Source organism: Camelus ferus, chromosome 13 (assembly GCF_009834535.1).
Source record: "Camelus ferus isolate YT-003-E chromosome 13, BCGSAC_Cfer_1.0, whole genome shotgun sequence".
In the NCBI taxonomy this organism is placed as follows: domain Eukaryota; kingdom Metazoa; phylum Chordata; class Mammalia; order Artiodactyla; family Camelidae; genus Camelus; species Camelus ferus.
The window spans coordinates 15,572,198-15,642,607 of NC_045708.1; the positions used below are offsets into that span (position 1 = coordinate 15,572,198).

Consider the following 70,410-nt stretch of genomic DNA (forward strand, 5'->3'; position numbering starts at 1 on the left):
GCCCTCACCCTCAGCTGTGCCACAAGTGTTCAACCAGAGGAACATTCTTCCTCTCCCTTCTCCCACCCCACAGCCAATTCCTCCCCATACTGCAGATCTCAACCTCTGGTGCCCCCTCCCCTAGTTTAGGGTTGGATGCCTCCCTTCTCTGAGCTCCCACAGACCTCCAGGCTTCCCATTAAAGCACCTGTATTGCTCTGTGATAGATCACTCACCTTCAGTGTGGACTGATTAAAGCCAGAACTGTCCCTATTTAGCCAGAGAACCCCAGTGCCCAGCCCAGGGCACAGGCAAGTAACCCTTACTTGGACCCTAACTCAGAGTCAGTTTCTTCATCCTTTCCTTCTGTGTGACCTTGAACGCATCACATACTGCACAAGCTTGTCATGAGGATTAGAAGATGATATGAAGGGTAATACCTTCATATTGGGGTGGAGTGTCTGGTGGGGACAGTGTCTGGTGTTGGTCACTGTAGCTGGAGGAGGGTGGCTGGGTGTCTCTGGGATGGTGCAAGGGCGATTCTGTCAGTGAGTGTGGGCGAGGCCTTGGAAGCAGGAAGGGGTGGGCAACCCCAGTAGTCTAGCATTCTAGCCCCCAGGGAAGCCCCCTCGCCATTGTTCCTCTATTATTCATTTCAGCCTGGGGATGAGGCTTAGGCTTATGGCCACCTCTCAAACTCCATCCCCGATGCCCAGGCACCTCATTAGGACACCTCCATCTCTCCCACCCTAGGCGGCTGAGGAAGGGTCAGCTGCTGGTGTGAAATTCGCAGTCTTTGGAGGGTTTGCATTTCCATGTCTCCTATGTTGGGGCTGGTGGAAGGTGATGAATAAAAGATGGGAATGGGGGGAGCTCCTGTGGCTTTAAGAGAAATGTGTTGAGCATATAGAGTGGGGAGATTAGCGCAAGAGCTTCTCTCTGAATATCAGAAAATGAGGGGTCCAGCATCAAATGTAAAATAAACCCAAATAAACCAGAAATCCATCTTCCTGCTTTGAGGTGGCAGGAATCTAAAGGAAGAAGAAGAGGGCCCAGGGCCTTGGCTGGGCAGAGGGCAGGGGCAGAAGTGATGCAGATTCAGGTGAAGGGAGCTGGGAACCATCAGGAGAGAAGTTCAAGCGGAGGCATGGTCAAGGTGACCCAAGGGCCAGGGCCGGGGCCAGGGCTGTGAGGCAAGGAGAGCCCACTTGCACCCTACTCGCTCCCAATGCTGACATCCTCTCTGGATGCTAAAAGTAGTTATCCCTGACCCCCATGCACTTGTGTGAAAGGAGCTGTGAAGAGAAGGCTGTCTGTATGGCATCTAGTGGGAGTCTATGTGGGTGGCTTATTGTTATTAATAATAATGAGTCATTATTTACCACACTTTTATCATGTGCCAGACACAGTGACAAGCTCTTTCCATGCATGCTTTCCAGTCCTCGCAGCAGCCTTAGGAGAGTGTGACTATTAATATCCCCTTTTCATCAATAAGAAAACCAAGGCACCAGGAAGTTACATAACTTGCTCAGAGCTGGTGAGTAGTGAACCAGGATTCAAACCCAGGTCATCCTGACTCAATGGGGAGGGGCACTGGGGGGGGGGGGTGTGTGCTGGAGGAGGTAGTTAAGGATATGGGCCTTGTCCTGAGCTCAGGAATCACCTGGCCAGTCAGCAGATTACACTTGAATCTGTCTTCAGGACAGTCTCTCCTGGGGGAAGGAGCCAAGGCTCACTGGACGAAGAAGATGAGAGATGGGGCCCACTGCTGTGAATTTATGTAAATAAATGACCCTGAGATGTTGTTCAGACATTTTTTTTTTGTATGTGACCGTGCAAAAGGGTATGTGTGGCATTATCTTCAAGTGTATGTATGATTGTTGTTGGTGCAGGATTGTATGTGCATGTGTCTCTGTGAGTATGACTCTGATAGGTAGGTATAAGCCATGAAGGTGAGGGTGGCTGAGGTTAATGAATTTATATGTAGAATCCCACAACTAAAATACATAAAACACACAAATGTATGTGATTAGTGTATTACTGTATATATGATTATGCATGTGTGTGGTGTCTATGCATTTCCATGACTGTGACACAAATCAAGGTGTGATTGAGTATATGAGTGGTGTGTCAGTGTGTAGAAGGAGGTAGGAACACGCATATGTGCATGTGTGTGTGTGTGTGTGCATGCGTGCATGCCAAGCCCAGATGGTCACCTCTGATTCCTTCCCTCCCTTAGTCTCTCCCCCAGAGACAGAACTGCATGTCTGTCAAGATGCTCAGAAGAGGAATCACTCTGCCTCAGGGTCAGGATCCTCACAGGGACATCCTGGACATGGAATGTCTAATTGCAGATGCATAGCAGAGCCCCAGAATCCAATTAACATGTGCATTTGGCTCCTCCTCTGGGATCCTCCCAGCATCACTCACAGGCCAGGCAGACACTCCTGGCTCTATCCTCAAGAAAGGCCAAGTCTCAGAAGGATTATGTACCAGACACTTTATATATCTCTCCAACCTTCTTCTCATCCTTTCACAGCTGGGGAAACTGAGGCTCAGACAAATTAAGACTTGTCTCCAACTTCAGGTCCAAATTGTTTTCCCCCAAGGTCCCCAGTTTCTGAAGTTTTGCTCTATAATTTCCCCTAACTCTTGTTCTGGCTGAAACCAAGACACTCAATCAGTCATTCATTCAACAGTTATTCAACACTTCCACCCTGTGACCAGATGACCCTGTCTGTCAGCCTTTAACCAGCTGTCTGAGGACTGGAGCCATCACTTTCCCCAGACTGCCCTGAGCCTCAAACCCAGCAGGACACTTACAAACAACGTTGTGGAGCTGTCCTTGGTGCTGATCCTGCGTCTGCAGGCGCCTGCCTCTGGGACCTGGATTGGGGCCACCTCTGGACTTCGGGAGGAACTGAGGATGCATTATTGGAAGTATTGCATCATAGTCAGGAAGAGTGATTTTTCTGCCATGCTTCATTCTGGCCTGGCACGTCTAAAGCCTTGCCTGTCTTCTCGCCTGAATACTTCTTATGGAGTTTCTTAGGGACTGAGTGAGGCTGATGCAGCCTAGGTTCTGGTTCAGTAATATTTGCTGGACTGCTGAAGGAGAAAAACAGGCCCTTGGGTGTGTTGAGGGGAGGACAACATGTTGAAGGAAGGTCTGAGAGCCATGGCAAAGGAAGATTGTGGCAAGACCCTGTAAGGACAGTGAGGACAGGGGAGCATCACCAGTCATTGTCTTCAGATCATGGTGGGACTGTCCTGGGAAAGGGACTTGGGATATTTCTTCCCACAATCAGAAAGTTGAGACTTCATAAAGACAGATTTCAACTCTACTTAAGAAACTCTTCTTACTGTCAGAGCTCCCCCAGTGAAGGATCATTTTGCCTCAGAAAGAGAGGAGCTTCTAGATATTGAGAAAGACAAAACATCCCATTTTTCTAGGATTCTCATGAGAGCGGCCAACCCTTAGGCACAATGGCTGCCATTTACTCAACACCCATTATGTGCCTGCCATGACCTATGGGCATGTGTATTGAGCCCCATGTTATAGAATAGGAAACTGATGCTCAAAGAGAGGAAGTGACTTGTTCAAGGTCACATGGCTAGTAAGTAATTGAGCTGAAATCATCCCCAGGTATGTGAATACAAACCTGTGCTATTAACCTCTGTGCTACAAAGTCTCCCTGAAACAATACAGAAGGTGTAGAAATCCTACCCTCTCCCTGACATCCCTCCACAGCCTTCCCTCAGTTCCCTCCCTGACTCCTCCCCATGGGTTAAGTTTTAAGGAAGAAATAAATTTAAAATGGATGAGGCACTCAGCACAGAGTGTGGGGCCTGATCCGATTAACACTGATGTTTTTTTCATGAGGGATGGACAGTGATTCTCACCTGCAGCAGCCCGGGGTGGTGGAGGAAGCTGCCTGTAAGTCACCAAGGCCACCTGCCTCCTAGCTCTGCCGGTTCTCTGACCCGCGCTGCCCCACCATCTGCCGCCGCCTTCCCCTCCTCCCGTGCTCCCCATGGCCCAGCCATGGCTCTCAGAAGCCCCACCAAGCTCTGGCAGCATCTCCAAGACTGCCTGGGGCAGAAGAATGAGCTCAGGCTTTGTTTGGGTCAGACCAAAATCTAGATCCTGGCTCTGCCTCTTACTACAAGACTTTAGAAAAGCCAAGTAAGTTTGGCTTTCCCTCCAGGGAAACAGGGGAGGTACCTGCTTCACAGACTCACCGAGAGGTGTGAGTTGACATACCTAGAGCTTGGAACCTAGTTTATCTTCTTCTCAGTAGATGGCCGTTACTGCGACTACTGCTGCAGCTACTATCATTACGTTGATGAATGGAAGCGTTTCTTGTCTTGAGTGCTTTATGACCAAAATGAGAAATGGATGAAAATCAAGGAGGCAAGAGTTGAGGCTCCATTCATGGAGGAGCAGGGCACTCCTTAGGGAAGCCCGAAATTTCTCCCTACCAGCCACGTTCACAGAGCAAGGGACAAGCAACAGAGAGTCAGACTGACCAGTGACCTGGTTATTGGGGGTTTACCCCACCTAACTTTGCAACCACCTGAGAGGCAGATGGAGGTCCCTCACATGGGGCCAAACACATCTGGATCACTGGAAAAGCTGATACTGGAGGATGTGGCCTATACCTGAGGCCTGGGAGGTTTCCTATGGTGAACCCCAGGGACTGACAGGCGCACTGCCCAGCCACAAGGGCACTGGACCCAGCAGCCCCATCACCCGCGGAGACGCAGAGCATGCACGGGCTCCCTGCAGCAGCCTGGCTCTCAGAAGAAACGATCCCACGACTTCACCCTGAGTCCTTGGCCTGAGTGCTTTTCCTCTCTGAGCCCCAGTTTGCTGCTCTGTTAAGTGGGGATGACAACAAATCCTTCCACACAGAGTTGTAGCCAGGGTCAGAGGGTACAGATGAGGCAGGGGGGCAGCGGACCAGAAGGCTCCGTCCAGGGCTTCTCAATGCCCCACGTCCCCAGGGCTAGGCCCTTCACTGGGTCTGAGCCCCCCAGGGACAGGTGGGCCCAGGTGACCCACGGAGGAGTCCAGGCACTGCCCCCACTCCCCAACCATGGAGCATACCTCAGCGGCAGCTCTGAGCCTCCTGCCTTGCGTGCCAGACACTGCACATGGCTGTGAGGAGGAGGGGAAGAGGCCGGGAAGCCTGGGGCCCAGGGGAGCACCCTGCACGCCAGTCTCCCTCACGCAAGGGGCTTGGGCTTGACACGCAAGATGAAGGCATCCACCAGGCCTCCCCCGCCTACCCTTTCCCCTTGCCCTAAGCACATCTAGGGAGGGTTAGCAACCCCAGCCTCTGCCCCAACTCCAGCCTCCACTCCCTGCTGCCTCTCAGTCCTTCTGTCCATCTGTCCTCTAAATGGGCAACTGGCCACCTGCCGCTCCCTTGATCTGTTTCTTGGGCTGTCACTGTGCTGTCACTGTCACTGTGCCCGTCTGTCTGCCTGTTGATTGTCAGACTTCTTGTGGGTCAGGCTGACTGTCCATCTGTCTGTGCGTTGGTCTTGCTTTCTGGTTTCCCACTAGGTCTATCTGTTTGTCTTCCCAAGGGTCAGACTGGCCTCCCATCTCTTAGTCCTCCTGTAGTCTGTCATCACAGTCATCTGTCGGTCTGTCTGTTCATAAACTCTCTTATAGGTCAGGCCAGCTGTCCATCTGTCTTTCAGTGTGTCCTCGCGTTTCCTTCTGTCTACCTGGCAGGTCGTCAGTCCTGTCTTCCTGTCTGCCTGTCCATTCACCTTATTACTCTGCACCCCGATTTCTCTCCATGTGTGGAGCTCATCATTCTGTCTGCCATGGACCAGGGCTGGCTGGCCCCAGCGAAGCAGAGCAGATAGGCCAGTATGCCCAGGAGCCCCTCCAGCCCTCGAGCTCCCGTTCCCCAACCCCCAGCCTGCACGGCACAGCCTCTCCCTTCTTTTAGCCCCCACGCCCTTTCGCTAGCTCCAGAGTGTTACAGAAAGATTTAGCAAAAGGTATTTAAGGGAGACTAGGCTCAAATTAATGGTGAAAGTAAGGTTTTATGATTCCATTTCAGTTTTATTCCTCAACTGATTTTCTCCATTACCACTGAGCATCGGTAGAGGATGGCTATTCTCTGCAGTATTTATGGTAATGCAGGTTAATGTCTGAGTTCGAGGAGCTCAATTAGCAGATTCATGGACAAGGGGGTCTGTTCACACTTCTCTTGTGAAGCCCGATGATTCATTAGCCACAGGGAGATGCTGGGTTCCGTGTCCGCATACAAAATAAGGGCCGCTGTTCTCCCAGGCATGTGGTGCCTGGCTCAGAGCTGGTGCTCAGGGAGCCCATGGGTCCTTGTTCCCTGTACCCGTTACAGCACTTGGCATGGAATGGGGCCTCAATATTTGCTTGATACTCAGCACAAGGAACTTGGCAGGTGCCTCTAAACATTGAATAAATCAATTAATCACTTTGTCCCCAGTGCCAGGCACAGAGCCTAGAACAGAGAAGGTGCTTAATACTTGCTAAAGAAATTGACACACCCCTAATCTCTTGTCCTCATTGAAGAATCTGAATTTAGAGACTTGCCCTGGGTCTCACAGCTAGTGAGTAGTGGAGTCGGGGTCAGGATCCCAACCCAGTTCATTCTGTATCTGAGCCCTGAGCCCATACCCACTGGGCACCTGCTCTCTGCACCGCTTGCTTGAGGCTGAGGCCACCCAGCTGCCCACCTACCAGCTCCATTTAAGGCTGGCCCCTGGACTGACAGCTCCCTAGCCCCAGGCAACATTCAGGGCCACCTCCCAGGGGCTGGAGCCAGTGCTGTGACAAGGAGACCAAGAAAGTCTAGGCCGAGGAGGAGCGAGGCCAGGCCCTGGGCTGCTCCCTGCCCACTCTCCCCACCAGGGGTCTCATCAGTGTCAGTAGAGGCCTCTCAGTGAGATGAGGTTGACATTTCCTGTACAGCCTGCCACGAGCTGCCTGTCTCTCCCAGGAAGGGGCTCTGGTGGGAGGGGGTGTGGCATGAAAGGCAGATGTGACAGCCAGGCTCGGGAGACTGGCCCCAGCTGCCCTCCTCCTCCAAGTGCTTGATGAAGAAAACAGATGCAGCTCTGGTCCCACACTAAGGACTCGCAGAGGAGCTGCCATCACTTAGAGAGGCTCCTGTGTGCCAGGCACTGCACTGAGTGCTTCACCTGCACCCAGTCCTCTGTGCTCACAGCTACATGAAGGAGATGCGTGGAGTAGCCCCATTTTACAGTTAGAGAAACTGAGGCTCAGAGACATGAAATTGATTGTCTAAGATCACAAAAACAGAGCAGTGGATGCAGGACCAAGTTCTGTTTGACCCCAGAGTCCTCACCCTTAAACTCCATTCTCAAGGGCCTCAGCTGAAAAATGTAAGTCACGTAAACATAGACCCTGCTCCCTGGGATCTTCTCCCCTACAGCTTAATGAGGCAGGAGAAAAAGCCCCTAGCTGGAAGATACCGAATCAGTCCCACTTCTACCACAGCCTCCTTCGCTGTGTGACCTCGGACAAGTCACTTAACTCCTCTGATCCCCAGCTGTGACATCCTCAAAATGGAGAGCTTATGCATCCATGTCTGAGAGGGATGTTCCTGCCCGTCGGCTCCTTGGAGGCCCCTCGACCTCTCTCTGATTTCATGGGCTGAAGAAGACTGTCATATTGAGAACGAGGAGGTGGCCTATAGCAGTGAGTCTCAGGGAAAACAAACAGCACAGCTTATGAGAAGGTCCCAAAATGTAGGGCGGGGCAGAATCAGTTCAACCCTCATCAGGGATCTGACGACCAGAGAGAAGTGACTTGCCCAAGGTCACACGGCACATTAGCATCCATGAAAGGACTCTCAGCCCAGCACCTTCCCCACACAGCTGCTACAGAAGTAAAAACGTTCAAAGAAATTTAAAAGCTTTACCTTTGGCCCTTGTTGTTTTTTTGTTTTTTTTTTTAATCTTTATTCCTTTTTCTTTGAACAGAATAGTACATTAGGGTTCTTGGAAACCCTTTTTTTTTTTTTTGTCCTTTTAAACAAAAAATAAGCAAACTCAGTCTAGAAGACCCTGAAGACAGAAATGGCATCTCAGCTTCCTCTTGCTACACCCCCCCCACACCCCCGAGACCCAGTGGCTGTCTCCCCGCATCCCTGGTGGCCGGCACCGTCATGGAAAGGCCCGACGGGGGGACTAGCCGGACCAGCTGCTGCATAAACAGCCAGCAACTTCAGACAGACTGGAAAATCAGGCGCCACTTCAAAGGCTCAATGACAGGCGGCACCGGCGGTGGGAGCATGGAGGTGGCCTCCCTGACGACCAGCCGTGAAGGGGAGGCCGGACTCACTGCTGTGTTCTCACTGAGAAACAGCCAACAGAAAGGCAGGCACTATCTCTCCCCACCAGCCCACCAGCGAGAAAGCTCTTACAATATTTGTCAACCCCTGAGCTCCGGGACGGTGATGATCCTGCTTGGGGAGGCTGGGGGCAGAACTGGTCCAGCGGTCCAGGACAGGGAGGCCTGATCCCTCCCCAGAGCCAAGCATCCCCTGCAGAGCTGCAGGCCTTGGGCAGAGGGCAGGGCAGCTGGGAGCCTGGCTGAGATGGAGGAGGAGAAAGGGCCAGCCCATCACGAAGCCCACTCCAGGTACCAGACAGTGTGCAGGCCACAGCAAACCACGGAGCCATGTGGTTCCTCTCCCCTTTACAGGGGAGGGAAAGATGGACTCTCTGGCCCCAGAGGAGCCGCAGGAAACCCTGCTAGAAAGGTTGGAGTGGAGCAAAAGTAATGGGGGTTATGCCAACATGTGCATGTGTGTGTGCACCCATGTGTGTGTCCTTAGCACCACGTCCTTCACACTCACACCTTGCTGGGCATATTCCCCTATGGGTTCATCCCACCTCAGGCCCCCACTCCTCCTCACTTCTGCCTGTCCTCCCTCCCCCTCCTCCATGTCTGCCCCTCAGAGAGACCTTAGAATGAGACGACCCAGGTTCCAGACTCAGCCCATCACCCCCAGGCTGTGTGACCTCAGACAAGGGACCCTGTCTCTCCAAGCCTCAGCTTCTCTGTCTGTAAAATGGGACTTGTTGCTCCGCCTTTGTGGAGCGGTAGAGTTGTGTGAAGCTCCGAGCTTGTGCCTGGTGCACACAAGCCCCCAATGTGCACAGGTCCTTCCCCTCCCCCGCTCCTCTTCTCCCCTCTCCTTAGCTCCTCCCAACCCCTCTCTGTGCCACTGCCTCCCCATCTGTAAAACGGGGATGACGCTGCCTGTCTCCAAGTCTGGTGGTGATGAGGAAAGATATGTTTCAGCAGGGCCTGTGGTTTCATCACTCACTAGCCATGTTCCTCGTCTTCCGTCTCAAACTCTGGCCCATAAACCTAAGTTGTTAGTACTGAGTGGGGGGGGGGGGGCATTGGTCTTGGTGTGTTTAAAGGTTTGCACTAATCCTAAGGGAACAGTAAAATGGCTTATTACATAGGTATACACCCATGAAACCACCACCCAAGTAAAAATGTGGAGCATTCCTAGCATCCCAGATTGTTCTGTCTCCCGGTCAATCCCTCTCCCCTCACCAGAGGTAACCAATCACTATTCTGGATACAGCCGAATCTTCAGTCTCAAAAAGCTGCGGAGTTAGACTGCAGGGAGGAGAAGGGACTGGAGGGAGAGGCAGGGGACCAGCGCACAGGTATCTGGGCAGAGACCTAGCAGAGACTGCAATTGGGGTGTGGTGCCAGGAAAATGCTGGCTGTCAGAGAGGCCCCCTGAGCCTGGGGTCTTAGGGGACACCTTCTCCAGAAGCCTCCCACTACCGGAGGGAGAGGCAGGAAGTATGCACGGTGGCTTGTGGTCACGTGCATCTGGGGGCTCTGGGCTGCGCTGGCCCAGCAGAGTCAGAAATGTGGGCAGCTGCCGCCCCCAGGCCTTTGATGTGACAGAGATGGAGACACACACACGCCCGACAATTAATTAATTGTGACTTTCACCATGCAGCGGCCGCTTCCTATTGATCTAGGCCCGTCTGGAGTGAGAGAGACAATTAGGAGGGAGCAGAGCGGCGGCGGCTAATTACCTACAGAATGAAAACCGTGCCTTTCAATTTATTAAACTTCTATCACAAAAATAACCTGGCCACCCCCTCCTGCTGAGAAGCAAAAGGGGTGTTCTGGAAGGGCACCCCCATTTAGCCCTTCGCAGAGGCTGAAAGCCCCAGGAAGTCACGACAACGTCATTGCCACGGAAGACCCTGCACACACCTGGGCTCTGGGAAATAGAGCAGGGTTGGGGGGAGGTGCGCAAAACCAGCCCCAGGGGCCTGAGTAAAATCAGGCAGCAGAGCAAATAAAATCAGGCAGACGCCTTCCGGGAATCCAGAGGCTTAGCTAAAGGCTGCGAACATTCAAGCCAAGTTGCAAAGGCTCTTGGTAGGTCACCCAGCCCTACCCCTCAGGTGACAGAGGCAGCCTGGTGTGTGAGCAGGGCCAAGGGGTCGCCCAGCCCTGGTTCAAACCTCAGCCAGCCCTCCTTGGACTTGTCCTGCCTAAAAGATTGTTTGTGCCAGCACAGAAGGGACTGACACTCCCATTTTACAGATGTGGAAGCTGAGGCTCAGAGAGGCAAAATGCTCACTCAAGGCCACACAGCTGTATATGGTAAAGCCCAGTTTGCGATTTTGCTCTCTTATTCTCACAGTGCATGGCCTGGAACAAGTGATATCACCCCTCGGAGCCCCCATTTTCTTCTCTGTAAACTGGGAATGATAAATCCACCATGCAGGGAAGTTGTGAACATTTAGATACACTTAAATAAAAAACAAAGTCCCTGCCTGCCCTGAAGCATGACTAATTGCCATTGCCTGCAGCGACAGGGGAAAGGAGGTTCCGAGATGGCCTCACAGACTCAAGGCCAGCACGCAGGCTGCAGTGGGAGCAGAAAATAGCCAGCCAGCCCTCTTTCCACTCCATAAATGTCTCTAAGTCCAGACCTGGTTCTGCCTCTTGTAGGATGTCTGTGGGGGACCCACTTAGGAGGGATGTGGATACCCTTAAATCTCCCTGGCTTTGAGGACCCACCTTCTTGAGCATCATCCCATGGAATCTGCCCCCGGCCCCACTGGGCACTCAGGATAGTGCGTGTTAGAGATGAAGATACTAACACTGTGAGAAAGAAGGGAGGAGCTGAGGCAGCACAGACAGCCCCAAGTCAGGGCCCCCTCTGGGTGCCTGGGCAGAACCAGTGCCCAGCCTGACTCTGACAGCAGCTTAGAACCCCTACCCCAGGCTGGCCCCAGGGACCAACCCATGAGCTTTTGCTTCCTCTCCTCCCCGTCAGGTCAAGCTGGCCTCCGGAAAGCCTCCTGCAGCCTCGGTTCCTGCAGGAGATGGTGGGAACGAAGGGAGGGGTGCTAATCCCACCAGCCCCTACCCCAGTGTGTGCCAACTCCCACCAGGGTCTCCCAGCAACTGCTGCCTGCTGGGAGCCAAGAGGCTGAAGAAATCGAGTAGGGGGGCCCCAGAGAGGGCTGCCCAGAGCCCCTTTCCCAGGGGATCTGGGAGCAGCTGAGCCAGGGCCATTTGCCCTGTTCTCTGCTCCTACTCCGTGCCTTCACCCCAGTTCCCCCACTAACACCTGCAACAGCCTTGCAGTGTGGGCAGCAGGTACATTCTTTACTTCGCGGAGACAAGGAGACGCCAGGGGCGAAGCTGCTCTCTCAAGATAACCGGGCACCTGCTGACTTTGAACCCAAGTGCCATCTTTAGGCTCCTTCCCATGAACTTGGCCAAGATTCCTGGAGCAAGCACCATGCATTTCTTGAATAAATAATATCTAGTGATTTGTAAGCACTAGCTATGTACTTGGCATTGTTCTAAAGACATCACCATCTTGACTCCATTCAGCCTCAGCGCAGTCACATGAGGTGGCTTCTATCACTATCCCCATTTTACAGCTGGACACACTGAGGTGCAGAGGAGTGAGGAATAATGTCACCTGCCTGATATCACACAGCCAGGGAGGGGTGGGGTCAGGTTTGAACCCAGGCTGTAAAGGATGCTTCTCTAGCAAGTGAGCAAGGGTTGGAGGTGGGGGGGGGGGTGTGAATGAGAGGGAGGAAATGGTAAGGAAGGTGCTGTCTATGTGCCAGGCACTGAGTCAAGCTGGGAAAAGGTGACTCTGACCTGTCCCACCCCCCAGGACTCACAGTCTGCTGGGGCTTCTGTTGGTTCAAACAATTGAATCCAGTCACAAGGACACTTGCACTTCAGGCATCTCAGAAAGAACAAGAGGCCTCTTACCTGGAGGTGAGGGTCCACATCAAGAAATAGGGGGAGTCCATGGCTCCTGTCCCCCTGCCCCTGCCTTCCCCGATTTTCTCTCTTGGGGAGGACTTGGCTAACAAGATCTTTTGGGTGGAATTTTGTTGTGCCTTGGCCCCCATTTTCAATTGTGTGTTCTCATGGAGAAGCTCCTGGGACCAGGTCTCAAATCCCCACTCAATAAAGCAAGAAGAAGCCATGGAGCTCAGCCCTCTTGCCATGATCCCTCTCGCCCGCCATGCCCTCCCCACCCACCTTCTCCACGGCAGCCTTTGAACTGGGCCAGGTCCCTGTGTTGGGGAGGACTCCCACCTTTGCCCCCCAGGGCTTGTTCGGTTCCAAGACCCATTCAGAAAAGGAGTATTTAACTACTTGGCTCCGCTGCCCTTTCCAGCTCGAAAAGTCAGAGTGTGGCAAGATTCAGGATGCCATGTTACCTCTAATTCATCCCACTAGTGCATTGAACCAAAAGGTCTTTGGGCACCCAAGCTGGATACATTCTAGGGGGTGGGGGAAGGACTCTCATTTTTGCTTTTCTTCAAGAGGAGATGATCTCAACAATATTCTGAAGGAAACTCCCTATTCTGCAAGGGAGGGGGTAGGTGAGACCAGCCACAGATAATGTTCACCTAAGGTTTAAAGCAGTCAGAGACTTCAGGGAGGGATAGACAGGCGCTATAAGGGCAGGAGAGGACATTTGAGGATAGAGACGGCTTCCTGGAGCAGGGGAGCATTCAGGATGAGCCTTGGGGAACAGGTGGATTTGGACTATGGAGATGGCTCAGAAGGACATGCCAGGTGGAGGGGAACTGTGACAGCAAAGGCATGGAGCTGAATGGGTAGCAAAGTGGCCAGTGGGCTCTGGGCTGGGTGGGGTCTGGTTCCTGAATCACGGGGAACTGGGGATCCTGGCAAAGACCTTGGAGTGGCCCCCAAGGTGGTGGCAGTAGGAGGGTGTCATGAAAGCAGCGACTCTGATATTTGTACAGCCGGGTTCATGGCAGCATTAATCACACTATAACTAGAAGGTAGAAGCTACCCATGTTCCACCAATTGGTGAATAGATACATAAAATGTGGACTATACATACAATGAAATATTCAGCTTTAAAAAGGAAGGAAATTTTGATACATGCTACAACATGGAGGGACCTTGAGGACATTATGCTAAGTAAAATAAGCCAGTCATGAAAGAACAAATAGTGTATGATGTCACTTATGTGGGGTGCCCAGAGTAGTCAGATTCATAGAGACAGAAAATAGAATAGTGGTCACCAAGGGCTGGAGGGAGGGAAATGGAGAGTGGCTGTTCAATGGGTACCGAGTCTCGGTCTAGGACGATGAAAAGCATTCTGGAGATGGATGGCAGTGATGGCTGCAGAATGTGAATGTACTTAATGCCACTGAACTGTACACTTAAAAATGGTTAAAGTGGTAAAAAATTTTTGTTATGTATATTCAGACTCCACACAATTAAAATTAGGGTGGAGTCTCAAAGCTCAGGCATTGAAAGAATGAGAGGTGTGGCTGAAGCAGAGGACGCAGTGAGGACACAAATCCTGACCCCAAACAGGCTCTAGTGAAAGGCAGCACAGCCTCCAGTCACACTCAGCCGCTTCTTAGCTGTGTGTCTTTAGGCAAGTCACTTGCCCTTTCTGAGGCTCCTTTTTCTCACCTATGAAATAGAGGCAATACTAGTTATTTCTGTTCTCTTGCAGGGTTCTTGCAAGGGCCAAATGAAGTCATAGTAACAGCTCTTCACTGAGCAATTGCTACATGCCAGGCACTGACATGTAAAGCAGTTTACACATATTAACTTGTTCATTCTCACAATGGCCCTATGAAAATGTACTTTTATTGTCCCCCATTTTACAGATGAGAAAACCAAGGCTTTATGATGCTCTGCATTACACAGTGGGAAGTAGAGGAAACAGGACTTAGACTTGAGTCGGACGAGAGCCTATGAGTACCCAGAGAGGAGTCGTTGCTGCCACCCCCCTCCTCTTCCTCCTCCTCCTTCTCCTTAAGAAGTCACCCGAGATTCCTGCACTTGGGGTGACTCTTATCTTACCCATTGGGAACTCCCACTTCTGATTTCTATGTGTCTCAGGCATCCAATAACCTTCCCACTTTGGAAGTTATTTCTGTGTCTGCCTCCCCCAACAGAATTTAAATTCGCCAAAGGTGAATCTGGATATTTTTCATGTTAGAATCTCGGGAGCCCAGCCTGGATGGCACAGAAATGATGGAAGTCTGGGCTGTGGTGGAGAGCTCAGGCAGAGGACAGGACCCTGGACAGCTCAGCAGGGATCAGCTGGGGATGGTGCTACCTGAAGAGTTATCTTTGTCAGTGACATTGAGACAGCTGAAAACGAAGGAGGAGGAGGGTAGTTCAGACTACGAGGCTAGCAACAATATCAATGTCACACCATTCTGTGTCAGGCCCACCCTGTGCTGTATCAGTCAGGATAAGGAACAACACCAAGGTTTACTCATCATTCCTGAAAAGCCTGTGATCCAGATGACTTTCCAGGTCCCCTGTCCTCCACGCAGACACTCAGCAAGCCAGGCCACTTGGATCCTGTGGCTCCGACCATCGCAATATAACTCTACCACAGCAGCAGCAGGACAAGAGTGTGTTAGAGGGTTTGCACCAGTAATGTCACTTCTGCTCAAGTATCATTGTGCAGAACTGATCGCAGACCCCACCTAACCGCTAGGATGAGGTAGGCAAGTGCAATTCCCCTGTGTCTCCAGGTGTGCAGAAGCTCTTAATCTCTCGACAATATGTGAAAAACATTTCACATATCACACCTCATTTCACCCTCATGATGATCCCTGAGCACACATAATCCTGGGAGTGTCAGAAGCATAGAGTTGAGGCCAAGGCCTTGCACTCTAGGGTCAGATCTGGGTTCAAATCCCAGTTCCACTGCCAAACAAGCAATGTTCTGGCTCTGTAGGCAGTAAGCTCTCTGTCACAGGAGGTATACAAGCAGAAGCTGGATGACCACTTTTGTATGTCATCATCAGTGTACACATTGTTAATGTGTGGTATCTCCCAGAAGATACATTTTATTTATTCCTAAATCATGTTTTATGGAAATAAAATTTATATACAGTGAAATACATGTAACTTAAATGTACCATATGGTAAGTTTTGACAAACCTGTATACCCATGAATCTGACACCCCAGCTAAGATATAAAATATTTCCATTATCCAGAATATTTCCTCATGCCCCTCTCCCTGCACCCCAGCCGCCATCCCTGACTTTAAAGGACAATGCTTAGCACCAGGAGATTCCAAAGGTGGGGTTTCAGCATAGCCTGGACTCAGATGAGGTGAGTGAGGTACCCAGGGCACATTTTGAGGAGGTCCTCACTCTGGGGGTCAGTTTTGCACTCACACAGTCCTAAGTGAATGCCTCCTTAAATTTTTCTCCTTGGGAGCCTCACTCTCTTTATCCTTGTCCTGTTTCAGAATTTCAGGCGAGGCTGGAGAAATAATGTACCTGGGAACAGGAGGGCTAACCCTGAAACCTTTCAAGTCACACATCACAAGGCTGACTGCCCCTCTGGAAGGCAGACCAGGTGAGGATGTGGCCCCAAGGGGGCAGGGCCTTGACTCAGGCCCATGTGGATGCTTTGGGCATATTTTGATGCTTTCGGATAAGAGTTCCCATTTACTGAACCCTGAAGTGTCAAGCCATGTTTGATAGTTTATGCACTGTCCAGCTGTCAGTAGAAGCCTGAAAAGTATATATTTGTATCCCCGTCTTTCAACGAGAAAAATGAGGCTCAGGAAGGTGGGAGTGAGTCGCCCATGTGAAGGACCAGCGGTGTTGCGATTCAAAGCCAGTCCTCTCTGAGCTATTTCTCCCTCTGCATCCCCCAGTGCTTTAAACACAAGGACAGCAGGTGTGCTGGGGAGCTCTGACGGTGAGTCCCCCACTCCTATGCTGAGCCCTCCAGCCCCACCAAACTCAAGGGACCAGGCCCCCTGCAGCTGGGACTACTGTCACCCAGAGCCTGTCCCTCCTCAGCAGCCAGCACCGGCAGCTCTGACAGCCTTTCCCAGGAGCCCGAGGGGGTGGTTTGCATACTACGGGTGTCATTTGCATACTACTTAGGAAAAGCCTTCGCTTTTCCCACCTGCAGCAAACTCCAGGCTGATTAGTTCACCCCACATTGGAGAGTTAATTACTCTCCCGCGTAGACCGGGTGTTTATTTGTAATCAGCAGAGGGCTGGGAAGAGGGGGAGGAAAAAGGCTGAAGCAGCTGTCATTAGCCCAAATTCCAAAGCAGCCCCGCGGGTGGAAAAATGAGTAGGAGCTGATCACTGCAGGCCCACACCCAATCCAGGCTCTGCCCCTGGGCTTGCGCTGCTCAGGGAAAGGAGAAGGGAGATGGGCCTGAGGTAGGGGAATGTAGGACAGAGACATCACAATGGCTCAGAACATCACAATGAAGAAAGCAGTGTCTGGACCTCAGAGCAGGACCCTGTCCATCGCCAGCACCTTCCATAACCACCCTAGGGTGGGGCTGGTGGGCAGGGTCCTGGCCCCCAAGACTGGAGACTGAACCAGCTCTGCTGTGTGACATCGGAAACTGATTGCCCTCTCTGAGCCTCAGTCTTCCTATCAGCTCACTGAGGCTGACAACAGTAGTCTCACCAGTCCCCTGGTGGGGGTATCATTTGAGTCAGAGCAGGGGCTGTGAAAAACATAAATCTACTGACATGTAAGAAATACTCCTGAATTCCCAGTTGGAAATGGTCTCAGCCCTGGGGAGATTTAGTGACCCCTCCCTCCTACCCCGACCCAACACAACAAACCTGGACTTTCTCCCTCTCCTATTCCATCAAGGTGTTTCTAGACCCTTCAGCACCTGCTCCCCACTTGTCAGATGCAAGAGGCCCAGCCCACACGTCAAGGCTGAAGAGACACTCAGTTGCTGTCAGAGCTCCAGAAATGTGCTGGGCTGCCTGCCTCAGCTCACCCAGGGCACCCATGAAAAGTGCACAAGCCCCACCCCAGGGAGTCTGATGCAGTAGGTAGGGGTGCAGCTCTGGCAACGGTGTCCTTAACCAGCTCCCCCGGCGACTCTGACCTAGGGAATTACTGCTTTGGTTCATCTCCTCCCTCTTTTTTACAGATGGGGAGACTGAGGCTGGGAGGGGTGATCTGTCCACGGACACCCAGCAGAGCTGGGAGGAGAACCCAAGTCCCCTGCCTCCAGTCCACAATGGCCTCTCCTGACGAAAGTCTTGGTGATGACTTGCGGGTCACGGTGGGGGAACCTGGCTGGGGTTCTTGGCTCGCCCACAGGGAGCAGTGATCTTGGACCCTAGATGGAGATGAAGGCACTGGTGCCCGTTGCCCCTGGGAGGCAGAGAGAAGCATCCCCCTCAGCCTACCCCTCCCTACCAAGACAGGCTCCCCAGTGAGCCCGGGAGATGGCAGAGTACAGGCTGTGTGACCTCTGTAGGTTGCCAGATAAAATACAGGATGAATAAAATTTTTAGTATAAGTATATCCCACACATAGTGTTGTTTCTGAAATTCAGATTGAACTGGGCATCCTGTAATTTTATTTGTTCAGTCTGGCAACCCCAGACCCACGAGCAAGTCATTTCACTTCTCTGAGCCTTAGTTTCTTCACCTCTGAATATGAACCAAAATACTGCCCTGTCAGGATACTGTGTAACTTGAGATGACATATGTAAAATGCCTGGCACAGGGGCGGTAAATTTGTGAAGCTAGCAAATCTGGCCTTCAGTGTCCCCATACCCAATACTGTTATTTCCTCCATTCCTCTCTCCCCTTCAGAGTTCCTGTTTTAGACCCCCAATCTGTAGGATGCCGATGAACATCTTCAGAAAGTACCTGATGTGGTGGAAATAAGTCTACCACTTACTGGCTGTGTTACTTTGTGAGAGTTGCTTACCTTCTCTGAGGCCCATCTGTAAAAGGGGCTTGTCATAGTACTACCTCCCTGGGGTTGTGATGATGAAATTAGTATATTAAGCACTAGTACTAAACCTAGAATTAGGGCTCACTAAGCAGAGCCCATTAATATCCTGCAAATGCACCAAGACGCATCTTCAATTTTAAAACATCCCAGAGAAGGCAATGATTGTTTCACTGAAAGAATTGCAGGACAAGCCATGGGCACATCATTCTGTTGGGGGAATTGGGGAATGGTGGGGGGTAGGGGGGAGTAGGAAGATGGGGGACCTGGGGGGTGGGGGGCTTTCCCCAGCCACTCTCCTTGCGTCTATGTGAGCTCCTTGGAAGCTCATGTTATCTGGGTTTTCTGGGTGCCACATGCCCTGGCTGTGGGGTCCAGACAGCCCTCAGGATCTGGGGCCTGGCTCCCCCCAGGCAGACGCTGTCCTCCTTGCTGGCTCCCACAACCTGCAATGTTTGTTTTCCAAACTGTCTCCTAATCCTCTTAATCTTTTTACATCTCACCTGCCTGCATGCCTGGTGGCTTCCATTAGCACCTTTCCAGCTCGATCTGCACGATCTGCACGATCTGCACGTTGGGAGCTTCTCCCAGAGTCGCTCCACCTGGCCCCTTGCAGGCTTGGCTGCTTCCCCCTGGGCAGCCAGGATGCTCGGCTCCAGCTGTGGCCAGCCGGTGGGAAGCTTGTTTTCTTCCTATTTTTCTTCTCTCTCCCTCTCCCCAAAATTGCTTTTGCCATATTTGGTCTTCCTTTTACATTTCCCCCCAAAACTTCTCAACTAGTCACTATGCACAGGCCCCCTGATCGGCAGGTGGGATTTTTGCTAAGTACCTGCCACGCGCCAGGTTCAAGTCACAGTGATCCCAGTCCGAGGGGTCATTGCCATCCCCGGACACAGGAGTTCTTTCGTGCAAGAGTACACACACAGCAAAAGGGAGGCAGATGCTGAATTTGAACACACAGTGCCTCCATCTCCACAACAAATTATTTGTTGTTTTACAATCCCCTCCATTTTTCATAAAACAATTCCCCAAAGCTCTTTTATCTGCCAAAAAAGGCAAAGAATAAAGACCGTACACTGATGACATGAGGCAGTTTCTGACAGCTCCCTCCCCAATTCCCAAACACCCCCCCCCAAAAAAACCCTGATCTTATGGGCAGTGGGAAGGAGAATAGAAGGAGAGATCCAGGATGCCCTGGAGGAGGGGGAGGATTTAGGAAGAAAGACAAGATTAAGACAATCTCCACAATAAAGAGTTGGGAGAACGAAGGAAAAATAAAAGTGGATTGGGCAGAGGGACCAAGAGGTTTGTGTTTTTGAGGGAGAGGGAGTTGAAGAGGGAGATGTGGGGCAGTGGATGGGAGAGGAAGGGGTATCCCGGTAAACTCCATGCCTCCTTCCTGGTGTTCAAACAGTCCAGCGGGGATTTGAGCATGTCGGTTCACAACATGGCGCAGGGAGGAGGCTTGGACAAGAATGTTCTTAGCAGCTTTTTTCGTCATAACTGAAAATATTCACAAACGGGGGAAAGGCTGCACAAACTGCACTGCAGGCATACAGTGGAGTACCACTCAACAGTAACACCGAGCACACACAAGCAGTAACACGGCTGAATCTCGAAAGTGCGTGAAATGAGAGAAGCCAGGCACAAAAGTAACCCATGGTGAGAGAAGTCAGAATACTGGTCACTTTGTGGGTAGTCAGGGGTACAGTCGTCCCTCAGTATCTGCAGGGGATTGATTCCTGGACAGCCGCCCACTCCCCACGGATATCAAAAATCCAGGAATGCTCCAGTCCCTTCTATAAAACAGCGCAGTATTGGCATATAACCTACCCACATCCTCCCATATACTTTAAATCCTCTCTAGATTACTTATAATACCAAACACAATGTAAATGATATGTAAATAGTTGTAAATACAACGTAAATGCTATGTAAATAGTAGCCAGCATGTGGCAAATTCAAGTTTTGCTTTGTGGGAACTCCCTGGAATTTTTTTTTTTAGTATTTTTGATCCGCGGTTGGTTGAATCCGTGGATGCAGAACCCACGGACATTGAGGGCTGACTGTACTACAAAGGGCATGAGGCAGCTTGCTGGGGTGATGGAAATGTTTTGTATCGTGATCTGAGTGGCGGTATAGGGTGTCTTCATTTACATGAAAAACCATTGAACAGGGCACTTAAGATTTGTGTATTTTACTGCACGTAAATTATGCCTCAATTTTTTTAATTATAAAAAAGAAACGCAAGAACTTCAGAGTTACATTGTATACACATTTGACTATCTGCATTTTGCCTAATAAGTTTCAGAGAGAGAAAGAGCTAAAGATACCAATTAAAATAAGGTAGAGTATGCTGCCTGTCACTCCAGACCCTCAAAGAGCCTTTTCTGGAGCGTGGACCTTTTGTCCCCACGTCTGCCTCAGATACTATGAGCCTCTTGTGGTCTAAACTCCTCCCCCTGATTATAGCTCCAACCTTTAAAGAATCAATCATTTTTTTCTTTTTTCAGAAAAGGGGGTATACATTAGCTAACTAACACTCAGCTGTAAGAACAAGAAATCTGTTCTAACATCAAAGCTGAGTGACAGCATAGAACTATGGAGAAATGGTATGATATGGTCTTCATCACGGCACTTTCCAAAGAATTTTTTCCAGCGGTGATATTGACCATTTACAATCATTGCCTTCTATGATGATTTTGGAACCCAACCCTTGAGTAAAACATGACTGCACCATAAAGAATTTGAGTAAATTTAGAGATGATTTTTTCTGGTTACTCCTTAGACCCCTGACTATACTCTGAGTCAAGGCTCGTGGATCATGACCTCACAAGCCTGGCGGAGGGTTTCCTCTCATCCCTGCATCTCCTGCCTACCCTCCAGGAGCTTGAGCTCTGGAGAAGAGGAAGAAAACGCCATCCCCTCTGACGAAGGTGTCCCTGTTGGGACATTCACAAGGCTACTGCCAACCCATTACTTCTCACACTAATGATACATGCTCGTTACTATCGATGCCTTTTATTTCTTGGGAAGTGTTTATACTCTTGCAACAGCCTGATAAGTGAAATCATCCAACACCTGGAAATAAGGCAAATAGATAACTGGTGTCCTTCCAAATTCAAATTAGAGTAGTGTCTAACAAGCCCTCCTAAGGGCCATCTGACACTCGAGGGGAATGTCACTTTGCTTGACTTATTATTTACTATTGATCAGGGCACAGGCTCTGTAAAAGTAGCTGTTTGCTATTGGAAAACTGATAAGTTGCCATTCATTTTTGTCTAGTAGAGATGCAAATGACTTCTTTCCAATAGAGAAGATAACCCCAGCATTATGATTTTATTGCCGAAACATTAACCAGTTTTGTTTCTAACTTAGTAATCTTATGAATATTCCAGAATTCTTGTTTTTTTGGTTATTGGTTCTTTTTGTTTTTACTGAATCTTTCTCTCCATATATAGGTATATCTAAATATTTTTTTCACATCCTTCATTGAACTATCTCTGTTCCTTCATTTATAAGCTACCAAAAAAAATTAACGTGTGCTCACTATGTATTTCTAAACAAATTGTGTATTTAATATTTTGAAAACTATACTTTGAGAAGCCTTTCACAGTATTTGGTTTTTCCTCATGCCAAATCTGCCACTCCCTGTGTGACCTTGGGCAAGTCTTTCTGTCTCATTTCTTTAGTTTCTTCATCTGTAAAATGGGAGCAATCAGGCTGACCATTGTGGCTCTGACATTGTATTTCTAACTCCTCCTGCAGAGAAGCAGGACTGACACATACCATCAAAGAAGATGATGCTGGAAGGGACGTTACAGACCAGCCTTCCTTCTTCCTACCACTCCTTCATCTTGAGAAAGTGAAGCTCAGAGAGGTTAGGTAACTTGCTCAAGGTCACACAGATATTATTCATAATAATGACTTATTTTAATGTGGTGTTTGACAGTACAAACTTCCTCATAAATTCATATAATCCCTCGGCAGTCCACTGAGGGGGCTATACCATCCCCATTTTACAGATAAAGAAACTGAGGTCCAGAGGAATGATGTGGCTTGTCTAAGATCATGCAGAGATTATAGCTCCCCTAACCCCCTGAATCCTGGGGAGCAGGAGAGGGGCCGGCAGGAGAAGCTCTGAGCCCCCACCCTTAAACCAGATCATCCCCACCTGTATACGTCATATATATATATTGAACATCACACAAGATTGCAAAAGAAAAAGGAGTCCAAAAGTCTTGAAAAGCCTGACCCTAAACCGTCATCCTCTGGCCAGGTTCATCAGCCCTCCCTCTTTTCCTCCCCCTTTTCCTCTCTCCCTCCCTCTGGCAAACTTTTCAGGAAAAAAACAAAACCAAACAAAAACAACAACAAAGCCATTGTCGCGGGAAGAAGCAGAAAGACATGGTCAGCCCAGGCCTGAACACACTGGTCTCCAGTCTGGGAAGACAGAGTCGCTCAATCTAAAGAAAAGCATCCTCAGGATCCAAGCTGGCAATGATGAAGTAAGCTGTGCTTACAGGTAGTGAGCACCCCATCAGTGAGAGTAAGTAAGGCTAGATGATCCATACAAACGTTAACAGCAATTCTTTAGATGGATTTTTGTCTCTGATCTTTAAATGTTAAGAAAAGCTAATTATTAAGCATCCACCATGTGCCCACTGTTTCCATGTCATTAAAGCTTTATAATAATCTGATGAGGTAGAACCTGTTGTTTCCAATTTATGACTAAAATAACTGAGGCCCCAGGAAGTTAAGTATCTTTCCAAGGGCACGCAGCTAGGAAGTGGCAGTTCTAGAAAGCTGATCACTGAGCCTCATTACTACAGCACTGTTCTGTCTTTGTGCTTTTCTGTATTTCCAAGCTTTAGGCAATGAATACATGCTGCTTTCTCAATCGTGAAAAAGTCTTACAAGTTACTGATTTTTTTAAAACGGTTCCTTCCATCCTGGTTTGATGCTTCTATAGGTCTCACATCCCTGCCCAGTACCCTCTCCACCACCCCAATGTTTGCAGACTTGTTCGCAGACATTTTGAGCAGACCTCAGCAAGACTGGGAAATCGAACATTCTCCCCAGCCATAGCTGGTGTTGGGGCGGGGGCAGCAAGGCTGAAGGAGGAAGTCCGATGTCCCAGTCTTGCTGAGGTCTGCTCAAAATGTCCCTCGCTGGCCTCTGGCCGCTGGGGCAATGCTAGGGGGCAGTTCCAGAGAAGAAAGAGAAGTGGGAAGGGATGTGAAACTTGGCCATGGGACAGCACCGCCTCTGCTGGGTGTCCCACAGGGGTCCCTGGGAGAAGGACAGGAGTATCCAGTCGTGTTGACGACCAGAGGCAGGTGAGGCCAGTGCCTGAGAGGGAGGGGGCTGCGAAGTTCAGGGAACCAGGGGAGCTGGCCCAGGAGGCCAGACCAGGCAGGGAGGGAGAGAGAGTGCAGATAGCTAGTTCTGTGCCAGGACAGGGTTGGGGCGGGGGGACTGATTCAGGACCCAGAATGAGTGAGTGGGGGTACGTTAACTCCATGGGCTTGGGGGAAGGTAGGTGGTGATGACACAGACCCAGGAGCTCTAACCAGAGTTCCTAGGTCTGGCTCCCCAAAACACAAGAAGTGGGAAAACGGCGGTGTCAGAACCCGGCAGAGGGGTCCCATAGAGGGGACAGTGGGTGACAGGCAACCACCTGTCCTCCTATGAGTGTTGAAAGGGGCGGAGTGTGTTGACAGGGAGCAGATGTGTATGTCAGGTGTTTGTGAAGTCCAGTGTGTATGCGCTGCTCTGCCATCTGGGTGAGAGAGTGTTAATTAAACAGAGTAGGCGCTCAATAAATATTTGTTCAATGGAATTGATTGTCTGTAGGAGTACATGACTCATGACTGTGTGTGTCCAGGTGAGTGAGGGATGGAGTGCGTCTACGTGGGTGTCAGTGTGTGTGTCTGGGACGTGTCGTGGATTTTTAAGCTTGCTTACTGTGTTGTGTAGGTGTGTGACCCACAGCTTCTGACTCTGAGTGTGTAACTATATGGGTGTGCTCAGTTGCATGTGTGAATCTGTGTGAGTTTGTGGTTCTGTGTGTATGTGTGGTTCTGTGTGTTGTAGTAGGGGAGGATATGTCTATACCATTGTGGGAGGATTCAAGTGTGTGAGTTGGGTGTGCATGAGTGTGTGATGTCCAGCCTGCCCAGGCCCCGCTCGTGTCTCCACAGTGGCATCATGGAAGCCCCCTGGGGCTGGCTGGTGATCGGTGTGCTGGCCTTATCCCTGGCCTCTTCCGTGACGGAGGACGTGTGCCGAGCAGAGAACGGAAAGGATGGGGCCAAAGGAATACCCGGCCGCCCCGGGCGGCCAGGCCTCAAGGGGGAGCAAGGGGAGCCGGGTAAGCCTTCCCTCTGGACCCCAGCGCCTTATCCCTGGGCCTGGCCTGGCCTCCAGCGGGGAGGCTCAGGGTGGCACTGACAAACAGGAATCCACTTAGGCCCCCACACAAAGCCCCTCCAGTCTGTGCTTGGTCGCAGGGGCTGAGGCAGGCTAGCCTTCTCCCAGGGCCATGTCCCCAGGCCCCAGGGCCTCTCTGTACCCCCTTCCCCTTACTGCCTGGGTCCTCTTCCCTTGGCCTCGCCTTCCTCCTCTGGAGAGTGGGTCACTGCAAGCAATGAATATGAAAGGTCCTGAAGCTGAGCCTAGTCCTTGGTCTTTGTTCAGTTTCCAGAAAGATGAATGCCCTAGGCTTTAGACTCAGGAGCCCTTGTCTTGCTGTGTGACCTTGAGCGAATTCCTGATCCTCCCCGAGACTCAGACTCCTCATCTGTAAAATGGAGAAATGACCCCACCTGGCACATAGAGAGGGATCAATTAATAGCAAGTATCCATCTTTTTTGCTGCCAGCTCCCCAACCCCAACTCTGTCCCTGCTTCCCCATTCCCAGTCCCTTCAGGCTTCAGAAAGTCTCTCATGTTCTAGGAAAAAAAGGCTGGGGGTGAAGGAAAAGGGAGGAGGGCATGACCAGAGGAGCAAAGGAAAGGAAAGTCTCATGTAATCTCCCTGAGCCTCCCAGGCCAGAGCAGAGCAAAAAGGTCTGCATAGACATTTGCAACAATCCTTCCCCAGACTTCTGACCTGTGCTCCCTGAAGCTGAAGAAGTCAAGGTCAGTGGCCTGGCAGGGTGTGGAGTGCATGGCTGTGGGCAGGAGTACCACGGAGAGCCCATGTCCTACTTTTCCCAGAAGTGCCAGTCCACATTTCTGTCCGTTAAACAGATAAAGAAGCTAAGGCTCAGAGAGGTTGAGACACTTGCCTGGGGTCACACACAGCCAGTCAGAATCAACGTCTTGATGGCCCAGGCACTCCCCTGTCCTCTATCCCACAGCCGCCCAGGGCCCCAGCCACCTCCTGGAGGACAGCAGGACACTAGACGACCACTCCCAATCTGGCCTTTCCCCCCACAGGGGCCCCTGGCATCTCGACTGGCATCCGTGGCCTTAAAGGAGACCAGGGAGATCCTGGGCCACCTGGAAATCCTGGCAGAATGGGCTATGCAGGGCCCAGTGGCCCCATAGGGCCCCCTGGCATCCAAGGGTTGAAGGGCATCAAGGGCACCCAGGGAGACATCAAGCACCAGCCGCGGCCGGCCTTCTCGGCCGTGAGACGGAACCCTCCGACACGCGGCAACCTGGTCGTCTTCGACACGGTCATCACCAACGAGGAGAACCCGTACCAGAGCCACTCGGGCGAGTTCATCTGCTCCGTGCCGGGCTACTACTACTTCACCTTCCAGGTGGTGTCTAAGTGGGACATCTGCCTGTCCATCGTGTCCTCTGGGAGGGGCCAGGCCCAGCAATCCCTGGGCTTCTGTGACTCCAACAGCAAGGGACTCTTCCAGGTGGTGTCTGGGGGCACCGTGCTCCGACTACAGCAGGGAGATCGGGTCTGGGTTGAAAAAGACCCTGTTAAGGGCCGCATTTACCAGGGTTCAGAGGTGGACAGCGTCTTCAGTGGCTTCCTCATCTTCCCGTCCACCTGAGCCTGGGAAAGACCCCTCCCCACCATGACTCTGCTTCCTGCTGTGTGACCCTGGCCCACTCACTCCACCTCTCTGGTGTCTATACTCTGCTCTGTAAAGCGGGGGTGCTGTTGCTTTAGCTGCCTGAAGGAAGGTCATTTCTTAGAACTCTTTCTGGAATAAATACCTGAGTCCATGTCTGCTGAGCTTGAAGTTCAGTTGCTACCCTGGGCATTGGGAGGGAGGCTTAAGAATGACACCAGTTATTGAGTTCTTGCTTACAAGGCTGGTCTGTATTTAGTATTTTATAATATTTATTTCACAGGTCCTGGGAGCCTTATCGGCCTGGGTTCAAATCCTGGGCCACTATTTACTAGTAGTCCAATTATGTACATTTTATATTATTTCAGTGAACCTCAGTTTCCTTATCTGTAATGTGGGGATACTGGTGGCATCCACCTCAAAGGGTTGTTTGGAGGATTAAATGACATAATATATGAAAATTGCAGAGGAGTGCCTGCTGCGTAGTAAGGACTATATACATTTTAGATATAATTATATTTCATTTAATCCTTACAGTTGAGTTCTGAAGTGGGTATTATGACCCTGTTTTACAGATGATGAAACTGAGGCTAGGGGTTGGGGCAAACTTAAAGCCCAAGGTCAGAGTGTAAGGGGAGGAACTGGGATTTGACTCCAAGTGTTACTGATGCCCAAGCCTGTGTGTTTACCTGCTTCCCTCGCCAGCCTCCACAGCCACATGCCCAGCAAGTGACACATTTCCAACTCTGAACCAGAAAGGCAGGGGCAGGGCTCAGCAATTGGTCCAAGGGCATCTGGAAGTCCTCCCCAAGCCAGGTTTCCTAAGTCCAGCTCTGCACGTCTACCCTGGCCGGCATGGAGACTGGGGCTGCTGCCTGCTGGGCATCCCGCCTGGACTGGGGACTGGAAGGATCTGGAATGTTCGGGGTGCATTCCCATGGAGCTTGTCTGGGCGCTGCTCAGAAGCAAGAAGCCCCACTATGTTCTTTGTAAGTGAGGAAAATAAGGAGACTAGAAGTTTAGTCCTGAAAATGTCCAATGCCCTGTGCATTTTCCCAAAGGAAGCCAGTTTTACCCTTGTGCTGCATACTCGCACGTATACACACACACAAGCATACACATCACACTCACATGCACACCTCCCGAGATGCACGTGGACCCATGTTCCTGGACCAAGACTCTCTACTCCTCACCCACAAGCCCTCTCCCTGAGACCCTCCGGGCACAGCCCTGGACACACGCCTCCAAACCCAGACATACTCAGGGATGTACGTGTGTCATACCTATGCACCCCCCAACCGCCACCTCAGACACCCAGGTGCCTCCATCAGCCATCAGTAGTGCTGACGCACACACGTGTCCCAGACACACCCCTGACACACAGCTGTACATGCTCTCCTCTCCCTCTGACATGGGTGTGCCTTAGAAACGCCCGTGTTCTCTCCCACGTTGACCTCGGAGTCCTCACACGCCCACAACCCCCACCCCAGGCTCCCACACACACTCAAGACCCTCTCCTGGGGCTGCCCATCCCGGCCCCATCCCCAGCCTCCAGGGGTCAGGAAGAAAGGAGTGAGGTTCTGCAGGTCCAGAGCAGTGCTTGACTGCTCCGGCCCCTCGGCCCCCTGTGTGCCTCCTCTCTGCCCCAGCTCTCCCATGGCCCACCCAGAACACACATCCACTAACTGGGAAGAGAAACGGATCTGTGAGCACCTACTGTGTGCTGGACATTTCATAACCATCAATGCATTTAATCCCAGCAAAATCAATGAGGACACAGAGGCTCGGAGAAGGGAGACAACTACCCAAGGTCACATTGCCAGAAAGTGGCAGGGCTTGAACTTGGACTAGGTCTGCCTGACCCCAAAGTGGAGGGCTCCTTTCATTGCAACAGGCCTCAGACAATGTCAGGGGTGGAGGCCCCATAAGTGGCGGGAGAGGCCAGGTTCTAGATACGGTGGATGCGGGGCATGCCCCCCTGCTTCCTACCCTAAATTCCACCCATACCCATCCTTCTTGGCTGAGGCAAATCACTGGCCCCTCTGAGAGAAGGGAACGAAGCCAGAACCAGGCTGGCCAGGCGGGTGGGGCAGGGGAAGGCTGAGAGCAGGCTGAGGCTGCCACCTGCTGGACAAGCCGGACCCAGGCGCGAATGAGGTGAGGACAGAAGACGGGAGCCCTCAGTGCCATCTGGCTGGTCCCTCAACCCCCATAATACTGTGTCTGTCATTTCTGCTCTTCCCAGCTCTCCACCCACCAGGGAAATTCCGGGGTCAAGTGCATTCATATTCTTGATCTTGTCCCATACGCTGCAGCCCTGTGCCACAGGGTGGAGGGACAGCTGGGGAGACTGAGGCCCTGAGGGTCACACTGCAAGGCAAGAATGGGGCTCCAAACCCTTGCTCACAGCCCGCACAGGTATGCGTTAGCACTGCCCTGCACAGAAACTACCAGAAACCCTCATTTGCAGAAGAGAAATCGACACTCAGGGAGGTCAAAGCACTCACTCCTATGGGTGGCAGGAGTGCATTCGGGGTTGGAATCCTCCACTGCGCATCAGTTCCTCCCTCCCCGGAATCTTCCATGAGGTGAACAGAGTAGGGGGCCTCTCTCAGCTCTACCAGCCTGGCTGCGACTGGCAACCCACAATCAGCCTTAATAAGCTCCAAGATCAGAGACAGGGATGGCAGGGAGGTGAGGGAGGTGGTACTGGCAGGGAAGGTGGAAGCATCAGGGGCCCCAGCAAAGGAAGAGGCACCAACATGCAAACCCTGGGCCTCATCCACCACCCAATATACAGATGAGAAGACTGAGGTCTAGGGGCCAGTGGTTTGATGAAGGCCTTGGAGCAAGGGAGTGACAGGGCTGGAAGGAGACCCCAAGGCTACTGACTTTGTATCCAGAGGAATCCATCCACCACAGCAGGCTTCCTGCCATAGCAAAAGGGAGAGGGCATATGGAAGTTTCTAGAGTAAGACCTGCCACTTGACAAGTGTATATGAGACTTGTTTCTGGGGGCAGCTAAGCAGAGGGGTCTGAGAAAGGCCTTGGACTCAAGAAACCACTCACTATGTGACTCTGAGCAAGGGTTTTCCCCTCTCTGAGCCTCAGTTTCCTCACCTGTAAAGGAGAGGGGTTATAACCTCCCCCTAGGGATCTTGTGAAACAGCTGAGTCTCAGGCCCAGTAAATACCAACAAACGGGGATGGGCGTTAGATGGGCTGAACTTTACTTTGGGGGAAGTCTGGCAGGCACTGGTGTTCACACACACACACACACAACCTTCATCAGATTCAGGACAGTGGACACTTCCTCATTTCAGACACTCATGACCTGGAAGTGGGGGGACACAGGGGTGTCACTGTGGTCAGCCTGGCTCAGCACCCAAAAGAAAGTACTGAGTCAGGAAAAATTATGGGAAAGGGGATGTGGTATTGTGGGGGAGGAGAGGAGGGGGCCGTCCAGTCTGCTCTGGGCCCTCCTTGCTCTGTCCACTCTGACACGGTGTCCTCCAGCTTTGGTGAGGGGAAGCAGATCTGAGGACACCTCTGGGACCAGACCAGAAACCTCCCGCCTGTCCAGGTGAGAGCAAATGGCAGTTTTACCCCCACCACTTTCCTGAAGCATGGCCCCAGGGACCATCTGATTTGTGAGAGGAAGGAGGGTCCCCATCTCTGCTGAACTGGGGGCCTGAGCTTGAGGAAGAGGCCCCACTTTCAATCCATCGTGTGGTCCCAAGGGCCGAGCGGCCTGGGGAAGGGAGGCAGGCTCCTAAGGACTGTGAAGGGTGGGCCCTGGGGAGAAAGAGGGTGAGGAAGGTGGGTGAGGGGCTTGGGGGCCAACTCAGCTCTCTCATCATCTACCTCCTTCCCCAGATGGACATGAGGTCCAGCTCCTGGCCCCTCCTTGTACTAAACCTGCTGCTGCTTCTGCTGGCACTGCCACCTGGGGGCCAGGCCGCAGACTGCTATGGGATCCCAGGGATGCCGGGCCTGCCCGGGGCCCCAGGGAAGGATGGGTACGATGGACTGCCGGGGCCCAAGGGTGAACCAGGTGAGTCTGCTGGCCTGATGGGGAGGGGTCACCCAGGGCCTGAGGGCAGGGGTCAGAGTGTCCATCCGGGGCTGACCCGGGGAAAGGGAGACAGCAGCTTGACGGCAAAGAGCATGATCCCTCCAGCCACACCTGCTCCCAGGGCAGAGTCTTAACTCTTGTGTTGGTCTAGACCGTCTCCCCTAGAGCCCAGACCTCCAGCCTCCCCAGCTCACCTCTCTGCTCCTCAGAGAGCACAGATTCCTCACCTGATAGTAGGGAGAGAACAAGAACACCTGCCAGAAGGTGGCAGCGAGGATCACCAGAGATGGTCTGGGTGAAAACCTTTGGCGAACTCTAAAACACTCTGCTACTGTTTTATTACAACCCCTCCTCAACTTGCCCTGCAACATGGACCCATGAGGGGAAGTGGGTGCCCACCTGGCCAGGGTTCAAATCCCAGTCCCCGCCACTTCTCACTGTATGAACTTGCACAAGTTATTTAACCTCCCTGTGCCTCAGTTTCCTCATCTGTAAAATGGAGAGATGGTAATACCTACTGCACAGAGGTGCTGTGATGACTCATGTGATCAAACCTAAAGCAGCACGAGCACATGGTAGGTATCAGTAAGTGTGCACTCTGGTTGTTACTGCTGTTGTCATCTTTGTTTTTGTCAGAGATCTGTGCTCACCCACCTCCCTAGGATTCTGGGTAGTTGGAGGGATGGGGGGTAAGAAGTCAGGATCACAGCCACAGAATCTTCTGTCGGAGAGTCATGGGCAAGAGGGCTGAGGACATGAACAGGTGCAGTGCTGGGTGAGAGCTGGAGCCTGGGGGTGGCCTTGCCTGTGCGTAGGTGCACATCTAGGGGGTGGAGTGTGTCCGGAGCGGGCATGGGTGGGGTGGGGGTGGCAGAGGAAGTGGGCGCAGGAAGCCAGGGGAGAGGAGGGTCCTTAGGAATTCCTCACTGTCGTCTTCCCTCCTGGCAAGACAGTGGAATTGTACCAACATTCCAGACGGAATTCTCCAATTTGCGGTGAGCTGGATGAAGCCCCCAGGTCTATCATTTTTCAGGACTCTCTACTTCACAGCTGCCTCTGCCATCTCACTGCCTGGGGTAGATGATGGCCACTAATTTTTGAGCCCCCACTTTGTGCCAGGCATAGTTCCAAATGCTCTACATATATTCATCTCATGGGGAAGATAAAATTAACTCTATTTTACCAATGAGAAAACTGAGGCCAAAATCCTATGAAGAAGCAATATACTCCTATTTTACAAATGTCAAAGCTGAAGTTCAGAGAGATTGAGCAGCTTGCCTCAAGTCACATACTGGAATCCTGTCCAACCCTTAAGCACCATCCTGCGCTGCCTCTTAAGCCCCTTCCCCACTGCAGTGTCCTGCCCCTCCCAGTCTGTTGCTGGAAGATATCCTGAAGGATGAGGCACAAGTCTGCTCAGCATCACTGACAGCATCATGGGGACCTGACATTACTGAGCACTGCCTATGAGGTGCCGGCACGTGTCTCCTCCCACCCCATGCTTCCAGCAGCCCTGTGGGATCTGTTCTGTTATGCCCTTATCTCAGCTGGGCAAACAGAGGCTCTGGGAGGGGAGGTCATCTGCCCAGGATCATGTGGCCTGAAGCCTAGGTCTGCTGGGTTCTGATTCCCCCCTCCTAACCCTGAGACCTAAAAAGCTCACAGTTCACAGAGGATCTGTCACAGTAGGTCTGCACAGACACCCACCCTTAGGGAAGTTAGAGAAGGAAGTGCCCACAAAGGCCAGTGAGGGTGGTCAGAGACGGCTTCCTGGAAGAAGAGATGAGCCAGGCCCTAAAAGATGAGTATGGCTTGGATAAGGGAAGAAGCTGAGAGGATCAGATAATCAGGAAGGGAATAAGAATCAGATGCTCTGACTAGGACTCAGCCAGACTTAACTTTGAGTCCTGCCCCCACCTCCTATGGGCTGCATGGCCTTAGGCAAGTCTCTGGCCTCAGTTTCCTCATCTGTAACATGAGAAAAGTTGAATTAGGCCAACTGCCACAGAGGCTGAATTGGGCTGAGTGGGGCTGGGGGAGCTGGAGAGAGCACATGCCAAGCTGGCCTGGGTGGTTCCAGCTCACAAAAGGAAACAGATTTTCTGGGGCTCCGAAGCTTATAGAATGTTGTGGACCCTCTTTAAGAAAAATAATACAAAATAAGGATACATTTGATTGGGGGTTTGGTTACACAAATCTACACATGCTACAAAACTGTATTAGAACTACACACACACACACACACACATACTGCATGTAAAAGTGGAGCTCTGTGGTCATACTAAGATCAATTTCCTGGTTTTGATTTCATACTTTAGTTATGTAAGATTGGGGAGAACTAGGTAAAGGGTGCAGGAGACCTCCATGTCCTTGTGTTTTTTGTTTTTTGTTTTTGCAACTTCCTGTGATTCTGTAATTATTTCAACATAAAAACTTGAAAAACTTATAAAATTATTTAAAGGGCCTTGAGGGGGCCATTGCAAGTTAATGGGGCCTGAAGCTTAAGTCTTACGAGTTATCTGGGAAATTTGCCTCTGACTAATCTTCTGATTTTTGTCAAGAGCAACTAGGAACCTAGACTTTCAGGTGAGGCAGTACCTAAGGCCACATACTGTCCATGGGGTGACAGTCATGGCCTCTGGCACACTCTCTGAGATCCTGCCCAGCTCTGACACCCTGAGCTGGCTGGTCCAACCCTCTCAGTCACAAATGTGGAAACTGAGACCAAGAAACAGGGTCAGAGGGCAAGACATGGGGAAGCAGGACTTGAACCAGGGTCTCCCTCCCCTCTGGCCAGCTTATAAGCTTCTCCCTTCCCTCCTACTCTCTGCACACTGCTCCAGAGTGGCTAGGCCATCTGGGGAAAAGAGATTCCAGAGACCAAATGCTACTGGTATGCCCCCTGGAGGACAGCCCCATGGTCCTTCTTCCCTGTCCCCTGCCCCATCACTTCCTTCCCACCTGCTCTCTCCCCAGGAGTCCCAGCTACCCCTGGGACACGAGGACCCAAGGGTGAGAAGGGAGATCCCGGCAGACCTGGCTTTCCTGGGAAAAATGGTCCCATGGGAACCCCTGGGCTTCCAGGGGCTCCCGGAGCCATGGGACCCCCTGGGGAGCCAGGTGACGAGGGCAGATACAAGCAGAAGCACCAGTCTGTGTTCACCGTCACACGGGAGACAGTCCAGTTCCCGATCGCCGGCACCCTGGTCAAGTTCAACAGGGTCATCACCAACCCGCAGGGAGATTATGACACGAGCACCGGCAAGTTCACCTGTAAAGTCCCCGGCCTCTACTACTTTGTCTACCACGCATCGCACACAGCCAACCTGTGCCTGCTGCTGTACCACAACAATGTCAAGGTGACCACCTTCTGTGACCACATGTCCAACACCAAGCAGGTCAGCTCGGGCGGTGTGCTGCTGCGGCTGCAGGTGGGCGACCAGGTGTGGCTGGGGGTCAATGACTACAACGGCATGGTGGGAACTGCGGGCTCCGACAGCGTCTTCTCTGGCTTCCTGCTCTTCACTGACTAGGGCGGGCCTGCTCCAGCCCCCTCACGGCCCCCTCTCCCTCAGCAAGATCCCACTGTGCCGCATCCTCACTCAGGCCATTCTCACCGCCAGATGGACTCCTCCTCCAGGAAGCCCACCCTGCCCTCCTGCCCCATGACTTTTCTCCCTCCTCTGAGCTCCTTCAGGAATCACTGCTTTGACATTTAACCAACACCTTCTGGGACTGTCATTACTTTTTTCCAAGTCCTGGAAGAGATGGGGAGATATATAAATAAATAATTACATCAACAAATATGCCTGGCTCCGATTCCTCCCTGCCAATTCCTTGAAGAAGCAATTCCCTTCATCTTCCACTTTGCACCTGCCACAGCCATCTGTGGGCTGCAGATTCAGGCATCTAGTTGGTGCTCAGTAAAGCTTGGTGCCAAGGTTGAGATGCTCAGCACCATTTGGCCTTTTGGGAGAGAGATGCTCAAATGCGGCTGAAGGCTGCAAGGGGTCCCCAAGGTGCCGTCTGCTGTCACTTGTTTGGGTGAGAGGCACTGCTGTCATTAAAGGCATCCATGCTCACAGGTTAACGGGAGTGTGTTTTAATTCTAAGACCTGTGTTGACTGATGTTGAATTTTGGGGACACCCATGCTGGGAGGGGTGTGGGCTCAGGTGGGCCTAGCATAGAAAAAGCCAAGATGCGCAATGAATTTGTGCTGAATTAATGAGTGAATTGGGGTGAATGAATGAATGAATGTGGGTAAATGAATGTCTAAAAGCAGAGTAAATGAATAAATGAATTAAAAAATCGTAATAGCTAACATGCATTTAGCACTCACTATGCACCAGGCATCATGCTAACCCATCTATTAAATCATTTAATATTCATAACTATGCTCTAGCTGGGCGTGGGTGGGTGAGGGAGAGTGAGAATCTGATTCCCGGATGTCTGATTCACCCCGAAGAACTGAGACTCTGGGAGCCCCCAGGAGATCACCCAAAACCACTGCTGCCCACAAGCCATCAGAGTTTCACTGTGAGGTTCCTGATGGTTGGGCCCAGCTGCCCTGATCTTTGTTGGAGGACCAGGAAGCAGCTATAAGCTGCTGCAATTTCACTGTGCAGATCACGAGAAGGGGTTGACAGTTCAGGTTCAAAAAGGTAAAAAGTGTAACTTTCCTGTGGAGATTGCAGGTCTGGCCTCAGAGCCCAGTGAGACCTGAGGTTCACTCAGGCCAGGGAGAACCACCCTGGCCTGGCTGGGCTCTCAGCTTTGCTCCACAAGGCCCCTCAGAGCTCACAGAGGCACGAGACGGGCTGTAACAGCAGGGGCTCGAGCCCAGCTCTCCAACCACTGCCGTCCACTTTTGTTCCTTTGTTCCCAAAAGAAGCTCACACCTCCATAGCTTTGCCCCAAATGGTCCTTCATTCTGTAGTGCCCCCAACCCACTCACACAAATCCTCTGTCCACCTGGATAATACAACTCAGCTGTCAGAAATCAACACAAAGATCACCTCCTCCATGAAGCCTTCCCTGATTCTCTCATTCATGTCCCCACAGCGCCTTCCACCAACCTGGGCCACAAACCCTGACTCATTAGAGCCCGGGTTCTCAAATTGAAAGGGGGGAGGGAGGTACAACAAAATACCTGCAGACTTAGTTACAAAACAAAACAAAACAAAACAAAAAAGGACCCAAGCCTGTTTTATAAGGGTTTGAGGAGGATGGAACTGTGGGTGGGTGGACAGTTTCTAGGTGAAGTCAAAGCATGTGATCCACCAACTGGCTTTCATGCACTTATTTACTTACAGGTCTGCCTCCCCCACTGGACTGTGAGCATCCTTGATGGCAGGACCACTTTGATCCATGCCTGGCGCATAGTAGGGCATGGGAAATATGTCCAATGAGGAGGAGGAAGGAGAGATGAAGACATACACACACACACACACACACACACACAGAGCATAAACAGAGGCCAGGGCCTAGGAACCCAGCCCGGTTGACAGAGTCTGAGAGCCTCTGGCAGGGACAAGGCTGGGGTCACGGGGCCACTCCACTCACAGCTCACCTCCAGCAAGTACTTAGCAGTCCACCTGGCAATGCCCCAAGTGGTACACCTTTCTTCTCATTTCTCTTGTGTTTAAAAAAATCAATACCCGTTTATGTAGTTCACAGTGTCAGATCAGAAACCTGTACTTTGGAAACGACCATTTTTGTGCCATTTTTATTTTCCATAATTGTTTCCTTGTTGTTCTTTCTTTGTCAGGAAAGACAGACTTTTGAAAATGCCAGCTTGTCTGTTGAGCTGAGGAGAGCTGGGGGAAGATTTTTAAGGTGGGCAGCAAGGGTGGGACAGGAGCCAGAACAAGGGTCCCCCAAGGGTCAGGGAGCCTCTTTCAGACCACGGGACATTGAGGGGTCTTAAGGCTCCTTTCTCACCCTCTGTAGGGATGGTTCCTCTCTGTCAGGGATGCAAGCAGCGATTTTAAGGGTGCAAAGACCAGCTGGCTGCCACTCAGGGGCCAAGGCCCAGAGACTCCCAGCTCCTGAGCCTAATCCAGGCACTGCTCCTGTGTTATCTAGGCTCCAAGAAACTGGGAAACTGAGGTCAATAAACGTGCCTGAGACCACATAGCTAGAAAGAGGCAGACCTGGGATTCAGACTTGGGAGGGGCTGATTCCAAAGCCCATGCCCTGCCCCCTGCCCCCAAATCTGCTGTTTTTCTATTCTTAGGCTCATGTTGCTTCTACCCCAAGTTCAAGCCCAACTTTTCCCATTGTCACCAGCCACTAAGTCATTGGAGGCTTGGCTGAGCTCAGAGACCCTTGGGTTTTATCAAACGAGTCTCTTCTTTCCCTGTCACCCATTGCAGTAAACTCTCCCATCAGGCAGCATCCACAAGCCCAAAGATTTTCTATCATCTCCAAGTATGAATGTCAAGAAGGCCCTCCTGACCTATGGCAGCTCCTGGGACTTGCCAAGCAACCATCCTTAAGCGGGCATCGCATTGCCTTGGACGCAGCCTCAGTAAGAGGGCTGATACCCCAGTGCCAGGGATACCTGGCTCTGAGTCCTGCATCTGCCACTAGCATGAGGTGTGGGCTCCTGCAGCCACTTCTTGTGACATTCTTCACAGGAGCAATGAAGCCATTGTGTCATTCAATGTTTAATACCAGTCTACCCCAGTAGAAAAGACACTCCGTGGGGGCAGGAACCAGGGCTGATTTTCTCTTGGCTGTATCTCCAGTGCACACAGAGGCTCACGATAAATATTTGTTGAATGGTGACTCTCCCCTCTGGGCCTCGGTTTCCCCATATATAAAAGGAGCAGCATGGGCTCGGTGACCTCCAAGCTCCTCTCCAGCCCTGACTTGCTGTGATTCCAGGATCCACAAGCACCAGGCTCCTGCCTGTGCCTATTACCGCCATCAGCTGCAGGCCCTGCTGGAAGCAGAAGAAGGGGTATAAATAAATAATGACCACACTTAAAATTCGTTTTTTATTATTAGGTTATTTTCTGAGAACAGGGCAAGAGCAGGGGTGCAGAATGGAAAGAAAGCAGAAGACATGAGCCCAGAAAGGGGAGGCCTGGGACATGGTATGATATTAACAATTCACGTGTGCACTGCACTTTACAGTTTACCCTTCTCTTTCTCCTCCACTATCCCATCAGAGCCCCCTGGTGCCCGGTGCAATCTGTAGAGCAAGTGCAATTATGACCCCATCATAGAGCAGAGGAAACTGGGGCTCCCTTGGGGTCCCTTGGCTGAGATGTGTAGCTGTTAAGTGGCAGAGCTAGAATTTGAATCAAGGTTTCTGACTCCATATCCAGACCTCAGGCCCCAGGCCAGACACGTTCTCATGCCACTGAGGAACATCTCTGTTCCCTGCAGAAGCTCCTGAGGTCAGGGACTTTGGCAGGCAAGCCCCACGTTGTGGACATTCTCCCGGAACAGCCTGTTCCCCTGCTGAGCTGGTGAAACCAAATTCGCCACCCACCCATCCGCTTTACAGTAAACCCCTCCAGATTGCAGAAATGGGACCTGAAACTGCCTGAAGACAGCAAAACAGGGTGCGAATGGGGTAACAGGGAGGGGGGCTGGCCTGCTGGGCCCCTGGGAGGGGGCTGTCAGGGGAAGGCCCTCTTGTCTCTGGGAAATGGAACTTCTGCTTTGGACTGAGGACGGCCAGCTCCTGGCTCCTGGTCCCACTGCTGCCCAGCCCAGCGGCATCACAGGACGCCAGGTTCCCAGGTGAGGATGGGGCTCAGCACCTGGGGGTACTGAGCAGAGGGTGGTGAGTCCCAAAGTATAAGCTGTGCAACCCCTGCCTCAGAGCCAACTGGGGTGATTGGCAGGGAGGATTCCTTGGGCTCAGTTCCAGACCTCGGGAATCAAACTCTCTGGGAGTAGAGGTTGGGATTCTGTTGCTACCAGAAGACCCAGGTAATGGGGAGGCAGCCTAAACTGGGAGCCACCAGAGTAAAGGCTTGGAGGTCACCCTGCTTCTGCCTCTCAGGGGCTGGTGATCGGGGCCAAGATGCATAACCTCTCTCAACCTGGACCGTTTCCAGGGATAGCAGGATCTTTCAGGGGTGCTGGGAGCCCTAAAGGAGATCAGCTCAGTCAGGGCCTAGTCCACTACCTGGTTCAAGATATATCAGAGGCAGAGGTGACATTGGAACCCAGGTTCCCGTGCACCCAGCCCAGCATGTCTCCAACACCTGCCTCCTCTTGTTTCCTCACAGGCTGGTAAGAAGCTTCAGCCTGACTCTTTCAAGGAAGTAGCAGGACTTGCAGGTGCAGCTGCGATTAGTTATCAGTTAGTCCTGAGAGAGCTCGGTGCTGTTTGCAGGGGAGGGTGCAGGCTTGGGCACCACACCAGGGATGTTGTCCCTTCCAGGTTCCATCTCAGGTAATCCTCTGGTAGAACTGTCAGATTGAAATTAACTTTGCCAAAGGCTCAGAGAGGTTAAGGCACTTGCCTGAAGTCATGCAGCAAGGCAGCAACAGAAAGGGAGATCAAAGTCAAGTCGGCCTGTCTCCAAGTTAATTGGACAGGGACCGTTGGGGCTCGAAGGAGATGGCAGGATAGGAGATGCGGGGAGAGGAATGAGGAGCAAGGCTGCTGGCGGTGATGAATGCTGAAGGCAGAAGGGATCAGGCCAGGTGAGTTTTAAGTCCTTAACTGGGTCTGAGATGCAGTGGCCCCTGAAAACTCCCCCCACCCACCTCTGGCTTCCCCCCAAAACCCCAAGTCTCATCAGGACCCTGCTCCCCTCAACCCCCACCCCACCCCCACCCCCAGCAGCCAGTCAGAGCTCCCTCCACCTGACAGACCTCCTCTCCCTGAGCCCCATCTCCCAAAGGGACCAGATTCTTTTCTACTTTTCCAATCATCCTGCATTATGTCCTGAAACTTGAGGATTCCTGGATGATGCTGATAACAAAAAAAATAGTTAATATTCATTAAGCATTTCCAATCTTCCAGGCTGTCGTAAGCCCTAACTCATCTTCCTCCCGCCAACCCTGCAAGGTGGAGGTTAGTAATATCCCCATTTCACAGAAGGGGAAACTGTAGCCAGAGAGAAGCCACTTGCCTAAGGCCCATAGCTAAGAAGGGCAGAGGCCTGATTTGGACCCGGGCAGTGGTGCTTTCCGGGCCTTTCACCGTTGGTGATTGTTTGCTACCCAGACAGCTGCAATAATAGTAATGATAAAGGCCTTCAGCATGCTCTGGCCCCGTACCCAGCACTGCTCTAAGTACAGCCCATGCTGTAGCTCCTTCTGTTCGGCTGTCTGGCTCCAAAGCCCATGTTTTAACCACCAGGTACAGAGGCATCTTAATGTAACACCCGTGGGGTTTAGATCCAGTGGGAGTGAGTTTGAATCCCAGCCACACCGGGGCTGGGTGACCTTGACTGAGGTTCCCGCCTTCTCTAATGCCCAGTTTCTTCATCTGGAAAATGAGAAGGCAGGAGTGCTTTCTCAGAGGGCTGTTGTAGGGACCAAATTAAATGAGATAATGGCCTGTAAAGCATTTGGCAGAGAGCCTGGCACCTGCTAAGTGCCCAACGCACTGATTATTAAAGTTGTCAAATTGTTGTTTTGTAAAATCTCCAGCAAGATAAGCAGGATCGTCCCTGGAGCCACCTGCTCTTGGGAGCCTGACAGAGCCTAAGCCGGTCGTCCATGGCCCTGGTCACACTCACCTCTGCAGCCCCCTTTCCTTGGTGCCCAGCACAGCTTCTGGCCTAACTTAGGGGTCTGAGCCATGAATTGATTAAGACCAGACCGAGGGCCTGAGGCTAATTTTCTGAGCACGTGAACCCAAAATCAGCAGGTTCTTCTGGTCTCAGGAAAGCTCCTTGTGTCACATTCTGGATTGGCAGGGTCTGGCCAAGAACCTGCCAGTAACCAACTCACAGGGTGATTTTTGATCAGTTGTTTTCTCATGTTCCTGCCTCAGTTTCCTCATCTGCAAGATGGGAAAATAATCACAACCCAGTTCCCCAGAGTGCTGTGAGGATGAGACAACAGCCACCACGGGTCTGATCTAGAGCTCAGAACCCCATGATCTCTCCCATCCATGGCCTTGCCTGGATCCCCACAGTTATTCTGGGAGGTGGGCAGGGACCATTCTGCTCTCCTCTTTAAAGAGCAGGAAACTGCTCAGCCTTTGTGGGCTGAGGGGCAATGAGGGAAGACTTCCTGGAGGAAAAAGGCTTTGACCCAAGCCTTGAAGGATGGGGAGAATTTGGATCTGGGTAAAGGCAGAAGGGTCTGCCTTGGTAGGCAATGAGCTTCCCATCACTGAGATGGTACAAACCATGGATGGAAGAGGCCTTGGCAGAGATGTTACAGAGGAGACTTAACAGTAGGCTGAGGGTTCCTACAGAAGCCTGCTATGGAAGCAGACAGGCAGCCTGAATTCATAAACTCTAATAACTGAGAACACTTGGAAGAAAATTCCAAACCACAGCCATCAAGACCCTGACCCGCCTCTGTCCTCTGTAGCCTCCCTTCTCATCCTCAACATTCCAGCATCTGTGTGGCCTCTAGGCCTTTGCCCTCACTATCCTCTCCTCCTGGAACATTCTTGCTCCAACCCAGTCTGAATCTTCAGGTATCAGTCTAAACATCCCTTCTCAGAGATGCCTCTGTTGTCTAAAAAACTTCCCTGGTGGGAGAACTTCCCTCACAAAACCAGCCAGACCTCCAGGCACCCTTTCATTTCGGTCAGAGTATGAACCACAGTCTATGCCTTGTAAATTGACCTGTTTATCGGCTGTCTTACCCAAGACTGTCAGATCCATGACGGCAGGGCCCAGACCTGTCTTGTTCATCACTGTATCCTCAGCACTCAGAACAGGGTCTGGTGGATAAAACACTCAGGGAACACAGGAACGAGTGAAGGAATGAATGAGCAAACCATGGTGGTAACCTGCCATATCTTCTTGTACCCCGACAGGGAGCTGCTGAGACAGTGCCGTGATGAAGTCCCAGAGGGGCAGCGGCCTGGTACTGCTGCTGTTGCTGCTCCTATGTCTGCTCCCTGTCTCCCCGGCCCAGAGCACCTGCACTGGGCAGCCACGCATCCCTGGCATCCCAGGCATCCCCGGGGCACCAGGTCCTGATGGCAAACCTGGGACCCCAGGGATAAAGGGAGAGAAAGGTACTGTGGACTTTGGGAACAGACTAGAGTCACGGACTGAGGGCCCATCTCCTGCCTCCCAAGTCACAGCTGCCCACCTTAGAAATTGCAAAACACTTGTAAATCCATCAGCTTGCTGAGCCTTCCACAGTAACTTTGCAAGGAAGGAATTCTGATTCCCATTTTACAGATGGGAAAACTGATGTCCAGAAAGGCTACTTACCTACTTACCTGCCCAAGGGAGCCCAGTAAATGTTGAAGCTGAGACCAAACCAGGGCTCTCTTACCACTAAGTCCACCACAGTCACCCAGTCCTGGGTTACCTCCAGGGTAGGTGGCTTCACTTCTCTGAATTGCTATTTCCTCACCTATAAGATGTGGATAGTGATACTTTTGCAGGGGTGTCGCAGGGGGTTCAAATGAGACTTCCTGCCCCCCCCAAAAAAATCCCTGCAAGATGTAGTTCATGTGTTCATTTAACCACAGCCAACTGCTCTCTTCATATAATCTCATTTAATCCTCGTGACCCCACAAAATAGCATCATCCCCATTTTACAGATGAGGAAGCTGAGCCTTGAAGAAAGTGACTCAGTCAAGGTGACACAATTAATAATGGCAGATGTGACATGAGAAGCACATCTGTCTGTCCCCCGAGCCCAGGCTCTCAGCCACTATTTCCAGCCATTCTCCTGGAAAAGGTTTTACCTGGTGTTGTGTCCAGCCAAGGAATAGTGGCTGTTTGGAGTGATGGGGTGAGAAGGATTCTAATGCCCACCTCCAGGTTCAGCAAGAAAGAATGACGCAATTGATTAAGGATGTGCGCCATCGGGGAGGGAGTGGAGAGGGACAGCACATGTGCCAAGGACTCCTGATCTCTGCTCCAGGCTTGTGCCTGTATGAGTTGGAGTGGAGGGTGGGCCCAGCACCTTCCTGAGGGAGATACCACTTCTCACCCCTACCGGATCTGTCCTCGTTACCATCAAGCACATCCCAGACTCAGAAAGCTGGGCTGGAGACTCAGAGGCCCTGCCCTATATCCCAGCCTCTCACCCACAGGTGAGAAGTTGAGGTCCAGAGAAGAGTAGGGGCCTCTCCAAGGTTATGGGGCCAGGCTCCCTGTCTCTAAGCCCAGGCTCCTTCCTGGTCCTCAGTGATCTCTGGCCGCCTCATTTCTCTTGTCTCTGCCTTACCAGGGCTGCCAGGGCTACCTGGAGACCGTGGCGAGTTTGGAGAGAAGGGGGATCCAGGATTTCCCGGGATTCCAGGAAAAGTGGGCCCCAAGGGCCCTGTTGGTCCCAAAGGTGCCCCAGGGCCCCCCGGAGCCCGTGGCCCCAAGGGTGAATCAGGAGACTATAAGGCCACGCAGAAAATTGCCTTCTCCGCCAAGCGCACCGTGAACACCCCCGTGCGGCAGGATCAGGCCATCCGCTTTGACCAAATAATCACCAACGCCAACAGGAACTACGAGCCTCGAAACGGCAAGTTCACCTGCACGGTGCCTGGCCTCTACTATTTCACCTACCATGCCAGCTCTCGAGGGAACCTGTGCATGAACCTAATCCGGGGCCGAGAGCAGATGCGGAAGGTGGTCACCTTCTGCGACTACGCCCTCAACACCTTCCAGGTCACCACAGGCAGTATCGTCCTCAAGCTGGAGATGGGGGAGAGTGTCTACCTGCAGGCCAACGACAAGAACTCCCTGCTGGGCATCGACGGCGCCAACAGCATCTTCTCTGGGTTCCTGCTCTTTCCAGACACAGAGGTGTGAACTGTGGGGCTGATTCATTCCCTCCCCTGCCAGCCATGCTCACTTTACCCCCAACACTTCCCCCAACCCGGCCAAAGCACACAGTAGGGCTCCATGGATGTTGCTGAATAAATGAGTAAATAAACTTATCAAGGCCAAGGGACAGTGGTCTAATTCAATTCTGTGTTCCAGCACCGGCACATAGTAGGTGCTCAGAAATGCTGCTTGAATGCTGGTTGAATGACTGAACAATGAATGAGTGAATGAATGACCTCTGAAAGCAGAAACTATCTAACTGGAGGTGACTGGAGGGCCAGACTTTGTGTCCAGCTCTGTGCCAGCCACACAATGGGAGATGGGGAAGGAATATCATCCACTGAGCACCTGCTATACTCCAAGCAGTGGGCTAGACCCTTTCCTCTTTGTCTCAACAATCCTCACACTCACCCCTGGAGATAGGTTGAATCATGCCCAGTTTACAGAGGAGAAAACTGAGGATCAGAGGAGCAAAGGGATCACCCTCAATCCCACAGCAGAGCTGGGATTCAAGGGCAAGCCTGCCCACCGATGACCTGAGACTTCTTTCAAGGCAAAATATCTAGGCCCCTAAAGGGGTTTTCTGTATGTAATGTCACAAACCTCTACCCAAGGGATCAAGGAGTCCTTCTCCAGTCCTAACTGCCCTTGGAATCTAGTCCCTTCCCCTTTTGATTCTCCCTCCATGCTCTTCCTTCCAATATCTTCCCAGCCTGGCTCAAGCTCAGCCATCCAGTTAGAACAAATGTCACTCCCCTACTCAATAACCTTCAGGGGCTCTGCACTGCCGGCTGGACATAGTTCTTGCCCACGAGTCTGGCATTCAAGGCTCTCTATGGATTGGCCTTCCAGTCTCAATCCTTCCTCTCCTGGATGAAGAATATCTCCACTCCAGACCAGCTGAGCCCTGTCTGTCTTCTAGGCAAGATCCATGCTTTCCTGCCCTTACTCTCACTGTTCCTCTTCCACTCTGCCTATCTAACCATCCTTTAAAACCTCACTTAAGCCACACCTTCTTCCTAAAGCTGGACCATTCCAGTCCTCACAGCTCTCCTCTGACCTCCTCTAACCCCACTTCTTACTTGCTCAAGTCCAGCACACACTACCTGCATCTCTGGCCTTTCACTCATGCTCACCCCGTTTCCCCAGCTAAGCTGTGAGCCCTTTACCCTGCTCATCTCTGAACCCCTCCCAGCCCTGCACCTGCTCTCTGCAGCCCCTCCTATTAGCCCCACCCCCCAAGACTCTCAACCAATCCTGACCTGAGGTAGGAGGGCTTTAAGGCACTCCAGCCTATCACATAGGGCCATGGCACCAGTCCAGTCCTGCTTGGCTAGCTTGTTTCTCAAGATTCCATTCATTGGGCCCAGCTTCTGCCCCATCTCCTGCGCTTCAGGCCTGTCCCCAACCCAAGATTCTCCAACAGAAACCTGGATGAAGCATTTCCTCCAGGGGCTAGGCCTTCTTTCTGCTATTCAACCCTTTCAGTGCAAACTGTCTGCCTGGTCTTTGAGTCAATAAAAGTAACCACACCACAACTGAGTTAATGGTTAGTGGTTTACGTGTATGAATTCATTCAGTCCCCACCACATTATCCTCATTTTTTAAACAAGAATCTGAGGCTCAGAGAGGGCAGGGGGTTTGCCCAGGGTCACACAGATTCAGGTGCACAGCCAGGATTGGAGCCTGCTTCTGTTTGCCTCAAAACTCTTGCTAAACCTGTAGATAAACCACCTCCTTGCCACCCACTCCTGTTGGAATTCCCTTCTGCTGTCCCCCAGGCTCCCACCCGAACTCATGGGACCTCTGGAGTCCATGTTCTCAAGCCTCTACAGTTGGGTCAGTCTACACAGGGCCACACTTCAACCCAAGGGCAGATCTGGCTGCTGGTGTCGAGCATGTGCTGGGCACCCCAACTTGCTGCAAGGACCCAGGAAAAGGCGACCATGGCCAAGAAATCAGTTTCTCTCCAGTGCTGCCTCGAGTCACCAGCTTTCCTGCAGGAACGGCGCTCCTCTGACTCCTGACCCATAAACGCTGACCCTGCCGCCCGTCCTCCACCAGACACACCCACACCCTCACCCGGCCACCAACAGCGCTCTCAACACTGCCCCTTTCATGCCTCCCCAACCCAGCTTCCAGATTCGCCAGAAACCCAGGGCTCTCACTGCGTATTCAGTCATGCCCACTGCAATCAATCACACCTTGCTTTACGCAAACATTAACTTATCTAAACCCTTCACCTTTGTTGTTTCTCCTTTCCAGCCCGTGAGGCGGGTTCGCCGCTACAGCTCTCCAGGGAGACGTTGGAGTCTCCTCACAGGAACCAGGACCAAGAATAATGGGGGAGCCCAGAAGAGACCTCAGACGGGTCTCAGGACTTTGCCTATCCCATCACTTTGCCTATCCCATCACTGTTCAGACCTGCCTTTCCCCCTTTGCCCCTTCTCAGAGGGGATGGGGTTGAAACTCAGATCTCCTGGCTGGGCTAGCAGTTGGGCAGGGGAAGGAAGGGACATGGTCTCCTCATGCCTGTGTCCCTTGACCCTACACCCACCTTGACCCTGACTCCCAACCCTCAACATGCCAGAGCCCTTTTGGTTCCAGGTGACAGAAACCTCCTAGAACCCCTTTAGGAGAAAAGGAGGGACTGATCAGGAGAGCCGAGCAGCGTCCTACAGGACCCAGGTGCAGGTGGGACAGCCCAGTCTCAGTGGATATGGGAGCCAGACCTGGATGCCCCCCAGATCGAGGCTGCCATGTTTCTCTATGAGACCTCTCAGCTCTGAGCCTCTCTCTGCAGGCTGGCATTCTCAACTGTTAAGACAAGTGAAGAGAAGTGGTTGCCCCCATGACAGCCTTGACCACCAAGTTAGCCCGTACCCCTCATCTCCAATTCCCAGTTCCCAGGAGAGGGGAATCTGATTGGCCCAGCTTGGAGCAAGGATACTCCTGGCCCAATGAGCTGAGGCCAAGAAGAAGCAGGCCTATAATAGTAGCAGCTCACAATTATTGAACTAAGTATCCAGCAAGTATTCTCTCCTGAACTGGTCACAGCAAGCCTAGGAGTAAATCTTCTAAGGCTCTGGTTCTCAAACTTGAGCAGGCATCACAGTCACCAGCAGGGCTTGTTAGAATCTGCATTTCCCAGGAGCCCCCACATGCTGCTGCTGCTGCCTGAGGGACCACATTTTAAGAACCACTGCTCTAATCTAATTGCTCCCACTCTATAGATAAGAATATTGAGGCTCAGGGAGGGGATGTTACTTGCCTATGTAGGATTAGGATTTAGATACAGACCTATGTAACCCTCCCGCCCAGACTGCAGTTGACCCAGCCCTGTGGACGGAGCAGATCTCAGGGCAGCGTGGGTGGCCCTACTCTGTCTGCGGCTTCCTGGCTATGTGCCCCATCCCTGCTTCTTCACCTCCACCCTAGTCCATCCAGACCGGCTTGCCCCTCCCAGTGACCCACAAGCTTTGAGTCATTTAAAAAGAGGAATGGAGGGTGAAAGCAAAGAAGGAAGGCAGGGCTTGATAAGTAATAATAGTAACAGCTCACAGAGTGCCCAATTTAATGCTCAGCAACCTTTACAATCATGTCCCCCTTTTACAGAGGGTAACACTGAGACAGAGCAGTTAAGTGGCCTGCCTGACATTACACAACTAGTAAGTAATAGGACAGGATTTAATGCAAGGCACTTGGGCTTCAGAGTCACTGCTCCCCATGGAGAGCAGTGAGGAGGCCCCCTGAGGGGCTGGGTAGTGTGGCAGTTGAGGGCACTGGCTCTTGAATCAAACAGACTCAAGATCAAATCCTGCCTGAGCTTTTTACCAGCTCTGCAACAGAGTCAAGTGACTGCCCTGACCTTCTATGTCACCCTCTTACAAACAAGCAAACGATGCAGTAAGCATCCTGGTGCATGTCCGTGATTCTTCTCTCGGATTAAATTCCTAGAAGCGGACTCCCTAGGGGAAAGGATGTGCAAACTCTGAAGTCTTTGAAATTTGTTTCCAAACAGAAGGATGAGCTGTCAAGGCTGAACACACCAGGCCAGCTCCAGGCTTGCTGCCACCAGGGGGGAGCAGACACCAGGAGAAGGACGGCCTGGAAGAGGAGCTGGTGGACTGGACAGGATGCTCAGGCGGGACTTGGAGCTCCTGCCTCCTCCGTCCTGTCTCCCCAAGCCCATCCCACTCCCTGTGTGGGCTATGAGCTTCTGGGGTGGGATCAGCTCTGAAGACTCAAATTCTTCTAAACCAGGGTCCTCAGTGTGTGGTTCCAGCATCAGCATTCACCCCAGACTAGATGAATCAGAAAATCTGGAAACGGAGCCCCACAATCTGTGTTTTAACAAGCCCTCTAGGTGATTTTGATGCAGCTACAGTTTGAGAATCACTGCTGTGAACCAGGGATTGCCAAATTTTATTCTGTAAAGAGCCAGATAGGAATTTTTTTAGGCTTTAGGGCCATACAGTCTCTGTTGGAGCTACTCAGCCCTGCTTCTGTAGCATGAAAACAGCCACCAACAATATGCAAAGAACTGAGCATGGCTATGTTCCAATCAATCTTTAAAGACACTGGAATTTGAATATTATGTAATTTTCACATCACAAAATACTTATCTTTTGATTTTTTTTCCCCAACCATTTGGAAATGTAAAAACCATTCTTAGCCAGCAAGCTGTACACAGCCCGGGGGCAGGATTTGCCGTCCTGCTCTAGATAGACCCAGGCATGGCTCCAGGCTTGGAAGAGAAGAGCAGGAACTTGAACTCAGAACTGCCTGATTCCCAAGCCAGTCCACCTTCCCATAGGCTAGCCTGCCAGGTTCAGCCTTGGGACACTGACAGGAAAACTCTCTGGGTCTCATTGTATTTGACGGTAAAAAGGGCATTGCAGTTCCTACCCTGAGTGATCAGAGCCACTCGGTCTCCAATTTTACGAAATCCCCTGAACGCTTGCTGGTGTCTAGGCTTCATCCTAGAGCTTCTGATTCCATAGGAACTGGAGGCCCCAGGAATCTGCACTGTTCTCAGACACCACAGGTGATGGCAATGCAGGTGGCCTTCTGTGTCCAGTGAGAAGGCTGAGCTGATGGACATGACAGCTGTGCCCAGTAGTAACCCAGCCTCTGCTCACAAGAGTCCATGGACTATGTGGAGTTGAGGGAAGAAGGGGAAACATTTCTTGTCTGTTGGAATCTACACAAGATGAGAAATGCAGATAGGGAGGAAAGCCTGGCGGCTCATGAACTGGAAGGACAGAGGGGCTGTATTCAGTTTCCACCCCTGCCACTCATAGGCTGTGTGTTCTCAGACTAATTACTTAAACTTTCTGGGTTACAGTTCCCTCTTCTGTAATATGAGGGTAACAATCATATACACCCCAGAAAGCTGATGAGGGTAAAATGGGATTCTATGTACAGAGCTCCTGACACAGAGAAAGTTCTCGACAAGAATTAGCTATAGCTATTGATGGGGGATGTCACTGGACCTGGGGTGCTGTGATGGTGCAGGACTCCTCAAATTCCAATGTGCACAAACCACACTCCCAGTCTTGGTAAAAGGTGTATTCCAATCCAGTAGGCCTGGGGTGGGGCCTGAGAACGTGCTTTTCTAACAAGCTCCCTGGGGACATTGATGCTGCTGAACCAGGGACCACACTTTAAGGGACCAGTTAGGGGCCCTGGTTCAGTCTGTTGATCTGCTGGGAACTGGAATTCTCTTGACCACGGGCAGTGGGTAGCACAGGAGCTGGTAGCTGGCGAGCACTCGGTGATAGACCTCTTACAGTGATTGCTGCCGTCATGGTCGTGGTCATTATGTTCTGATGTGATGGGGAGGGAACTCACAGGCAGACAAAGGAAAGGACAAAGAGCAGAGGGTTCATCTCCTCGAAGCTGAGCACCCGTTGCTCTGAGCACTGTGGGTCTCACTCCCATTTCTCCTCCACATCCTCCCCTTTCTGGTCTCCTACTGACAACGGACACCAGGTGCTGTGCCTTAAACCCCCACTACCCACCACACACACACACACACACGGCCTCCTTTCAGAGCAAGCTGCAAGCTGCGTTTATTTTTGCACGTAGCCAGGAGGCATTCTCATAGACAACCCTGTTGGCCAGATGCAGGAGAAAAGGGTATTTGTTCAAGAAATCCAGCAAGGCCCACCCAGGGAGGGACACCCACAGTGAGGGGACCTGGCAGAGAAGGAAGCATCCTGGATGGGAAGCCAAGAGCTCACAGTTCTAGGTTGGCCTTGGAACCTGACTTACTGTGTGACCTCAGAAAAATAAGTATGCCTCTCTGAGCCTCAGACGTCCCCACGAAAGGAGAAGGTTTAACTAGATCAGTAGCATTAGACTTACTCATGACAGAGATTCTCAGGCCCACCCCCAAGCGTACTGATTAGGAACTTAGGAGAGCTTGTGACACCCACAGGAAAAAGGAGAGTTATTACAGGGTCACTGACTAGGGAGGATGCAGTGGCCACGTCTTCCATCACACCTCACTCATCCAGCATCCTCACCCATATGGAACATAACCTGGACCCAGAAGGAAACAAAGGAGGCTAGAAACAGACATGTCACAGCTCAGAAAGCCCAGAAGATACATGTTTATCAAATGAACGAATGAAAACGTGTGTGTTAGTTAACTAATTGACTGATGAATCTCTCTTACTCTAGAGTGCAGGGCCTGGAGACAGACATACATAATATAGGCTCAGTAAATAGTTGTTGAATGGAAGGAAGAAAGGCAAGATGGGAGGAATGTCAAAGTCATGACCTGCCTAGAGAGAGAGGGATGCAATAATGGTTCCTAGGCCCTTGGGACAATTTCCCTGGGAAGAGTTGGCATTTCCAGGGGAAGCAGAGGCAGGCAGGCAGGAGAAACTTAACTGAGATCATGAATGTGCCAGGCATACAGACATTAACCCATTTAATCCTCAGGATGACTCCCCCCTCCCCCGCCCCGATGCAAGCGTTGTCACCTCCAAATGGAGGTGACTGGGGCTTATTCCCCAAGGACACAAAGAGAACAGGGGCCTGAGCATCTCCTGAGAGACACACCAGCAGCGAGTGGGCACATCTGATGGAACATATTTTCCTGGAAGCCTCCTTCCTTACTTCTGTTCCAGACCTTCCTGCCTCCCCAGCCTCATTCTCCCATGCTCTTCTGTGATTCTTCTCCTCTGTGCCATCTTGCATGCATGTGTCTCTATAAGCTCTTATGGCACCTGGGGAGCAGGGAGAATGTAAACAAACTGATGGCAGATAGAGGGCTAAAGAGGCAAATTTCCACATCTGGAGCATCTCCTGTGCCTCAGGCACCGCATGTGACGCTTTGTGCACGTTCCGTCACTGGCTTCTCACAAGAGCCCCACCTGGTTCAAATCCAGCTTTGCCACATTCTAGCTGGGTGACTTGAGCAAAGAAGTCACCTCCACCCTGAGCTTTCGTTTCCTTGGCTGTAGAACGGAGCTGTATTGGCTAATACTGGCATGAACACTAAGTGCCTGGTGCATAGAAGGCACACAATCAGAAGTGGTTTCTGTAAAGAACCACGTGCCACACCTGATACGTAGGAGGTCCTCAGCAATGCTAGCATCTTCATCTGTAAAATGAGACTTGGTTGTTGTGGGGTTTGAGAAACTGTAGGAGGCAAAAAAGCTTTGCACTTGGAGAAGCCCTGTGCCCACGCTGGGACAAATTTCCCTTTTACCTTCCAGCCTGGGTTTGCGGTGGGGGGTGGGCTGCACCACGGTGCCCGTCTGCAGGCTCTGCTCCTGAGTTCACACCTCTGGGGGCAGCTCTCTCCGCAGACACAGGTTTCCATAGGAGAGACAGCTGGGCCCTCGTTAAAAAGTCGTCTGCAGACCTTGTTTGGAACACGTCAGCTAATGTGATTAAAGACAGGACATAAATGTCAGCCTCTCCGGGACCCACCCCAGCTGGTTTCCGGGGAAGGAGCCCTGAAAAATGTGTTTTCATTCCTCCTATTTCTCAGTGCTGGATGACTGTCCAGGGCCTGTGAGGGGTGGCGAGAGGGACAGTCTGCCAGGTTGATGATTGTGTGACCTGGTGTCACCCATGCCCTTTGAGCCTTTTTTCTCATCTATAAAATAATGATGATAATCTGTGTGCCACGGGCTATTAAGAAGAGCAGGATGGTGCCTTGTACAGAGCAAGTGCACACAGCAACCAGGGAAGTAGAAACGTGGACACTGGGAAATAGAGCCACACTCTTTGTCTACAGAGATGCTCAAAGAATGGCCCCTAAGCTGGTAGGGACTTTGAGATCCTCAGTGAAAGGACATAAAAAGTAGGTAATGAGGGCAGAGTTAGATGCAGGAGCACTGTTCCAGCGTCATTGACTCATTGTGACCTCAGGTAAGTGACTACTCTCTGGGACTAAAAAAGGGGGGCTTACCCCTGGACTGTCCAGGTTCTTCCTTCTGGAGCACTGTCACTGGACTGGGAGCCGGAAGACCTGGGTTCAAGTTCTGACCTAAGCATTCACAATTGCTGTGCAGCTTTGAGGACCACCCTTTCCCTCATGAGCCTCAGTTTCCCTATCTGTAACGTGAGGAGGCTGGACCAGATGATCCCTGGGTCACGTCAGCTCAGGGACATCAAATTTCTTCTGAGAAGTGAAACAATAGTTGGGACTGGGCTGTGGGAAAAGGGCAGTTTAATGATTAACCAAAGGGCAGAAATGCACGGTGGGAAGAAGCCCCCGGACGTTCTTGGAGTCCCCCAGCCAGGTTGAAAGATAAACCCAGAGCAGGGAGTGAGCTCCTCAGGCGGCAGCCCCAAGCCCCAGATAAAGGTGGCACTGATGGGCCTGCACCCCAGACCCAGGAATGGCGGGATGAAGACAGGGGAGGGGAGCTGGGATTCCTTCTTCCGATTGCTTCTTAACCTCAGAAGAGAATAATAGCTGCTGGCATTAACTGTGCTCCTCCCTCGTTCCAGGCTCTGCTCTAAACACTTTGTCTATCTTAACTCCTCTAATTCCCATGAGGCAGGTACTATTATTATGCCCATTTCACGGATATGGAAACAGAGGTACAGGGAGGTTACATAACTGGGCCAAGGCAGCGATGGGACATGAATGAAGAGTGTGGTCCCTAAGCTGCTGTCTTGAAGTAGCAAAGATGAAGAATTATTTAATGAGCACCTGCTGTGTACCAGGCTCTGTGCTAGCTTCTTTACAGCACGAGGAAGGTATGTCATTGATCATATTTGGCAGAGGAGGACATGAAGATCCAAAGAGATGTAGTTCTCCCTAGAATGCAGCTGAACTGGGATTCTGACCCAGATCTGCCAGTATCCAAGGCTTGTGCTCCTTCCATGCCACCAGGCTGGACAGGTCCCCTCCCCAGAAACTGCAAGGGGGTGCTACAGCAGGCATCAAGAGGAGACACAACCATGGCTTGTGGGGAATGTGACAAAAGCCCTTAAGGCCCCACTGCCGGGCCAGAGAGGAGCTAGGACCCCCACAAAGGAAGTTTGGGATCTGCGAAGAGCTATCGTGAGGTTCACATGGCATCAGAACTGTGGGGGCAGGTCTCTTTATTGAGCACCCGCTGTGTCCCAGGCACCACACAGTACCTACCGTCAGGGGATTCTTACCTGTGATGTAGTCATCAGCCCCATTTCATGGGTATGGAAACTAAGGCTCAGACAAGTGGAGTCACCAGTCCAGGTGACTCAGCAGGAGCCAATCTCAGGTCCTTGGTTCTCAAAGCCAGTGCCTCTTCCACAGGGCACACTTTCCCATCCGAGTTCAAGTGCTCAGCCCGTGGGAAGCATGGCAGCACAGTCTCTGGCACATGGCAGGTACACATGGAAGGTACACCAGGAGTGGAAGCCGCCCCGTGCCCTCCTAGCTCCCTCTCAGGACCCTTAATGGGTTAACTTCCCTAAGGCCCCTGGTCCCTGTCAGTCTCCCATCCTCTCCCCTGCCTTATGAGGACTAGACCCGCTCCTTGCTCCGGGCAGCTGACGGGTTCTCTGCTCAGTGGTTCGCGCTCCAGATATTAAATTACTCATAAAATATTTGGCCTGTCCCCAAAGCGGCTGCCTCCTCCTCCTGCCGCTCACCTCCCACTACAAGGTCAAGTTCCTCAGTGGAGGGGGGCACTCAGAATATGAACCAAACTTCATCTGGAATTAGCCTATGATGGGGGGGTCAGGGAGCCCGGGAAAGAGGCTCTGGGAGGGTAGGGATATTCCAGGGGAAGGGATGCTGTCTGTGACCCCTGCTCTGGGTTCCCCAGGCCTGACCTGAGCTGAGGACTGCTCCCCTAAATCCCGATACTGCTGACCACCCCAAAGTCCTCAGGACAAGGCCAAGGGTGACCTGGAATAGGTTTCTATTGTCTGAGGGGCAAGTGGTCTCTCCTCTCCTCCTCCTCCCCCACTCCGTTGTCATGGCAACTGCAGTGGGGGGTGGGAGGCTGGACCGCTCAGCTCCTGTCCAGGATACCCAGCATGCTCTGCTTTCACCCAGTTTTCTCCCTCGCTGCCCTTCGGCAGGCAGAGGCTGGGGCTGATCCTGCCTGGTCACCAGTCTGCAGAGGGTTCACATCCAAGGGTCACCACCTCCATTCCCCTGTCTTCAGGCAGGAGGTTTTCCAGCACAGCCCTCAGGAACAGGACTTTTATGAATGTAGTTTGACAGAGAATGATTTGGGGGGTCTCTCTGGAGCCCCCTGGAGTTAATGAAGTCAGTTAAGCCCAGGGATTAGAAGGTCGGGGTCATGGGTACAGCCCATGTTTGCAGAGTATCACCCCACCCCACCCCTAGCTCCCACCAGCTGTTTCAGAAATGCCTAATGCTGGTGTCTAGGGAACTGGTGAAGGAGTGTGGATGGGGTCATCCACAGTACCCAAGTACCCACAGTCACAGTCCTCAGAGCTCACACCCTGCAGCTTGGACTGGGAGTCTTGCCCACTTCTTCCAACAGAGGGCACGTTTTCATAATAGCAATGTCTGTGTTAGCAAACCTCAACATCCTCGCCTGGGGTTTCATAAATTCAACACCCAAAGATACTGGGCTTGGCCTTTGCTATGGCTCCTCCTTCTGGGGTACACTGCCACCAGGTGGCGGCAGTCACTGCTGAGGTGTAGGGTTTCCCTGAGATTCCAGGAGGTGATTTTCAAGTTTACACCCTCCACCACAACCTATAAAATGTAATCCCATGGCTTAAAAAAAAAAAAAAAAAACAACTCTTACATTAAGTTTACTGTGCTTTATCAATAGCTGAAGTTAAGCAGGCTTTAAACAAACTCTACATTTTGGCAGCATAACAACAGATAGCCCAGCCTCTGCAACCAGACTGCCTGAGTTCAAGTCCTGGCTCAGCCGCTTGCTAGCTGTATAACCTTGGATAAGTTACTTACTCTTGCTCTACCTCAGTTCTTGCTCGGCAAAATGAAGATGATAAAAAATTATCTCCCTCGTAGGGCTGTCACGAGAACTTAACAAGTTAATGCACATGAAGTGCTTAGAACAGTGCCTGGCACAGCATTATGCTCTTAAAAAATGTTGCTTATTAATATTTAAAGATGATGCATGAGAGCAAAGTTTCAAAACTAATTTGCATTCTGAGATTCACAGGCATATCTTTCTCTGCTGGGTCTTTCATCTGCTGATTCGTTTCAGGGCCGCACTGCTTAGACACCCATAATCTGCCCAGATGCTGCCTCGGGCTCCCTCAGCCCACAGCCTAATGCTTTCACCTCCTAAGTGTCTGTGGCATCCGTCCCTTCCACTCCAGACTCCTGCCACCCTGATCTCACCCCTGAACCTCTACAACTGTCTCCTGCCTCTCGTTCTGCTCCCCACGGACCCACTGTCCTCAGGCAGCCACAGTGATTTTTCTAAAATAAAAATACTCCCCTGCTCAAATGCCCTCTGTGGCTCCCCAGCCCCTCCAGGATGCAGCTCAGCTCTTCAGCTGAGTCCCCGTCCCCCATATCCCACTCCAGCCTCGTCCCCCTCCCTTGGCTGTCAGAATGCTGCGCTCCTGCCCTCGCAGCCTCCTTGCCTTCCCCCACAGCCTCAGGCTCTCAGGCACTGCGGCCTGTGCAAGGGCTGCTCCCTCTGCCCCCATCTCCTCCCTCCCTCCCTGTCCGCCTAGCTCCTGCCTGCTCAGCCTCAAGCTTTGGCTGCTGTCCCTCCTTCTCTGAAAAGCCCTTCCTTGTGCCTCTGCAGCCTCCAGACGGGATGGAGATCTTTCTTGGATGCCTTGAACCCTCTGTACGTTGGATGGGCCCTGTCATAGTCCATCTGTATTCCCAGAGATGCCCTGCGTGCAGCAGGCCCTCTGTGAACCTCTGCGGAACAAATGCAGGATGGCCAGTCTGTCCTGTTCAGCCTGGAATGTTCTCTTTCCCACTGTCTCTGTCTCAGTACCTTCTATTCATCCTTCCAGGCCTGGCTAAATGTCACCTCCTCCTCCAAGAGCCTTTGGTAACCCTGGCCTCCATTTCATCCCTGCCTGAAATGTTTCACTCCCTCCTCCAGCAGGCAATCGCAATGGGCATGAACTCGACGCTGTAACTCTGCAGCTCTACCCCCAGCCCTAGAACAGCGCCTGGCACACGCTCAGAGCTCAAGAAACATGTTGAATGAAGGAACAGACAAATGACCAGGATTCTAGTCTAGACCGATGGTTCTCAGCTGAGGTGATTCCACCGCTAGGGGACTTTTGGTGAGGTCTGGAGACATTTTTAGTTGTCACGGCAACGGGGTGGGGATGCTACTGAGATCTAGTGGGGAGAGGCCGCAGAAACGGTTAGACATGCTACAATGCTCAGGACAGTGCCCACATCAAGGAATTATGTGTCCCAAATGCCAGTAGTGCCGAAGCTGACAAACCCTGGTCTAGAGCCTGTAACAAACAAATCTGTCCCCCTTGCACACGGAGGACTCCTGAGTGGAATCTGATCTTACTTCTCTGTTTCCTCAGCACCCACCAGAGATGAGGCACGCAGTCAACAATTGTTTTTTACAAACTCATAGTGAAATCATTCCTGTCCTGTCCTCTCCCAGCTGCCACCTCTCACTTGGAACTTGGCCTCAGACGGGGCTATTCCTGGGTCTCCAAGCTTCAGTTCGTCAAGTCCCTCCAGTTTTTCCCAGCCTCAGTCTTCCTTTTCTCAGATTCTCCTGATCCCCACAGCCATGTGGAATAAACCAGCAGGAAAGGGAAATCACATTTTCAAGATTGCAGGGAGTTTTGCTGGGCATTGGAGGCCTTGAGAGCAAGTTCTGGTTGGCCACTAACTTGCTAGATGAGGGGGGTGGGCAGGTAAGACACCCTCTGGGCCTGTTCCCCTAACAGACTGCCTGAGGTGTCCCACCTGCCTCCAGCGAACCCCTGGAGTGTAGCCTGGAGCCCGGGACTTCCTGCCCTTCCTGGAGCCTGGGTGCTCCCTTCTCCCGCTCACGCGGGGTGCCGCCATCTCCAAGGGCGCCACTGTCAGCTGTGACCCCTGCACCCCCAGAGGCAGCCAAACAAGCGGCCTTTGTGGTCTGGGCGCGGGAGGCCGCGGGGAGCGGCACAAAGGGTGGGAAGAAAGGCGCCAATCCTCTTAGGACCAGCCGTGCGCTTTCCCACTGCGGCCCATCTGCTCCCGGGGAGCCCGGCAGAGCCGGCGCCTGGCCCCACAGCGGAAAGCAAGCAAAAGCTGCCCAGGAATGAAAGACGGGCCGGGCCAGCCCAGATCCCCACAGCAAACACAGGCCTGGCCCGGGGCCTGGGAGGGGGCAGGGCTGATCCCGGGGGAGAACACAGTTAAAAGCGCCGCCCCAGGAGGGGGACCCGGGGCTAATCCCCGCCTGCCCTGCGCCTTCCCTTCCCACACCCCTTCGCCTGGCTGGGGCGAGGGACAGGATGGGGGAGGAGCAGGGATCCAAGGTCCCCTCTCGAGTGCCAGGCCCTCAGTGGCACCTTTATATGCACCCCTTATCTTTTCCTTGCAGCACCCCATTCTATGAACCTGCTCAGCAAGGCCAAGGTCGTCACCCAGCTGCTTCATGGCAGAGCTGGGATCTCAGCTTGGGACTGAATCTAAATTCACTCCTCCAGGTGATTCTGAAGTTTGCTGAGCCTCTCCATGACAGGGCTCTAAAACCATCTCTATTTCTTACCACAGCGCTTAGACAGATGGGGAAACGGAGGCCCAGGAGCAGAAGGCGATTTGCCCAAGGTCACAGACCAGAAAAAGTCCTGGCTCTACCCTGCGTTCTGGTCCCAACCCTCATAGCTCCATGTGCAACCTTGGGAAAGTTAGCGTCTATGAGCCTCAGGATCTTCATCTGTAAAATGGGTGTAAGATTAACCATCCCATAGGGTGGTTGGGAGCATTCAATTAATTAAAGCATTAGTTACAGTCACTTGGCATGGTGACTCTTTCACCTAGCTCATGTTTAAGTGCCCCAAAATGTTAGCTATTATTAGTTGTGGAGCTGTTCACAGCAGTTTTGAAGAGTGGACAGATAATATTTGTCCCATTTTGTTGATGAAGAAACTGAGGTTCAGAGTGCGGAGGTGACTGACTTAAGGGTAATAGCAGAACGGGGACCTGAATTCACCTCTCTGACTGCTTGCCCTGTAGTCCGGGGTTGGGGCAGTGCAGGGGGAGAGTGGGTCTCTAGACTCAGCTGGGCTCGGGTTCCCGGCCCAGCTCTGCTGTCTCTGGCTCACATCCTGGGGCTGGTCTCTTCCGCCCTCGGAGTCTCACTTTCCTCATATGTACAGTGAGCATCCGTGAAGAGAGTAATTCTGAGGGTTTGATAAGATAATCAGTTAAAGACTTTAGCTCAAGCCTGGCACACAGTAGGTGGCCAACAATGGTATTAAATGACCCAGAGCAGGATGGATCCCAGAAAAGGAAGAGCAGGAAACAATGGGTTTCCGCCCATTAATTGCTGGCCCCAAACACTCCTGTTTTCCATGGTTGGAGTTTGTCTGGCAGAGTGAGGAAGGAGCCAGAGGAGGGGGAGGCAGGTAGCAGCTGGGGCCCAGGATGAATCCCGTCCAGGGAGGGGACTGTGGACCCGTGGCCCCCGCCCAGCACCCACCATGTGAGGCCCAGGGAGTAGTGGAAAGTGGGATTCAGAATAGCAGAGCCCTGATGCTGTCTCCTACACCCACACACACACACATACACACAGCCCAACTCTGACCATTTTACAGATGACTAAACTGAGGCTCAGGAAGGAAGCTGTGAACTCCCTGAAGATCACCCAGCTCCTGAGCATAGCCCAGGCCCCGGCCACCTTCTCCCCTCCCTTGAAGGGATCTAGCCCTGAATCCCACCAGCCTTCCCCCATGCCCTGCCCACCAAGGAGCCACACAAGAAGCAAGGTGGCAGTTACGCTCTGGCCAAAACTGGCTTAGTGAGCCGTCCACCCCTTCTGTCCCCAGGTCTGGAAATGGGCTCTGCTCAAAGATTGAAGTGAGCCCATGGTTCTCTTCTCTCTCCTCCAACCCTCCACTCCTTCCTTCCTATCTTTTCCCTGCTTGCTTTCTGTTTCTGTCTCTCTTTCTTACACTCACACTGTCTCTCTCTCTCTCTCCATTGCTCTCCCTCCTCCCACCCTGGCCCGTGACACACTTTCCCAGGGAACATGGCTGTGTGTCCCTCTCCACGTACCAGGGGCTCTCCTGGGAGCTTTCCTTACTGATAGTGTCCCCCTCTGGGGCACAGGGTTATGGTCAGTGCAAGGTCATCGTCCGGGGCCAGTTTCAGCTCTGTCACCAGTCCTAGGCAATTCCTGTCTCCTCTCGGAGACTCCGTCTCCCTCTGTGCACTCGGCCAGGGCACACGATGGGCATGGCCCCACAAACGTTCCCATCCTCAAGAACCAGAGCCACTGAGTGACTTGAGGAGTGATGTTTGAAAATGGTCCTTCCTCCAAATCCTGTCTCTTCCACCCCTTCCCCCCAACAAACCTCCCATGCTTTGTGCCCCTCAGGGACCCCCATGTCAACCACCTGGCCTGACCACCTGCCTGAAGCTCTCAGACTGCATCCTCCCAGAGCAGAGTGGGTCTGTGGGTACTGATTCTGTTGCACCCCAAGGTGTCACCAGATTACCACAACATTCCTAGTTAACTTTGGCCTGGAGGTCCTCAGGAGTCAGGCAACCTGGGTTCAAATCCCACCTCTGTCACATAACTGGCTGAGGATGTTGGGCGAATCATTTTACCTCTCGTGGGCTTATTTTTCCTCATCAGTGAGATGGGAATAATTACTGATTTGTAGTTAAAATTAAAGAAAGGGATATTACAAAAGAAGCTGGGGCTAAGGTGACATGCTGTTGAATTCATGGATTGGCTAATTTATATACAACATAATGTCTGCTCTGCATGGGCCCTTTATACTTATGGGGAAACTGAGGCTGGGAGAAGGGAGGCCACCCGCCAAGGGTCCGACAGCGAGAGGCAGCGGTGCCCAGACTTGAATTCTGGCCTGGCTCTCAGCAGTTACTCAGTGCAGATTATCAAAGACAGCGATTCCAGAAGGGAGATCAAAGGCCTGCTTCTTTATTCACAAAGAGAAATCCTCATTAAAACATGGCCAACGGCTGAGGCAGCCAGGGAGACGGGCCACGTATGCACAAAAAGAGAACTAATGATCCTAGGCAGGCTGTGCCGAGCGGCAAGGGAGCCATTCAGAGAGGCTGAGCTGGGGAGAGCAGGGGCCGGGGCAGGGGCGGTCTGGGAGGGCTTCCTGCAGGAGGAAGGGACTCAGGCCAGCCCCTCAGGGAAGACAGGATGTCCAAGGAGAGTTGACTACAGCTACTATTCATAGAGCACCTACTGTGTTCCAGGCACTGAAAGGATGGGGGTCCTATTCCCATTTTCCAAAGGAGAAAACAGAGGTAAGGGACCTGTCTGAGTGGTGTCATAGGGCAAGCCAGAGCCAGAATTTAAACCAGGCCTGGGGGCTGCGCACCTCCAAGCTCGTCACCACTGCGCTGCACTGCACATGTAGGAATAGTGTGTGTGCAAGTGTGTCTCTGAGGATGAGCAGAGGATATGGATGTGGTCTATCACCAGAGCAATTTGTCAAAAGCAAAATGTCTGGGGAACGGAAGGGCCTGAGAAGGGCCTGGTTAGAACAGCGGGTGGGGGCCCATCTGAGAAAAGGTACTTTGAAAATGCCAGTTGAAAGGTTCACATATTCACCCATTCTTTGATTGGACCAAATATTTCATGAGCATCTACTATGCAACAGATACTGTTCCAAACCCTAGGGACACAGCAGTGACAAAAATAGATGGTTCATGGTCTCATGGAGCTGATCCCTTGGAGGAAAAGGATGGAGAATAAACACATAAATAAATAAAATCATTTCAGATGGTATATTAGTCTCCCAAGGCTGCTGCAATAAAACCACCACAAACTGGGTGACTTAAAACAACAGAAATGTATCATCGCAGAGTTCTGGAGACCAGAAGTCTGAAATCAAAGGGTGGCAGGGCCCTGCTTCCTCTGAAGACTCTAGGTAAGGAGCCTTCCTGGCCTCTTCCAGGTTCTGCTGGCTCCTGCGTTTCTTGGCTTGTGACAGCATCACTCCAATCTTTGCCTCCGCCTTCACGTGACCTCTTCACTGTGTCTTCTCCTCTTCTTATAAAGACTCAGTCTATTTTACAGAAGAGGAAACAGTCTCAAAGAGGCGAAATGACTCACTCAAGGTCACACAGCTAGGGTTAGGGTTAGGGGATGGGGAGCCAAGTCCAATTGATCCCCAAGGGCTATGTGGGTGCCCCAACTCTATACTCCATGCACAGGGGGCTGTACACCCATTACCTCCACAGGAAGAAGGCCCTCAGCTCCAGGGGCATCTGCCCTGAGGGAATGGCTCTCACCTGTGTGGGTCCAGCAGCAGCCTCCTTGTTTTCCTTTGGGGACCCCCTGTCCTCACTCGCTGTCTATGCAATTTGGGAGGGGCTGATACTGCTGCCCCCACGCATCCTACCTCCCGCTCCAAGAGTGGGCACACATCCCACACATCCCAGTGACTAACTCAAAAATGGGCATGTGACTCCAGTCAGGCCAATGAGAGCCTCTCCAGGGATTCTGTGGGTGAATATTGGGGAAAGGGAGCCCTCTTTTACTGAGCTTGCTATACAGGAAGCCATCCTGCCAGCACATGAGAAGAGAATGCTTGGGGATAAAGCCCTTGAGGAGGAAAACAGAAGTAAGAGTTGGGAGGCTGATGACATCATTGGGTGGCCTGGATCCAACCATATCAGAATGAGGCCGGCACATGGGCAGAGCTCACCCAACTGCCTGCGGAAGGACCAGGGCAGCCTGGAGTTGGCATTCTTACATCCCAGATCCACCATAAGAGACCTCTCACAATGGTATCAGAGCACCAGACTGAGGTCGGGCCCCTGGCTTGACATGGAAGGGCCCACATTGAGTTCATCTGGCCCAGCACCCGCCTCCACCTGACAGAGTGTCCGATTCTCAAAACACAGCAGAAATTCAAAGGTGAGGAGAACGTCTTTTGGTGGCTTTCCCACTGATGCCCTGAACATGCTGCTCCCCTGAATTTCCCCCACCCCTACCTGGGCACTTTGGGCACCCCCTAGAATGCCCACTCAGCTCCTGGGCCTCCAGCCACTTCCTCTCCCATGTCCCCAGTTCCCCTCTGGGCTGAGCCCTCCCTCAGCCTCTCCTTGGCTGCTCCTTCTTGGAGCTGTCTTGGATTGTGCAATGTTTGCTCAGCAAGGCTGGGAGGAGACAGACCCCCACCCCCATCTCTTGGCTCCTGCCCGGCTGGTGGCTGGTGCGAAGCCTCCAGGCCACACACCGCTTCCCATCCCCCCATTAGCCTCACAATAACAGTCGGTGCACCCAGCTTGGGGACCATCCCCCTGGTCCTGGCATCTCTGCTCTCAGTGACAATCTCCCTTCTGTACAAACTCATCTCCTCCATGGTCCTGGTGCCAGTCTCTGGGTGCTGCACATGGGGGGTCCACAGACACTTGGAACCCAAATAGTTCCAAACAGGATTTACCGTCTCTTTCCCAATCACTCTTCCATCAGAGCCCAGGCTGGGCAGCCAGCACTCAGGCACCAGAGCTGGAGCTGGACTGCAGTTAAAACCACACCCCAGACCCCACCCCTTGGCCCCACTAACCCTCTCAACCCGGCCCCTCCTCGCCAGGCCCTCAGTCAAGATTCTGCCTCAACTCCCAAGAGGGGATGGAATGCAAAATCTGACCTCTCTGCCTCCAGGTCCCCTCATTCAATTCATCCTTTTTTCAGTGTTCAGGGATCCCCCATCAGGGAATCAGTGAGGTCAAAATTTGTTCGTGATAATAAACCAGACATAAAAGAGATCTGCAAAAACATAAAACATGCCACTCTGCCCTCTAAATACTTTTATTTTGGAAGATACAGTTATCTTTCATAAGAAGGTATTGTTTCTTTTAACATGTAATAGTTTTATTATTGTTACTTTGAAATTAACAAGTAAATAAATATTTTAAAGTTTTCTCAGTCTACTGGAGTGAATCCAAGCCCCATGGCCTTTTTTAAATTTCCCTGAAGGTGCCGTTCCCTTTTTCTTGTCTCTAGATCTCTGTCCACACTATTCCCTCTGCCCCAAATACCCTCTTTGTTTATCTTCACCTGGTTATCACCTACTCCCTCTTCAAGATGAGAGTCAGTTATCACTTTCTCCAGGAAGCCTGCCCTGATGCCTCTCATCTTCCCTGGGCTCCCACCATTCTCACACTGCTCTTTCTTTCAGAGCACCTGTTGGGTCTGCATTGGTGCATCTCCTCCACCAGATTGCAAGCTCCTCTCTCATCTCTGTATGCCCCACCCCTCACACAGAGCCTGGCACTCAGTAGGTGCTCAGAGAATTTTGTAGCTGAATGAAGAGCATGTGACAGGTGGTTAGATATTGGTGGGTCCAGAGTTTCTATGAAGGAGAAGGTTCGAGGTGGCTGACTGGTTAGAAGGCATTTCGGAGGGCGGCTAGGATTTGTCTGAAGTTGTAGTGGTTCTTACAGACTAAGCCATTTGGGCTCTCTAAGCCTCCATTTTCTTATATGTGAGATCACCTTAATGACAATACCTCTCCTCTCTACTTCACAGAAATATTTTGTAAACCATAGGGGGCTTTGTATAAGCAAGATTTGCATTACAACTATTAGAAATGGGAAGAAACATGGAGATGGCAGGGAACCTTAATCTTAGAGCTGAGAAAGTCTGAGCAATTGATTCATCCAACCTCCTCAATTTACGAGTGAGAAGACTGAGGCTTGGGCGGAAGAGGTTACTTATCTAATGTCACACAGTGTCATGGGACATAGGCATTTTCCATTCTTGATTCCTAGGCCTGTATCTCCCTCTGTCAACCCAAGGGGCCTCAGAATTATGGGGAAACCTCTTCACCTGGGTATTGACTACTTGGTTTCCATTCTGGTCTATCCCTGACTTGCTTGTGGAAGAAGCTCCTCCCCTCTGTGCCCATTTTCACAACTGTCAAAGTAAAGGGCTGGGTGGATAAGCTCCCAAATATGTTTTAGTGTAATTGACCATTAAGGAAAACATGTCCGACATCCTACAAAGAAACACAAATTAAAATAACAATGAAATACAAAGTCATAATACTCAGTGTTGGCAGGCATGAGCTGAAATGGGCACTCTTGATACTTTTGATGGCAGTGTTAATCAAGACTGTCAAATCCTATAGCCAAAGTCTTTTAAATATGGTCTGCATATCCTTTGGCCTAGAAACTCCACCTCTTGGATTTTATTGTAAGGAAATAATAAAAACACTTACTCCAGGAATGTTATTTATTGCTTATAGTAGTGGAGAGAGAGAGGAAAAAAGAGACAGAGAGAGAAAGGGTCCAATCAAAGGACATTGGTCCTGGCCATTGCCAAAGATATACACAATGGAATAATTCTGCAACCGCTCAAAGTGATGATGTCGCAGTGCATATATAGATGTAGAAAAATATTGAATGGGAAAAGCAGATGATAAACAATATAAGTAGCATATTCCTATTAATGTTGTTGTTTTAAAATGTATGTAAAAAAAACCAAGCAAAATATTCACTAAAGTGTTAAAAGTGGTTATCACTGGGTGCTGGGACTATGGGTGATATATATATATATATATATATATATATATATATATATATATATATATATATATATATATATATACACATACCCCCCCTTTGGGGGTTTTTGTAGTGAGTATGTCTTACTGGTAAAATAAGACAACAAACAGAATCAAGTCCCTTTCAGCTCTGGAATTCTAGAACGTGGGGTCCCTCCCTGGTTGCGTCCTCATTAATATCAACTCGTCCCTTTTAGTGCTAGTGTGAATCATGGAGAACAGGAGTGACAGTCAACCAAAGAGGAATGTGGATTTGGTGGGGAAATGCCGGGAACCTTTGGCCAGGACGTGAGCAGTGGAAACTGCCTGAGTGTGTCATCCATGAGAAGACCCTTCTGTGACTGCAGAGGCAGGAAATCAGGTGTCAGTGGAGACAAAAAAGTCCTCAGGGCGTGAAGTGGGACTTGGAGCAGGACCCACCGGGAGGGGACAGAGGGTGGCTGCCCAGCAGGACAGCCAGTCCTGACTCGGGGAATTCCAAAGACCAGAGCATCCCAGGGCGATTTGACTGCGAGGCCTTCAGAGCATAGCTGCTCCCTCACACCTTTTTACCCTCGAGGAAACTGAGGTCCAGCAAAGTGGATCAGAAAAGCCTTTAGACCTACCTGGGCAAGAGAGGCCCTGCCCTTGGGCCCTGCATTTTGTAAGCAGTGCTCTCAAACTGTCTATTGCAAAGGACCATTTGGCTTTTAAAATTTCCAGTCTGTCACAATAAAAATGAATTACTACCAATAAGGTATCTAAATTAGTCTAATTCATAGACTCAAGAAGTAGAAGGATGGTTACCAGGGGCTGAGGGGAGCGGGGAATGGGGAGTTGTTATTTAAAGGGCATAGACACAACACTGTAAATCAATTATACTTCACTACAAAATACTAAATAAAGGGCATGGAGTTTCCATTTTGCGGAATGAAAAAGCACAAGAAAGCAGTTTCACAACACTGTGAATATGCTTAACACTACTGAACTACACACTTAAAAATGGGTAAGACGGTAAATTTTATGTTATGGGTTTTTTTAACCACAATGAAAATAGTTTTATAACTTGCAATGATGTAGATGCCAATACATAAAGTTCTATTTTGAAACGACAGTCAATGCTTCCTAAGGCAACAGTGCTAAAATTGGGCAGGAAATGAGAGAAACATATTGTATTTGTCTGAGAACATTTTATAAAATAATTAGAAAAAAATGAATTACTAGGGAAATGAACATGAGCTTAGAGGTAACAGCAATGCTAGACAGCTGTGGAAGTTCTGAAACACTCTCGGTTTCTGCACAGCTCACACACCAACCACGGTCTACCAGGCCACACATGAGTCGTACAGAGACCCACGTGTCACAACAGAACACCGGAGCCTTGGTCACTTGGCACAGCACACCCTGTCACCATCACCATCCGCTCTCACAACTGACACTCTTCAGACCCTGGGGAGGGAAGGGAGATGCTTCTGTTCATTCCTTGCTCTGTGTCCTCAACACAAAGGATGGCTGCACCCAAATGCCACCCATGCTTGGGGGCTGCGTGGCTGCTGCCATTGCAGATGCTCCCTGCTTTGAACAGTGTCAGAAAAGCCTTTGCTCTTCCATAAGAGAAAAGACCAATTAATTAACTTGTTAAATCCCTCCTCATCACACGAACGCAGTCAATTCCCAGTGGTACTGAGCGTCCATCTCCTTGCTTTCTCTTTGTGTTCCAACGTGTGGTTCCAGAGGTTCTCAAAAAAAGGCAGACAATTCAAAAGAGTTGCACGGGGCAGCTGGGGAGCATTTTGCACTATTAAATAATTCATATTATTCTTAAATTTGTATAGATGTAGGTCCAGATGTAACATGCTTAAAGCATGACACCAATCGCTTATAGGAGTGTTAGATCTAGATATTGCTTTGAGAGACAGTAAAAATCAAGATACACGTGATAGGATTTATATGAGGAACTTAAAGAGCTTGTAATATTTTCCACAATCGTCATAATTTATCATATGCAATCCCATTTCAACATTTAAGCTTGCTCTGTGAAACCCATGGCTCATTTCCTAATCTAAATATTGCTTTAAGAACATTATTGACAATTTCTTCCTACAGCCTCAACAGAGCAAGTGTTTCCCAGTTGAGATTAATTAAAAACTATCTGAGAAATACAATGACTTGAGAAAGGCTGTCTAATTTCACATTACTATCAACAGAACAGAAATTGTATGAAAATCTTGATTAGAGCAACACAATGATCGATTTGGCTGAAATAAAGGCAAGAAAAACAAAATTGGTAGAAGAAATGTGTAATAACTTATGAATCGTGTCTGTTTTTATTTTATCACTCACTCAACTATCATCAGCCCATCAAGAGACAACCCAGGCATCTACAGTAATCTTTGATATTGGCTGACTTTCAGTCATAGAAAAACAATAGTTTTAGCAGGGGAGAGTAGAGCTCAGTGGTAGAGTGTGTGCTTAGTATGCATGAGGTCCTGGGCTCAATTCCCAGTACCTCTATTTAAACAAATAAACAAACAAACCTAATTTCCTACCCCCCCACAAAAACCCCATAACTTTATGCATATTTTTTTGTTTTATTATAATGAAGGTATATTTCTCAAAACTCATTTACTATTGATTAGCTTGATTTATAACTTTGAAATTCAGATACAAAGTATGTGGGGCTCCATTTGTATCTTGACCTGGACCCCACAAATGTTTGAATTTGGCTGAGGGGCCTGCCCATGGCCACACAAGGTCCAAATGCCTTGTCTCTCATTCAAACATGTATTTCATGAGCACCTACATTGTGGTCAGATTGCTAGGCATGGGGATTAGGCCAAGATGTGTAGTTTACAGCTGCTGTTCTTGGGAGTGCACCAGCTCCTAGTGGAGCCAGAAAGACCTGTACTGGGTCTTTGGAGCACCTCTAGGTGATGCCTGGCATGTGGTTCCATACAGAGCAGCTTCTAATTCAAATGGACCAGGGCTGAGTTCTTGAGTCCACTGCATCCTTACTGAGTGGCCTCAGGCAAGTACCACCTCTTGTTGGAGCCTCGATTTTCTCATCTGTGAAATGGGGATAATAACAATACCTATGTCCTAACATTATGAGAGTTAAAAGAGATTATATATGTTTTAGTTGTCTATTGCTGTGAAGCAAATTATCTCCTAAAATTCATGGCTTAAACTAACAAACAATTATTATTTCACACTGTCTGTGGGTCAAGAATTCAGCAGTGGCTTTGCTGGGTGGTTCTGGCTCGAGGTCTCTCACCAGGTTGCAGTCAGAATGTGGGCAGGGGCTGCATTGATCTGAAGGGTTGACTGGGGCTGGAAAATCTGCTTCCCAAATGACTCCCTCACATGGCTGGTGGCAGGAACCTCAGTTCCTCACTGGCTACTTGGAGGAGGCATTCATTCCTTACAACCTGGGCCTCCCAACCCATACCATGTCCTCAAGACATGGCAGCTAACTTCCCCCAAAGTGAGGTGATTCAAGCAAGAGGAGAAAGCCACAGTGCCTTTTTATGACCTAATCTCCCAAGTCACACATCATCACTTCTGCTTTATTCTCTTGGTTAGACACAAGTCACTAAGTCCAGACCACCTTCAGGGGAGGGAATTAGGCTCCACCTCCTGAAGGGAGGAGGATCTCAGAATTTAGGGGATGTAGTTTCAAACCACAACCTGAAGATGCTTAGCAGAGGCTCTGGTAAGTAAGTGCTCATCATGAATGCCATGAGTATTTCCCATGATTGTATTTCATTTTATAATAAGAGGATTCATTGCCTCCTTTACCACATTTAATGTTCGTAAGAACCCCATGTTATCATTATTTCCATTTGACAAATGAGGAAACAGGCTTAGAGAGAAGTGACTTACTTAGAGTCAAACAGCCATTGGTGGCAGAGCAGGGCTGGAACCCAGTCCACCGTCAGCCTGGCAGGGCAGCAGCAAGCCCCACTTCTTCTCCTATTGCTTCCACACAAGACAGGAGTTCAAGTACTGGGAAGTCTGAGAAGCCATAGAATTCTAGCAGGCCACGGGGAAGGGCAGAGGCTCTTCCAGGAGGAGAGGGTGAGACAGGACGGAAGGGGTCTGGTGAGCATGCAGGAGGGATGGGATGAGACAGGGTGTGGCTGGCTGGCACAGAGAAGCTGCTTTTTGAGCATGAAGTGCTGAGGGATGAGGGCGGGGAAGAGATGATAGAGAGAGACCTGGGGCAGGTGTTGGCAGTACCTGCAGACAGACTGATGCAAGTGACCACGTCTGGAAGTTTCCAGCAGGGTGATAGGAGGCTGGCTGGGCTCCGAGGCGGGGTTAGCCTTGGAGGGGTTCCTATGTGGCAGTTCCCCCAGCAGAGGAGACAGCAAATCTCAAGGACAAGCCTGGGACTTGTAGTAGGGTTTCCCCAGAGCCAAACCCTGACTCTACCACCTCTAAGCTACGTGCCGCTGGGTAATTGCTAAACCTGTCTGAGTCTCTGTTTCCACAACTACAGTGGAGACTGACGTCCATTGAACTCCTCTTGGTGTCCCCCCATATCTAGTATAAACACAGCTATCAGGACGCCTGGAACATACTGCAGGACTTACTTGTTGTCACAGGGCAGAAAAGCGTAGTTGTCTGGAGCTGTGCTGGTCCAATGCCGTAGCTACCAGCCACATGTGAAAAAAAATTCACTTTCTCAGTCACAATAGTCAAATTTCAAGTTCTCAATAGCCACATAGGTCTTAGTGGCTACCATATTGCTCTATGCAGAATGAAGTATTTGCCTCACGGCAGAAATGCAGAAAGTTCTATTAGACAGCGCTGGTTAAGAGCAGCAGGTCCAGGAGAAATAGAAAGCAAGCCCCATGAGTAATTTAAAATCTTCTGGTAGCCACGTTAAAAAGAAAATAAAAATAAATAGAGGACATGAATTCTAACAACATATTTTATTTAACCCAACATATTCCGAATGTTATTTTGACATATCACCAGTTTAAAAACAAAACAATTAATGAGATATCTCGCATTCTTATTTTTTTCCTTACTAAGCCTTTGAAATTCAGTGAGTATTTCACATTTATAACACATCTCAGTTCCCACTGCCCGTATTTCAAGTGCTCAATAGCCACATGTGGCCAGTGGCTACTGTATTGGACAGTGTATTGGGAGAGCACAGGCCCAGGGAACTGCAGAGCTGGGTATGAATACTACCTCCTCCACCTGCTGCAGTGCTGTGTGACCTTGGGCAAGTTATTTAGTCTTTCTGAGCCTCAATGCCCTTACCTGTAAAATGGCTGTGGTATCCTATATGTGATAGTATTACATAGGTGCCACTATCATATTCTATATGTGATATTATTATGTTACTATATCATTGGCTTATACCTTATTATCACAATTGTAGCAGCCCGTGGTCGTTGTGAAGATTAACGAAATGAGTAAGTATAAGCCTGCAGCACAGTGCAGGCTACAGCGTAAGCTCTTGACAAATGCCACTTGTGATGGTGGTGGCTGTCACTATTACAGGGCTGACTTCACCAGGCTGAGTTCCTGGATGGCAGAGACCAGGGTCTGTCATTCTCTGCTCCCTCCCCCGTATCCCACCACCTTCCTCCCCACCCCCCCCACCCCCGCACCTGACCCAGCGCTCCCCTGTCTGGGCCTCTCACTATGGTCAGACAGGTATGAAGGCTGTTCAGCTTCCTGCCTGTCCCCGCCCCCAGGGCCTCGCTCAGAGCTCATGACTCAAGTTCAGCAAACATTTCCAGCCGGGAGGCTGTTGGTGGTTCAGAAATCAATTCCCCTGTGGTGAGTAGGGGCGGGGAGGGAAGAAAGCTCTGGGCTGGGAGACAGAAGACCTGCTGACAACTCCATCTGCTACCTTGGGTGGGTGCCTTTCCCTCCCTGGCCTCAGTTTCCCAA

General features: G+C 51.1%; 3 protein-coding genes across 3 annotated transcripts; all 3 read left to right on the top strand.

Annotated features, from left to right (window-relative positions):
• The first annotated feature begins 23,477 nt into the window (after nucleotides 1-23,477).
• C1QA (complement C1q A chain) lies at nucleotides 23,478-26,492 on the top strand. The gene is made up of 3 exons (XM_032495405.1): nucleotides 23,478-23,632; nucleotides 24,497-24,666; nucleotides 25,736-26,492. The coding sequence occupies exons 1-3, from the start codon at nucleotides 23,487-23,489 to the stop codon at nucleotides 26,308-26,310; spliced, it is 891 nt and encodes a 296-aa protein (XP_032351296.1). The 5' UTR covers nucleotides 23,478-23,486; the 3' UTR covers nucleotides 26,311-26,492.
• A 3,283-nt stretch (nucleotides 26,493-29,775) lies between these two features.
• Nucleotides 29,776-34,495, top strand: C1QC (complement C1q C chain). Its single transcript, XM_032495406.1, has 3 exons — nucleotides 29,776-29,913; nucleotides 30,207-30,384; nucleotides 33,382-34,495. Exons 2-3 carry the CDS (start codon nucleotides 30,207-30,209, stop codon nucleotides 33,936-33,938), a joined length of 735 nt encoding a protein of 244 aa, XP_032351297.1. The 5' UTR covers nucleotides 29,776-29,913; the 3' UTR covers nucleotides 33,939-34,495.
• A 3,513-nt stretch (nucleotides 34,496-38,008) lies between these two features.
• On the top strand, nucleotides 38,009-43,471 carry C1QB (complement C1q B chain). Its single transcript, XM_032495407.1, has 3 exons — nucleotides 38,009-38,161; nucleotides 41,379-41,582; nucleotides 42,755-43,471. Exons 2-3 carry the CDS (start codon nucleotides 41,402-41,404, stop codon nucleotides 43,327-43,329), a joined length of 756 nt encoding a protein of 251 aa, XP_032351298.1. The 5' UTR covers nucleotides 38,009-38,161; nucleotides 41,379-41,401; the 3' UTR covers nucleotides 43,330-43,471.
• Nucleotides 43,472-70,410: the final 26,939 nt, after the last annotated feature.

Coding starts and splice junctions, on each gene's coding strand:
- C1QC (XM_032495406.1), top strand. CDS start 30,207: ATGGACATGAGGTCCAGCTCCTGGCCCCTCCTTGTACTAAACCTGCTG. Junction 30,385..33,381: donor GGGGCCCAAGGGTGAACCAG/GTGAGTCTGCTG, acceptor CTCTCTCCCCAG/GAGTCCCAGCTACCCCTGGG.
- C1QB (XM_032495407.1), top strand. CDS start 41,402: ATGAAGTCCCAGAGGGGCAGCGGCCTGGTACTGCTGCTGTTGCTGCTC. Junction 41,583..42,754: donor AGGGATAAAGGGAGAGAAAG/GTACTGTGGACT, acceptor CTGCCTTACCAG/GGCTGCCAGGGCTACCTGGA.
- C1QA (XM_032495405.1), top strand. CDS start 23,487: ATGCTAGGGGGCAGTTCCAGAGAAGAAAGAGAAGTGGGAAGGGATGTG. Junction 23,633..24,496: donor GTGTTGACGACCAGAGGCAG/GTGAGGCCAGTG, acceptor GTGTCTCCACAG/TGGCATCATGGAAGCCCCCT. Junction 24,667..25,735: donor GGGGGAGCAAGGGGAGCCGG/GTAAGCCTTCCC, acceptor TTCCCCCCACAG/GGGCCCCTGGCATCTCGACT.